This window comes from Lonchura striata, chromosome 1 (genome assembly GCF_046129695.1).
Source record: "Lonchura striata isolate bLonStr1 chromosome 1, bLonStr1.mat, whole genome shotgun sequence".
Lineage (NCBI taxonomy): Eukaryota > Metazoa > Chordata > Aves > Passeriformes > Estrildidae > Lonchura > Lonchura striata.
The window spans coordinates 119,908,187-119,980,275 of record NC_134603.1 but is presented as its reverse complement, the minus strand read 5'-3'; positions in this window follow the sequence as shown (position 1 = coordinate 119,980,275).

Below are 72,089 nucleotides of genomic sequence, written 5' to 3'. Positions count from 1 at the left end.
TTCAAGGATGACAAAATACATGTATGTGTGTACTTAGCATGTGACTTTGGCATCTGTTTTATATTTCTGTTATGTTTCTGTTATGTTTTTTCATTTTTAAAAGTTTTCTCCACATCTTTATGTGATCTGTGAACTCAGAAGCCTGCTGGGAGGTTTTAATTTTTTTTTAAAGTGTTTAAAAAAGTGAGAGATTGGATTACATATGAGAGTATTAGCTGCCATTTTGTTGCTTATTATAAGGTCTGTAAAATCTTCTTAATGGATGTGAAAAGGTGGCATTGTTAATACTGCACAACTGTAACTATATCACCAGCAAGCAGTTGACCATAAGGAAAAAAAGCCCAGTATTCCTAATGCCAAAGTAGGTGGAATAACTTATGCTTTACAGCGTCCAGACACGTGCAATCATTTGGGGCTTGTCTAACTTCATGAATTTTCTTACATCTGTCAGATGAATCAGGAATCTAAATGCAAAAATTTCATTTGTATCCACCATGTGTGTCTCTGAATGATTCATGCTTCTCTTGTGGGGGTATGCTTGCAAAATCATTGTTTAGTTGCTGAAGTAGAGACAAATTCTTTTCCCAAGGTTGCCTCAGTAGGGAAGCTAATCTAATATGGCAGGGTCATTATTATACTAATAATAGTAATAATGCTATTTCTACTCATATTGTAACAGCTAGCCATTCCCACTTGTGGAGCATGACACATCTGCTTCCAGCCCAAGTATAACACAGGCATGCAGATGAAGGACATATGAAAACTGAGTGGCATGGGGTGACATGAAAGGATCTTTGGATGAGGACGTTAAAAGTGCAGTATTTTCAACTTGTTAGTAGCTGTTGTGACATAATGCACTTCAAGGGGAGACTTGAAGGACTGTAATGGGATACTGCTCAGATGTTTTCAGAAGACAAATGTTTCACACAGCACAGTAAAAAGCACAAGAATGTTTCTTTTCATATTTAGCAGTCGGTCTTTACTTGTTGTAATCACATTATTCATACCTGTTGTGTGCTCATAATCCTCATGAATCCTCCACATAATCTTGATGTTTAAGAGATTGGGGCATTCAGTGAGGGCCTATGCATTTTACTGTACAGCTCTGAAATGCTCATATAAATACTTAAAACATTATTATTTCTTGTTGTACTGCCTGCCTATTCTCTGACGAAATGTCATCTACTACTCCTTGGTGTTCTCTTGACACATAAATTTCATAAACCAGTAGGATTAGCAAATCAATATTTCTTATAATTCTATACAATCCATTACTGACAATGTTCTTAATGGAATTATTTATGTTAGGGAAGGGATAATAATAGTAATATTTCAGACAGGCCATGGTTAGTGATACTAGCCACTAGACAGTGTCTGTTTGCCAACATAACTTTCCGTAGTTTCTTACTGAATATTCTTTAGTTGCACTGTAATCAGCAGGGACTGGTTTGTATTAAACACCTGTTACCTCTATTGGTGTCAGCGGCATTTAGTGTAATATAGTGAACTATGAGTGAATTTATAGTAATAAATATAAAATTAAAAATTCCCCAGAGGACATCTGATCAGTCAAGGCAGGTGTGCAGTGAAATATGGTGAATATTTTCAAAAGAAGCTAAGATAGAGATTTTTTTTTCATTTGTCTTTTACCTTAGAGCCCTACATTTTCTATGGTTATTTTCTATGGTGTGAAGTTGAGTACCCAGTTTGGGGCTGATCAAGGAGTGCAGACAGGAGAGTGGGTGGGGAAGATAAAGTTTGTCTGCAAGCATGGCTGCCCTTCCACGACCCAGCCATGAAGATGGGCACACCCTATGCAGTTTTCTGGCAAACTAGGATTCAGAGATCAAACTTATTTTTGAAAGCCAGATGTCTCAAACAGCAGCATATATCACTGTCCTCTTTTGAACACGTAGGCCACAGGTCTGTCTTATGTTTGATTAAATAATGTTTCCCTGAGCCCTTAATTCTGAGCAACATAATTTCACATGTAAACCTTGTTTTCCCATTTCCCCATCTCAATGATAATTCCAGCAGCTGGACTGTCTCTGTTGATTTTCCTGCATGAATATTCATGTTTATTCATTTAAATATTTTCAGTGCTTTTATAGAAGCAGAAATCTTAATATAGTTTGAAAGAATTTTAACAATGCCCAATGGAAACTTGCTCTGCTGCAGAAGCAAGGCTTCCCATTTCTCATTTAGATGCTTTAGGGAAGCAGCTCAGGAATGATGGAAAAGTGCTGCAGTTCAGCCAGTGGGATGGAAGTCTGCACATGAGCCTGCTGAGAACAGCTTCATTGCAAGTTATCTAAAACTCACAGTGTTGTAAATTACTAGGAAAAAACAATCTAACATGTGAACTTCATGGAATCTGGCTTTCTTGTGCATCAGGTGATATAAAAAACCCGAAGCATCAGCTCTGGAGATCATGAATGGTTTAAAATTTCTCTGGAACATAGAGATAGAAGAAGCAAAATGAACAAAAATTCTCCTAAGGAAACCTTCTCAAATGTGAACTTTTAATCAAGTTTAGAAAGGTGATGCATGAAGTTCAAGAGCTAGTTTCTTTGTTTCTTTTTTTTTTATCTGTTGCTGTATCTCTCTACCTACCTACCTACCTTTAAGTACCTTGCACTTCTACCCTGTAAATTCTGAATAACAGCGCAGTCTACCACAGTAGGGTATTAAAAAATTATTGCCTGCCAGAAGCTGCCATCCCTTAGGGTGTGCTGTATGTGATGCAGAAGCCCTGATGAGCCAGACAGTGGCATAGTTTTTGGATTTAAATTGGAGTCCCATCTGGAAATGACTTCCTGCATTAAGTTAATCAGACACAACTGAGTGGAGCTGAACTCTGGCATTACTTAGAGGTTGGGGTTCTGTCTGGCCCGAAACAGATGGGGGCCATCTACTTAGAAGATGGACAATGTGTCCTGATCATATTATTTTCCTTGATTTTTAGAGGGTTTTTTTTTCTGGGAACTTAAGATTTTAGCCTGACTATCTCTGAAAAACAGATGAAGACTCCAGTCGAGTTGTGTACTGTTTAAACTTAGAAAATATGTACTTTTTGCTTGGTTGCACAGACTTTGATTCTGCTGTGACTCCTTAAAGCCAAATGCATGGCATCTTGTCTATAATATCTTTTTATTAACCCAGACATAAATCCACATGTCCCCCTCCAAACAAAGAAACAAAATTGCAAAAGTGAAGTGTCTCAATTTTAAAGTAGGTGGTTAAGGGTATACCCTGAATTTCAATAGTATCAGACTGAAAAGCCATCTCCGTCAATTATTTTTTAAATTGTGAAGTAGTACAAGGATTAAACCAGAAATGCTCTGAGATGTCCACCAGAAATTGATCAGAGGCTTCACAAATATCTGAGTGTCATTGTGTACAGTTATTTTGTTTCCTGTTTTTTGTTTGTTTGTTTGTTTAGTTTGTTTGTTTTCCCCAAGCTTTTTCTGTGAAAGTATATTCTCTTCCAGAAGATAAGGTTGCATTCTAAGGCCAAACCATTAGTCATCCTTACTTGATGTATTAAACCTAGCCTTTACTCCTTACCTGAGCTGCATTATGCTTTCCACAGTGCGTGTCATCACTGAGACAGTAGTTAAGCTTTTCAAAGTGGCTTGAAGTAATTTTTACTAACACTGCGCATAATGAATATAAGATTCTTAATGGAGCAGAGATACTTCAGACCAGATGAAATTCTACCCAGACACTCAGATAACACCTGACAATCAATTGTATCTCAAAGAGGGAAAATAGGGAAGCAAGATCTCTCATGTATCCTGTTGAACAAAAAATTACCACCAGTTTCTTGGAGATTTCATCATCCAAGTTGAAAAAAGTGAAATTTCTATCACACATAGCAATCAGTGAGAGACTTCCAATCCTTCAGATTTAGTCAGTAATGGGTTTCTCAGGACCATTTTTTTGAATATCAGCAGAAAGGTGGTTTCCTTAAGAATACCAAAACAAATGCAGTATGGATTCAGTTTGAGTCTTGCTGATAGTTGCTGCCATATGGGGAGCTGTTTCAGCAACATAACATGATGGCATGATAGTAATGTAGAGGAGGTCCAGCTGTCCTGCTGCAGTCTTGGCAAATGTCTCCTGCCCATAGCCAAGTTTTTACTGACATCTCTGCTTTGTAAATTGCTTCATGTTTCTTTCTGTCAAATCCCATTTCCTCCCCATCCTACTTCTTAGGCAATACATGGTTGGAATTTCTTCAGCAATAAGCGCATGATTTGGGAGGATAATAACTGATTCTGAGACCTTCTGCAAGGATTGTCCTAGTCATTTTGTTGGAATCATCTTGCACTCTGTGAATATCCAGGTGCTACCTGTCTATTGGTTAGTCTGTGCATGTGTGAATTAGAGTGGCAGTGAGAGCAAACCTTAAAAGTTCCTTGATGAAGGTAGTGCTATCACCTGCTGTCTTCCAGCTGGCTCTGTCAGTTTGTTTCATGAGACTTTTGTTCTACTTAAGTCTGGCTGACATCTCGACATGTTGATACTAACCCCAGGCTGTATAGTTGCATCTTCTCTGTCTCCAAACAGTCTTGTGTTTTTCACTTGTTCTTTGTAAATCTGGTTCATTTCTCAGAAACAGATTTGAGACCAATCAGTCAATCAAGCTTAAGGTCAACTTCTCTCAGTGCAGCAGTGAAAAGCAATGGGTATGCTAGAGGCAGTAGCATCTTTGTGTCTCAGAGGCATGCTAAGCAGAGCATAAACAGTCTTGTTTGAATGTACAAAGTAGAAGAAAAACTTCACACAGTCTGTGCTAAGCCAGACACAAGTACGTTCCACATTTGTGTTTAGATGAGAAATCCAACTAGTAAAATGTCCTGCAATTGTCAGACTTGCATGGATTCTTTTTCAAAATAAATTCAGTTGCCAGGAAGTCTGAATAATTTTTATTTCTCTCTTTCTTTAGTTTGCATCACTTATTACTTAGATGATTTTTTTTAATAATACTTTATATACTGTTTTATTATACTTTCAGGACAGTTAAAAGAAAAATAACTACAAGTACATTAAAAGCTGTTAATCAATGAATCATACTGTCATATCACTGAATGGAATATGCAATACACCCAAAAAAGCATGTTAAAATGTCCTAAATTATACGAATGATTAATTTTGTAAGGCAAACATTTAAGAGTTAGGAAATTTGGGAATTGACCTTATCCTTCTTCCTTCATGCCCATGTGGTTCTTGTGCTAAAATGAAGTCTTCAATTGCTGGGTCTCGTGCTTTCCTCTCCCAAGGACCTGTAAGTCATTTGGTGCACTAACAGAATTTTCCCACTGACTTCAGTGAATTCAGGGAGAAACAGAACTTGGTTCTCTAAAGCTTAGTTTTCTCTGTATTCAGTGTATTTTTAAAGATTTTTATATATTCTGATAAATAGAGAATGAGCAAAATATTACCGCACACTGGAGGCTGTGTGATTGAAATGGAGAGAGGATGAGAGCATTATTGATGGAGAGTCATAGGGTCTGGCTTCTGCATATGCATCTACACATCTACACACTCTGTCCAGCTCCAGTGACTACTCACAGAGGGTCCTCAAATGAGAGCCATACTGTGGCAAAGAAAGAAATGCCTGTTTGGAGAATGACATGATGTAGAATGGCTGTGTCAGAGGCAAGGACAGAGGCTGGTGAAGGAGCTCTCATCTCAGGCAGTGATGCAGCCATTTGGTGTCCTTCCAAAACACACTGCCTCCTCTGCCCCACACCTTTGAAATTCCTCATTAGGTAGACGGGGTCCTTCCCACACTCTGAAATCTCTGTTCACCCCTTATGCCCCAATGTGTTGTTCCTAGTACAGAAGATGGCAAAGATACCATGGGAATATATCAAGAATTAAAGATTTTCTAGTTATTTGTATATATATATATATATATATATATATATATATATATATATGAACTGGGATGGGATTTTTAAGGTTGCTGTAGACTAGCTGGGCTTTGTGGATCTGGAAAATGCTGGATATGCAGGCTTTCAGCTAGGTGAGACTTACTTCCCTCTGCATACCTTTTGTAGAATTTCCTTCTTTTGTGGTGCATTCTCGTTTAGCATATCAATAAATTATAATTGGATAGAATAATTCTCAATTATGTTGAATAAAATTTTTGTTCATGAACTTCCCACTCACACACAGTATTCTTTTAGGTGGGAAAAACAATATCCCCAGAGACACAAATTAGAAAAAAAAAAATAATTTTTTTTTTTGCTTGAATGCATAATCCTTAGAAATGGAAAGAGCTAAATCCTAAAAATAGGAAATGAGATTGAGTAGAACATTCATTTTAATCATCCAGATGGAGGCGGATGAGAAGGACAATTCATCTATTAAAAATAATTTTAATTTTCTGAAGTATTTTATGCTAATTATTCTTGGACAGAATCTTAGTGCTAAAATGCAAATGAGTACAAAGAAATCTAAAGCCTTTCCTACTCCACAACTGAATTTTGGTTGAAGTTGAATCCCCTGAGGATCAGAGATTTTTATTCTCGTTATAGCTTCCATTTTTGTTTTTATTTAGGGGCTGACTTTCCAGGCTAGTTCTTGCCAAATTTCTGCCGGCGTTTCATTGCATAGGTTGCAGGGTGTAATAGTCTTACATTTTGTAATGTAAAAATAATGGTTTAAAAGACTTTCATGATTTAAGAACTTAGAAGATCCAGTTCAAAAATTTGTCCTCCCCCACTCCCCTGCCCAGATCATTCTATCTACTCTGTTAGCTGATCTTAACAGGAAGATAATTATGTGGATCTCTGCAGAATCCACTGGACTGAAATTTGAGGAATGAGTATTGGCAAGAGTTTCTAGTCTCTTCCTTTGAAAAGGAAAGCTCATCCCTGGTTTTACAGCTGTTGCCAGGTTTCAATCCAGGTATTATAAATAGATTTTTCTTATTTATGTATTTTTTAGAAGAAATCCAGATTTCTGGAATGGTCATTTTGTCCTAGCTGATGTGATCTCAGCACTAATAAGGAAATAGATCTGCTGTCCACACCTTTGAGAGAATGAATAAGGGGGAGTCTTTGTCAGCATATCCCAACATGCCTTCTCTGGCATTGCTTGCATCTGGGTTCAGGTTATTCAAGGAGCGTGAAAAAGGGCTCCTACATGCCCACTACAGGGTTTGAGAGGGGACCACGAACTTACACTTTTATCAGCCAAGCAAGATTCATTCCCAAGGGTCCCAGGAAGGTTTGATGCACTTGCACTTTTGGGGTGTCCCTGTCTTTTTAGGATCTCCCTGACCCTTTGGAGATATCCCTGACCCTTGTAGGATATCCCTGTTCCTTCTCTGATATCCCTGTACCCTTTGGGGTTTCCCTGGCCCTTTGGGGATCACCCTGACCCTTTTAAGATATCCCTGTCCATTTTAGGATATCCTTGCAGTAGAGCACTCTTTGAAAATTGTGAACTAAGTTGAATTATGTTTCAAAACATTTCCTATTCTAGGAAGCAAAAAATCTGATCATTCTAGGACTGGAAAAGTTAGAAGAATGTATTAAAAACTCTCTATAGGTTTAACTGAACATTGGACCTCAGCCTCCATTCAGAGCAATCCTTCATTAATGTAGTAGTCTGTTGGGATCATTAGTGGCCATCAAGGCAATGTCTCCTTCTGAATTATATAATGTCCTTAGTCACATCCTGGGATACAGACTATGTTTTCTAATATGGAAGTTAGAAAGTTCAGTTGGAGATGAACTGTAAGGAAGACTCAGTTGTTTTCTAGCTGTTGAAAAATAGTTTCATGCTTCCCAAGCAGAATAGTAATTAATGAGAATTTCATTATAAGCATTAATGGAGTAAGCTTTTCTTTGTGCAAGTCTTTGAAGGCTACTTCTGACCTATGAACCACACAAATACAGGGACAGTCTTTTACATGGTTCCTTTAAAGCCTACTGTGCAACATTTCAAGTACTATCCTTAAAATGTAGTCCAGAAGCCTGAATATTTTCATGTTTAAAATTCCATTCAAATCCTTCACTGGGAATATTTTCCATTGTGACAACTTAGAGGTTGTCCTTAAGACTCCCAGGGTTAATTTTAAACTAATTGTTCTTGCTTGCCATTTGTCTGCACAGAGCAAGATGGAGGAGGAAGGATCATTACTTTTTCATTAGTAAAGCTGGATGGTGATGGGTGCAATATTTGGTAAGGATTTTCTAATCTGCAGCTTCAAATGTGCAGTTATCATCTTATGATTTTTCACAACACCCTTTTCTTATCATTTTTGCACTCTTTCATGTAGGAGGAGTTTTAGGAAGCAGGAAAAAGTGTTGTAACATAGAATGTAAAAGTTAAGCTTAAACTGTGTAAGGTATGAAGCAAAGTGCATGTGTTAGCACAAGCATCCAAACAGGGAGTCTACTTAGACTGAACTGCAAAACAAAAGCAGAAAGATAATGCAATTCTACCTCACATAGTATTGTCCAAATAAAAATAATCTTCTAAATGAGATAACTGAAGCAAAGACATTCAGGAATTTGGACCCAAGTTCTGAAGCACAGAAGAACTAAACCAAAGCTTTCACCAAGTTTACCTCATTGAAATCTTGGCTAAATTTTAGCCTTGTTCTGCTTCATGTCCACTCAGAAATTTAGACATTGGTCTAGAAAAAAAAAAAAATATTAGAGGGAACCTGAATAATGCCTTGTCTTGTCATGGGTTGGGTTTAAATAAGATTTAAGATTCTCAGCCTCTCTCAGGTCTAGAATATCCTTTACTTGTAAATCTAACTGAGCTCAAAACAGCAAGGCTATTTCATGAAAGAGTTGAATGCAGTTATTTCAACAAGAACATTGCCTTATTGCTTGCCTGTATGCATAATGCATATTGACTGAAATATGGTTGTTGATTTTTGCTCTTCAGCTATACTATTTCTGTTATTGGTATTAACATTAATTTTCTGTATTAAAATTCTGAGCTGCAGATTTTATTACATATGATTCTCAGAAAGCAAATCTTAACAATTGTCTGCAAGAGATGAGGTTATGACTGAGTTTTATCTTGTGTTATGAAAGATTTGAATTTAAACCTTTTACCTCCCTCACATATTTTTGTTTTCTATGGTTCAAGGGCTTTGACCTTTGTAGTAACACTTGAGTAAAGAAGTGAAAGAAAATAACTCTATAGTTTTTTGGGGTTTTTTGGGTGGAGAGGGCTAGTATGTGTGTCCATGAGGATCTCAGATACCTTAGAAATACCACCATGCACCTTTAAAGATAAGGAGGTTAACCAACATGTCAAAACATCTGACCAGGTGACCAGTCAGATACATTTTGAATATTAATAAGCAACCCAGAAAATAAAGCATTTTGCACTACTTTTCATCTATTATTGTTAAAGAGTAGTAAGGTTAGAATTGAAAACAGTTTACTATGTGCTCTGCAAGTAATTGAGGAGGAGACAGCAGAAAAGGGGTAAGAGGGAAGCTGAATTCAGTGAACAATTAAATTCCTATGCTTTATTTGCCCCAAATGGCATCATATCATAACTCCATTGGATCACCTCTTAGCAATTCATACAGGAAGGAAGAAGGGGGTGCTGTCTCACAGAGAATTGATGCAATTTGTGGAGTTGTCATTTCCAGCATGTATCTTACAGCAGGAGTACCTCTATCATGACCTCAATGTTCCTCCTTTCTGTTCCAGATCTGTACGTCTTCTCACCACTGCCTAATTAGGTGATACGATAAAACAGAAATGTCCATTAGGGACCAGGCTGAAATTACCAGAATTACTTCACTTGCAACCTACTTTGAATTCAGGTCTTGAGAACTGGGAAGTGGGCAATTGTATTAATCCACATTTTAATAAACTCTTGATAATTTATTATTAAACTGGGCATCCTTCCTACCTCTGTCCCCAGCCACTCCCCACAACTGCTTACCCTTCAAATATTCTGGGACTTCTTTTGCATCCCAGGAAGGTATAATGAAAATTAATTGGTAGTACCACAAGCTTTCCCTTTCAGACTGCTTCAATTTGGATATTTTTGCAGACAGAAGCAGCCCATAGTTTATCCATTATTTAGCACTTTCTAGTACTTGAAACTGACATCAGGTATTTGCCCTCCAGGTGCCCCATCAGCTTGGTTACCCTTATAACAGGGTAACCAAGAAAGTCTAATTTGATTTACCAAACTGGATGCTGGTGTGTATAACATCACAGACTTCCCACTATTAGCTCTGGCTGAGATGGAACTCAGCAGCTAACAAGGGCAGTTAAGCATCTACCATTAAGAGTGAGGAGAAATCCCTTCACAATTTTAAATAGCTTTGCATTTCTAAAATGCTTAGGGATCACTTAAAATCCACAGATGCTTTTGAAAGAGGCATGGTTCACTTCACAGTCAGTCATAATGTTGCCTTGCCTGGTCTGAGCACAGAAGACATATGCAGCTGACGTAGCTTTGGAAGGTCACAATTGCTATATTTACTGGAGCTTATTATTAACTGGAAACTCTATTTTTGTTATCAAGTGCTCTTGTCAAATCCAGGCTTGCTGTCAGAGGGCAGTGAAAAAGTGATATTCCCTGAGAAGCTGTCCTTCTTATGACCGTTCAATAGTATCCCTAAATGAAGATTTAATGTATTTTGAATGGAAAACAGAATCTGTGTTCCATCCATTCTGAGTCAGGAAAAAACAAAAGCATAAGCAGCACTCAGCCTTTTCTCCATGGATATATTTCTGCAGAGCAGCAGGACTTTGGCAGCAGAGCTCTCTTCATAAAGCAAGCCATTTTCAGGAGGGTTGGTGGGGTGATTTTTTTTTCTTTTTTTGGAAGAAGAAATAACCCAAACAGTGTGTTCTGGGAGGTACTTACTTTAGTGATTCCTGAAATTCTCTCCTTTACTTTCCAGCTTTAATTTTATTATCTAAGTATAATTATCTTTCCTTCCCATGTGTTGTGCATCTGCTCTACAGGCTCCAGCCAGGAGAATAACCATATGGGGACATGAAAATCTCCACTGCATTGATGCCAGAAGTCAAGTTTATGTTCATTCCAAATGGCATAAAAGGCTGCTTGTATATTTTCCCTTTACATCCCTTCCAGTGACTTAAATCTGTGGTGCTGTCTAAAGCACACAAGAAAAGAAAAGGCCTGTCAGATTATGAACTGAAAAATACTTCTCATAGTGCTGGAATTTGGATGATCAATGAGTTTTACTTTAAAGCACTTATACCACTGAGTGTTTTCTGCTTCTTTCTTTGTCAGGTAGCAATTACTGCACAAGGACGAGCTCTCCTTCTGACTGATCCCAGTACTTTTCTTCATTTTTGCTCATGACAGATTCCTTCCCCAAACCTGCATAGAGGCAATATTCTCTGTAGGAGTGAAAATCATTCTGTTAAAACTTCTCCAGTGTCTGGTGCTCTCATTAGGTAAATACCTCACCTGCTGCACTACCTTTATCATTCAGTGCTGGTTAGAACTGGTATGAAAATACTGTGTAGGCATTGCTAAAAAAGACAGTCAACATCAACACAGCTTGATTCAAGTTGATGCTGAGTTACTGACTTGTCCTGGGAAGGGGGAGTTACTTCATGTTGGACAAGCAATTGTTGTGTACAATTGCTTGTCATAAAATGAAAGGTTAAAGAAAATTGTGCCATTGTGGACAGAATGGCATTTAGAAAAAGTAATAATAATCAAAAGTCCTGGCTGTACTCAAGCAAAAGTAGCCAAGTACTGATTGCTTTCTAAAGAACTCAAACTGTGTGATATATCCTTGTTTTTATAAACAGCTATTTGAAAACACATGCGAACTTCTGGCAGACACAGTCCTCACCTATAAGTCTGACCTGAAAGAAATTTGGTGTATGGAATTCATTTTCATGCAGTAAAATCCATTTTACTTGTAATGAATTTGTTGCTAGACGGGAAAAAAGCAATACCTACCATTCCTTTCTCTGATGCAGGGCCAGGAGCACTACTTGGTCTAGCATGGCTGAAAATCTCATGGCCATAGTGCAGTTCCACAACAAAATGCTGGTTCCCGTGCCAGCTAGGCCTACTGAACCTTGGTGCTGATGTTGCTCTCTGAATGATGACAGCTTTGAGAGATAACTGAAAATAGAAACTTTACCCTAGAAATTTATTTGGATCAGGCTGGAATTGTCACTTATTGGCTCCCTGGGACTGAGCTTCTTTGTAGTATTTTTCCAAGGCTTGATCTTTCCCGCTCACCATGTGAGTAGAATTTTGACTCTTTACAGTGGAAGAGTCAGTGTTCCAAAGTCATTTTGAGGAGTCTTTTTCTTTCCTATTGCTTTACATATTCCTATGTCATGTTCCCACTATTTTTGTTCTTCTGGAATTGTGTTTTCAGATCCCACTGACTTGCATATTTCACAGTGCCATTTCTTATTTGCCAGATGTGAAACACAGACATCATGGTGTGGTAACTCTGAGTATCCTCAAAATCTGTGCAAATAAACATTTGTTCTGAAAGTCAGTGCTCTTCTGCAGCCAAGAAAGCTCAGGAGGCAGCAAAATGGACAAATGGCTACCTACAGTGTCAGCTCCTCATTGTATTGACCTCTGCAAGAGGTAGCAGCCAGCACAACTTCTCATGGGGTTACAGGCAGGGCTCTGTGGCTGTGGTGGGATACATGTCTGGAGTATCACTACAGCTAAAGCTTAATCTTTGTCCATGTAGCATCAGGCAAGTGACAATCTGTAAAATGGTAAATTTATCCAACCTTAGAAATACATATAACCATAATCTATTTCTATGGAAAACATACCATTTTAACTTTTGTTCATCTATAATACAGCTCAATCCAGAACTGGGAACATGTGTTGCTTGTGAATCATAAATAATCGATTCAGGACTGGATGTGGTCTCAGCAGCAGGAAATTCGTGCTGGTCAATGCCTCTGAAAGGATGAGTGTTCATCTACTTTTGTGTGCTCCCTTCCTTTCTTCTCCTGTGTTGCATGTTAGCTGAGTCTGGGGAGTGAGTTGTTGAAGTATGGTTATTTATGAAGAATAAGGGAGACATTCTAGATCAGATGTGCACAGCTCTCCATAATCCTTGCATCTGTTGTATTCTCTATTAGTTTTCACAATGACACTTGGCATTTTCTTAATTGTTAAAGATGTTTTAAATCGATCTTTTTGAACTGATTTTCTCTGCTGTCACATCTGCCACTTCATGTCAGACTTCAAACATTCCTGTTCTGGCTCAACCTCAGTATCCTTACAGTACTTGATGTGTTTTTTCTGGGAAACATCTGCCAGATTCCAGTATAATTTCCTGCTATTTCTAAATGCCAAGGTTAATATTGGATGTGGCTGAGTTTAGTACTGGCCTCATTATTTTAGCATCCCTTAGAGGCTCCATTTTCTTTTTCCCTAACTTTTCGTTATTTACACTAGTGAAAATACATCTCATTCTTTATGATGGTGTTGAATTAGCAGTGTAAATATCATCTTTGATTCTTTTAGGTATTATCTGTCTATTTTCCTGTTCACTAAGGAATGATTCCTTAGCTCTCCCCTCCCTTTGATCATGAAAGCTACTTTCTCATTACCATCATCAGAACTTTAATTATAAAGCCCCACTTGCTATATCTGTGAGTAGCAGAACCAGTTCTTAAAGTAATATATTTTATATTTTATCTTTTTATTTCTTTTTTGTACAGCTTTACTTAGAATTGGCTTCAGAAAGATTGTATTCAAAGGAATTCACATTGAATTATAATTTGATCAATATTCCAAATGCCAGATATTAGACTTTAGGCAGACTATATTTGTGGACTGCATTCATCAAATAGGCTGTGTATCCCTGTGCTGGGGAAGACAGGGACAGAACAGTTATATTAATCTGCTAGTTAAAGTTGACAAAAATAACCTTTAGTACTCTTCATTTATGTACATTTCCTCCTAGTTATCTTGACTAGAGAAGACAGTTTGTAGCACGGAAGAACTTTCATAAGCTGATTTTCAATAGTTGGAAAAGATTAGTGATAAGTTGATGCAGCAAGTTGTGGGCAAAAATGCTAATAATGAAATTATATATTGCTGAATATCACCTTGTTTTGAATTAAATAAGGTCTGTATTCCAACAGATATCTAGGCTGGAGATTCTGCTGCATACAGTACTGCTTCCACTCTGTAGAATGGAGCCATTATGTGGGGGAATAGCACGGCATATACAGATGTCAAGTGAAATTCCTTTAAAACTAGCCTTTGTAAGTACTGATTCAGATATGTAAGCTAGTTGAAATCTATGTGTATATGTGACTTTTTGCATAATTGCTTAAGAGGTACAAGTAATAACAATTTCATTAGTTCTAATTTCTAAAGCTTTATAAAGAGTATTTAAATCAAGCCACCGGTTGTGCTGGAAATGCAGTTATATCTAAATAACAGCTGCTGTTTTACATTAACCTCTCCTTCCAATCAACATGTAAAACTGCAGTATGAAAAAAATGTAAATTCAGTGGAAGTATTCTAAAGTCAATAGTAAACAAAAAAACCCCAACTTCATTAAAAGGTATTATTTTTTTGGAAAATGAAAAGAAATTATTCACAAGAGCTTTTAAATCTCTCTGATATCATGAATTATTTGCATTTGTTTGCTTGCAAAACATTTGCTATACTGTTTTCCCATGTGCACATGCCTGTTGAATATAACTTTAAAATACCCTTTTTAATGGACTATCTTTAAGTTTTATTTATCTTAACTTCAAATGGGTGCTTCAGAATAGGTACTTGACAGATGTTTGCTGGGCTAAAGTTGAGCCTTGATATATGCCTCATCTTTTTTGAATGTTCCTCCTTTTTTAGTTTTCATTTTTCTCAGAGAAACAAAATGAAAGAACTTGGCAAGGCTATTCAGCTTGATGCTCTGAGGCATTACATGAGTCATTGGAGGAGACTGGAAGATATTCGCATTCTTGCCAGCAATTCAGCCTTTTTACAAGGTTCTTGTTTAGAAGTAATGGACAACCTTTCCACTGCAATCTCTTCCTCATGCTTTAATTCACCAATAGTGCCAGGATGATGGGCCTCACCATTATAAATATAGCAGCAAATGTAATTATTTTGAATATTTTAAAGGTTTTTCTTAACCTATTCAGTTATCTATTCATGATTTGTCAATTATTTTCATGGATGAAAAAAAGGGTTGCTTCATGGGGGGAAACACAATGAATCAAACTAATTAATGTAATTAATAATGTTGGAAGTTTATTATGGTATTTCTAACCAAGTTCCCCCTGAACAAGACAACTAAGAAAAAATGCATGAACAAATTTTTTTCAGTTATTTTCTAATTCTAGATTCTATTCCTAATTCTATTTTCTAATTCTAATTTCTAGATTCCATTTCTTCTCAGCTCTGCCTTCTATTATGTTCTCTATAAATCTCTCTGTAGTTAGTGCTGGCTTGTAGTTTGAAAGATGTAATAGCAATTTGGGTTTATGATTTCTACATCAGCTTGAAATAGAATTGAAACTGTTGTGAGTTAACCTCAAATTTAATCCTTCCAAAACTTGAAGCCAGATCCTACTAATCTTCAGAAAATCATATGTTTATTTTAAACAGAATCTTATCTTTCTCCCACTGCTATGCCTTTAGCCACTGCAGTGAAACAAGGATGTATATGGGGATCCAAAACAAAAACTAACAACACAAATATGAAATACAATACAAATACCTAATAAAAAACTCAAACTGACATATTGTGGAGCCTTGTGGAGAATCTGTCAGGTGGCAAAAACAGTACCATGGTCTTTGGATTACCAAAGAATGAGGTGTAACATGAAAATTCCTGTGAAATACATTAATGTTTTTTCTTTACTAAGGTTCTTTTTTCAAAGGATATTGAGACTGAATCTTTCAGTTAGCTGATGCCCAGAGGGAAGTTTTCTTTCTTTGGTATTTTGGATTAGTTACCAAAAGTAAATGCTCCTCTTCTGCTGTCTACTATGTTGCCTGAGGCTGTTCTTCCACTGAGGCTGTCATAAATTTTGTTACTTCTAATTGATACTTATTAATGCACTTTTAATTCAGTTGCTTTATGTGATGTGTGAGAAACTTGATGTTTATTTTTACCTAGTTCTGGAGGCATGGTTTCTACAGCAGCTTTTTGTGCAACATATCAACTCAGCAGCACGGTCACCCATGGACAGCCTGCAGTCTCTGTGAGGCTGCGCAGGTTTTGGCTGGGGTAGAGTTAATTTTCTTCATAATAGCTTCAGTTTGGACAGAGCTGTGTTCAGAGCTGTGCTGCTGGGCACTGTTGCACAGTGCCTTTTCTGCTTCTCACACTTTCCCCGCAGTGAGTGCATTGGGGGCTGCAGGAGAAAGAGATGAGACACAGCCAGGACAGCTGACCCCAAATGACCAAAGGGATATTCCATACCATATGGCACCAGACTCCATATACAAAGAGTGGGAAAGGAGGAGAAAGGGGAAGGTGTTCAGAACGATGGTATTTTTCTTCCCAAGGAACTGTTACTGTTACAGGAAGCTGTGCTCCCCCTGGGGTGGCTGAACCCCTGCCTCCTCCATGGGAAGTGGTGAATGAATTCCTTGTTCTGCTTTGCTTGTGTGTGCCGCTGTTGCTTTCCCTAATAATTTCCCTTTATCTCAACTCACAAGTTTTCCCATTTTTAATACTCCAATCCTCTCCCTCATCTGACTGTGAGGGAAGTGAGCAAATGGCTGTTTGGGACTTGGTTGCCAGCTTGAGTTAAACCACATGGGGAGCCTGAGTCTGAGAATCTGAAAAGAAGCATTCCTCGGAGGACACTTCAACTGTCCCTGAGCCCACATGTGGAAGTTCATTGGTTTCATGGTCCATCAGCCTGATCTCAAAACCAGTTATATGCTGGTACCAAGCCATGTGGGTAGACAGCGCCTAATGCAATTTATTTTAAATCACAACCCTGAGATTGCTCTGTGGATCAATGTCTCAAAATATTGGAGGCTGACATGAATCCAAATAGCTGGATATACAGGTCTGTGGTATGGATGTTATTACTGCCAACCATAATAAACAGTCTGTTTTATTGCTTTCTTGGGGGAACAAAGCCCACATTCACTCAAGAAATGAGGGGTGTTGGCCATTTCTAATAAATGTTAAATAGATTTTTACCATTTGCAGTTTTACTAGAGCAAATTGATACAGTATTCCTGCCAATTTGTTACCACGTCTTTAGTTGTGAAAAACAGATGAGCAAATATAGCATGCAACAGAGTGAGAAACAGGTTCTACTTCAACAATTTTGCTGGAGTTTTACGCCTTATAACTTACTTGGTAAACTGCATGCTTGATTGAAAAGGAAATGGTGTGTTCAGTCGATGTCAGGCCAGTGTCAACATGATGTTAATGTTAACGCAGAAGTCAAATGTTGGTTTGGGGAGGCAGACATTACTGCTTAGAGGTACTGCAAAGCATGGGAATTTACATAGCTTGTTGTTAGTTGAGTGTCAGTAGATACCTACACCAGTGTACTGAAAGGCAATCAAGAATGCTGGATGCACTAATATACCACCCTGTTTTGGTAATTTAACTGAAAACTGGAAAAGAGAGATAATGTAACCTAGGGTGAAATACTCCTTAACATCCAGAAAGAAATGCCGTACTAGAAAAGTCCAGTTAAACTTAGTGAGTTAAGCTGCTTGCTTTCTCTACTGAAACTAGTGTAGAAAAAGATGGAGCTTCTGATAATGTTCTGCTTGAGTCACTTATTTTTCTCCTTTACAATTAAGCTGCAGGAAAACCAGCTGATGTTAATGGTGTGCTGTAATGAGAACACACAAAGAGACAAGGCTTGACTAAAGCTCACTAAGCATTATTCTTCCTTTAGTGGTGACAAGTGGTGAAGGACTGAGAAAAGGTACAACAGATTAAACACATGTTTCTGCTCTACATCTTCTCAGGTTCTGTTGATCTGAGGATCAAGGGCAGAGACAATATCAATCCAGTAGTGGTTTCTCACCTTCGGAATTCTGTTTTCTCCGATTCCAAAAGCTCTTTCAATTTTTCTGTTAGGACTTACTTCCTCAGTAAGTTTTGAGAGTTTTCCTCCAATGTGTAAGTGGATGCTACATCATGGAAGGTGATTTCATGGTTTTATAGTATTTCTTTTTTTATCTGTTTGGCTCAGTCTACCGTTCCTGTGGATTATTGATGAAATATGCTGGTATTATATAGACTACTGGCAATTATGTTAGTTCCTGCTGCTCAGTTTCCTTTACCATGTTTTCCACTTTGTTAAATAGTGTGAAAACACAGTTAAAAACATTTAAGTGAAAAACTTGATATGTCATTCTTTCTTGTTGAAGTTTCTTGTAGGGAAAAACCCAACAATAATTCCCATTGAATAGAATTTATTTCTCAATTGCTATTCTTCAAACAAGACTTTTTGCACAGTGGTAGATCCATTTTTTTAAGTCCAGAAGAAATCATTATTGGCATCCAGTCTTAACTGTTGTGTATATGGGGCCCATATTTTCTGTGCATTTTTCCTTCAGCAAGACCCCTGACATGTCTATCAGAAGAACACCTCATGTTAATTAGATGCTAAGAATAAAGCTATCAAAATGATCAAAATATGTGCCACTGGCCATTCATTTGGCAAGTTATTGACTGAGTTCATGTAATGAGTCATGCAAATGATCTCTCAATGGACTCAGTGATAAAATTCTAGACAAATAGCCAATACTGAACCCATTACTCTAAGTCTAGTTTAGAAGAAATAAGAGAGGTTTGTCCATTCAAGATGGCAAAGTGTAGTCTGGAATGATTATTCTCACTTTAAACTGTCAGTAGTTTTCTACCATTGTAGTTTAGAGTCATATGACATTATGCTGTCTGCTGAAGTTTTCATCATGCTGCAAATTTTCCCATGATGCTGTCTTTCAAAATTTCTTTTAAAAATCATATTTAGAAAAAAAAAACTCCAATGTGTATGAAATTGAATGTTAAAAATGGTAAATTTTATACTATAAATATTTAGAAAATCTCAACAGACCTGTATATCAATAATGTCTGTAAAGAAATACATTAAGAGAAAATTTGAGGAGTTAAATTGTTGTGGCTGAGGAACTGATGTTTGAACCATGTTTATGCTCCTGAATTTACCTCAGACTTGCTTTATTGTGTTCCCTGAACAGACATCAGCAGCCAAACAGAGCACATATACTGGGTTCATTTCTCCTGAGAGATTTCCAGTTTTCCTACTCTGACACCAGTTTGCAAATAGGGAAAGTCAATAAACTATTGAAAACCACACTCAAAAACCAAAGTAATAATGATACCAGCAATTTCTGCATTCCTCTTAGTGGACTTTGCCATAACAGATACCACAATTGCTGGGTTTACTTGTTCTCCTACAACCTCCCTGTAGCAGGAGCTAGTTAGTTGCAACAGAGAATGACTTTGGATCTTGACTTAGGTTCTTCACCTGAAGAGTAATTTGAATTTCCTGGATTGTTTCATATGTGTATTTGAAAATCTAATCTAACCCTGTATGTATTTTCAGTAGTGCTCATCAGGAAAGCCTGAAAGGAAAAACTGGTGGGCAGTTTTCCTGATGATTCAGGAGGCTGATAATTCTATTCCTCTTCCTTCTTGATTGCAATAAAGCAGTGTGACTTAGCAGAAACAGAAGGAAGCCTTTTCAGACAGCCTCCCCAGCAAAGGCTGTCATGTGAACCATGACAGTACCATTGCATTATGACAACTTCTCATCAACACCCCACCTGAGACTTGCCCCCTCACTGCAGATACAAAACAAATATTCATGGGTGTGACATGATTTGCAGTTGGGGATGGGCAAAGTGTTTCTCTAAATAATAAATCTTTTGTACTTCTAGAACTCCCCAGTCATTTATATTTAATACAGCAGCAGTATCAGTTGTTGAAGGGAAAATGTCATGGTGATATGTCCAGCAGATAGGGGATGAGAAACCCCATTTAAATTCTCTATGCATCCTAGCATAAATGTGGATTTTAATTTTCCAGCTTGCAGGCTAGCAAGCACACAGAGAAAGCTTTGAGAATTTGCTGTGAACTCTGTCTTATTTCTGTGAAGGCACATTCCCAGGGGCAAAAAAAGAACTGAGGTATGTCTGGTTCCAAGAAAGATGCTCTAACTGTGAGGTCAGAGGGTTGCTTTCTTGCTCTTGTGCTATTTTTAGAAAGCCATTCAGGAGAATGGCTCTTTTGGAAGAAGTAGAATGATTCCTGAAGAGAGTAGGGCAGATGGGTACACTTTAGAAAGTTCAGAGTCACATTTTGACTAATTAAATAATAATACTAATTAAATAATAATACTAATTATATACTAATAAATTCTAAACTCTAATAAATACTAAATACTCTTATAAATATGACATGTCCCTTTATTGGATATTTAGCAGGAAGGGAAAGACAGTCCCAGACTGTTGGTGTGATCTGACCCTAGAGTGCATTTGAACTTGGGTTCTTTAACTAACACCTGAGCTTTCTTGGAAAAGGAACTCTGCATTAATTTTCTCTCAATCAAGAGTATCTCCTATCTTTTCTTTTAAGGGACTGTTGTTAATGCTGGGTGGGGGATTTTGTACCCCGGAGTGAAAGGTGTTTCTAATTTAAAGTACTGTCCTATATTTCCTTAATTTTCAGTATGAATCAAGGTGAATCAAAACTCCACAGAATGTTCTGTCAAGGTAGATCAATTCTGTTTGCAGTGCAACAATAATTTGAAACCTCAGAATTTTAAGAAAAACTGATGTTACAAAAAAAATCCCTTTGTGGCTTAAGAAGATAATATAAGGATTCTGAAGTTTAATTCAGAGATGTAAATTTATATTTCAGACTTTGACTATTAAATAAAAATTCTTTAAGAACCCATTTTACTTTTGTAGCCCAATTAGAAAATACTATGCAAAGAAAAAGTATTATGGACAATTTAATTACTGACTATGTAGGCATGCTGTTCTTCCCACATGGTTTATTAGAAAGACTTAGGTCACACTGTATGTTCTAGCTAACCACTGCCCTTTGGAAGACCTCAACATTTATGGATGTAGACCTTCCTGGAGCAGTGTGGAAAGCAGCCAACCACAGCAGAAATTACAGAGGTTACTATTTTCTGTTATACTGAGAAGTTTGTCTGAGGGGAGGGGTTTGAACCAAATGGTGATGATAGAGAAGAAGTGATTATGTCTCTGAGCTCCTCTTGCATGTCTCTTTGAGAAAGAGCATCTCAAAGTTCAAGATTGCCTTGAAGAAAGATAGCTAGGACTTACTCATGCTCATCCTCTCATATCTAACAGTTATTTTCTGGTGTGAGTATACAGCATTAAGAAATAAAGTCTTTGATTCCTAGGCATGTTTTATGTGTGTGTGTTTTCTGGTTAGTTTAACTGCCTCCCAAATGGATTGTGACTGTGCAATGACTTTGAGGGAAATGTTCCATCCACAGATCATAGAATGACAGAGTTAGTTGGGCTGAAGGGGACTTCTAGATCACCCCCCTGCAGCAGTTTTTGCCTTGGCGCTGTGAAAAGCAAACAAAGCCAAGGAATTTCTTTTTCAGGAAAGAGATTTCTTTCACACCTGCATGACTTTCCACATGTTTAAAAGGGTTGTTCTCATATTTGAGAAGGCTGTCATAACCACACACCAAAAATAGTTCTGTACATTCTGAGTAGAGAAATGATTTTGCCTGGATCAGTGAACATAGCAATAATAGCCATAAAGCTTACTGCAGTTTTTGCAGAAGAGGTTTCTTAAATAGCCAGAGTGGTCTTTCAGATGCAACAAAGCATGAACATGAATGGGGTTATAAAAATAATTCTAACATATAATTTTATTAATGCAATCCTTGAAACTCTTTTTTGTCACTGTGAAGATACAGACAATTACAAAGCACAGTTGTTTACTGCTACAGAAGTAACAGAAGAACACTAAACCATCATTCAAAATAATTCCCATAGATCACTTGTTTGGGATAACAAATTATTCTCTTTGTAATAAACGAAGCATTTTGGTACAGCAAAAATTTCATGTACTGCTGTTATTATGTCATTTTGCAACCACATTAAAAAAGGCAAAATGGAGAAAGGGCAAATTACTTTCTGTAACTCTGGATGCCTCAGTAAAAAAAAAAAAGTGAAAATGTTGCTGATGCATACAGCTTAAATGAAACAATCTGTTGTCATCAATGTGTTTTTCAAGAATGTCTGAGAAGTAAAAAGCCTATTATAGGCAAGAGGTTTAAACTTGGAGATGTTTTTTCACTTATGAGTGGAAATGAGAGTGCAACTATAGAGATAATTGCTTTATTAACTAATAGTTTAAAATGAGACCAAATATACATTTCCACCAATTGTCCATTTCATAAACTGTGTAATATAGCAGAGAATTATACAGGTAGTTATTGTTGCTCTTCTTTTGCTGAGAGTTCTAGATGTTTAATTTTCTAAAGTTTGAATGAATGAAAATTTTCAACTTTATGTCCACAAGATGATGATTTCCATAGTCTTGAGCTGCAGGAATCCTAAAATAATCTCAATTTTATTAGAAATACACTGAAGATTTAGTCCACTAGGTAAGATGTGTTTTTAAAGCTCTTTAAAAAATATAAAGATCTATATATATTTTTCAATGAAACATTTCCTTTATCCTACTCTGTCGTATGCTTTAAACTACATTTCTAAAATTAAAACCTCTCTGTGTAATATACGTTGAGCTTTGTTATTCAATGATTTTCCACTGGACATTAAATGATACTAAAATGATTGCTGTTTAAAAATTATGAATGTAATCTTTATTTAGAAATTGCCATAGTAAAATAAAACCATAAATAAATAAATATGTATTTTGCTAGATTTCACAGTGCATTAAGTTAAACAGTCATTGTGACTCTGTGGAACACTTGGTTTAAGATAAGATGATTTATGAGGAAACTAATATGTATCACAGAAACATGTCTGTCATTTCTTTGCATGAAAAGTAAGATCCACTGAGAGATTCATACATTTTTGTTTGCACAGACTTGAGGTGTTTTAAGAAAAACTCTATTTTCTCTGTTACTTAGTCTCAGTGAATTTCTTAATACTTGTGGAAGGAAAATTTAAATGTTTTTTTAGTTTAAACAGTACTGGACAGGTGGAAAAACTTTTGAATGATAGTTCTCTTTATGCTAAAATCTAATGTTAATTTTACTTTTGGAAATGGTAATGAATAACTGGTTTAAAAGTAGCAACAAAACAAAAACTAGGTTGTATTTCTGCATTTTAAAGATGGTCACATAAAGGCATTTTAAAAACTGCATTGAAATTTGTGATGATTTTTACTGTGAGAAATTAAAAATGGAAGAAAACTATATGGTGTACCAAGGGCTTCTTCTTAATCAATGCTGGAAATGCATCTGTCTTAATTATTACTCTTATTTTAAGTGACTTCACTTTCACCTCTTCCCAAGAAAGAATATTGCTCTATCTCAGCCATTTCTGGTAGAACCATCCATGGCTATAAAGGCTCTTTCAATTGAAAATCAAAGTACTTTTCCTAATAAAAGCCTTATATAAAGCCCAATTTTTACATTTTCTTTCCCTAATTGATCTGTGATCCTAAGCTCCCCTGGCACCATGAGGACTGACCGAACTACACTTGGGGGGAACACTGCAGGTGTCTTGAGAAATTTATCTCAGTGGGCAGTACATTCACATTATTACCAAACATAACCTGGTGGTGATTAGTTTGTTTATCTTCTGACCTTTCAGATCTCAAGAAGATAGTATTGCACAGGCAAAACTCCTAATTTGACATAGTATATCTAATAATCATAAGCTGTGAGATATTGTAGGGACTGTGCTCTCCAAATAGCACTGACAGTTCTGGCTGGCAAGAGGGATAGAAATAAAATTAAGTGTTACAAATAAACTCTCATCAAAGAAGGCAGAAAATATTTCCCCTTTTTTTCCCACTGTTACTTTGCTGTTTGGGGAAGGCTGCCTTATTCCTTATGGAGTCTCCAATGAGTTGAAGAGCTATAAATCTCATCCAGATGGAGTTCTATGTGATGCTGAATAAACAAAGTTGGCTATGGCAGCTGTGCTTTGCAGTGCTGTGTAAATACAGGCCAGGTTCAATGACACATAGAGTTGCCTTCTGCAGCACTGAGGGTGCTAGATTTAGTTGTATGTGTAGTCATCCTACACAGAAATGCCTGCTTGCTCTGTTCTCTAGTCTTTTGATAGTGCCTTTCTGATAACCTGTTTGCAAAATATGAATTAAAGGGGTTAACATGCCTCTGTCACTACAAAATGTAAAGCGACATTCAGTGCTGCATACAGACAGGCTTCAGTCTGCTTATACACATAGCAAACAATATTAAGCATTGGTAAGTTTTTATTTAAATATATAAAAATTGTGGGGTGGGGGAATGCACTCAGACTTGCAAAGCATTAAGAAAAAAAAAACATCTTAACAACCAATATTATTCCCTTTCATGTTAGTTTAGAGTGTTTCTATAGAGACCAGTTTTCTTTTTACTTTGCTTTTAGAAAATCTTGTCTGACAGTCCTTTATAGGATACTGAGGATTATAACTGCTGGAGAAGGACTGAAGAAAGAAGGTGCTAGGGATGTGAGCTATTGTGGTTGCCTTTGCTGATGACAAAGCAACATGCACACAGAAGGAGAGAGGAGGAAAAAATAACAGCAAAGACTGAAAATGTAGTTTCTGCTTCTGGCTAATGCTTCAGATCTTACAGTTAAAGACAGGCACAGAACCTGGTCTCCTCACCCATTGTAATGTCTGTCAAATATCAACATGCTTAGGACCGTGATTTTATCTGCCTTTCTAACATGAGAGGCACTCAGCAGTATCACAGAAACAAATAAGAAAAGCAGCTGTAGTAGACTAAATGGAAGGATAGGAGGGTCAAAAGGAGAGAGGGAGGAAAAAAAAATAATATAAAAGGAAAGAAAAGCCTTGTGGCATGCTAAAGCCTTCTGTTGACCTGGTTCATATAACTTATGTGACTAAAGAAACCAGAAGTCTTTTTTCAATATCTAGTCAGACCGTCTCTCATCAAGGAGGTGATAAAAGAAGGATACTGATCTTGGATGCTCCTTCTAGCCTACCCACCCTCCACCTCTGATTAGAAAAAAAGTCTAAAATTAGTGGAGTAGCTCTTCTTTTCATCAATTTATTTACCAGTGTGAACTAAGCTCCAGGATAAAAGTTTTAGTTAATTCATTTTTATATCTATACGTCTCATGTTCACTAGTTATAAAGATAGCATAATTTGACTTAAGTGCCCTTTTTTGGGTTTTGCTGAAAGTTTTTTCTACCATGATGACATTTCTAATGGATGCAATCTAACAAGTGAAATTGGATTTTCATTATTTTGACAAATATTATGCAGCCCTTGTCTTAGGGAACATAATTGCATTAACAAAGCACTTTCATTTTGGGATTCTAAATAAAATTCAAAAACACTAAGTAAACCACTAATATCTCAGTATCTTTCTGAGAGCATGTTAGTGTTGTTTTTCTCCCTCCCTCTCTTATATGAAAAAATAGTACTCAAGGAGATGATGCAACTTTCTGAAGATCGTTCAAGGTGTTGGTGGCAGAGCCTAGAGCTCTTGGCTCATGTCCTTGTAATACAGGCAATTAATTTATCTCCTTAAGGGTATTGTAACTAAAAGACAAATGTTTGTAGGCAATGTGAATAAGACATAATTTTAATTTAAAAAAACCCTTTATTTTTAAAAATTTATCCTGGGCTCAGAAGCATAACTATATAATCTTTCATGAGTAGGTCCTTTAAAAGCCTAACTTATTTTAAAATGACATAATCTTGTTTCATGGTTGCAATTTTAAGTAAGCAAAACTAAAATAGTCATGAGGCAAAATAACCAGCTGCATGGTATTTCTGTTGGGTACTGTGCTGTTGTACTAGATGCCATTAACATTTTGCAAGTGGGATTGAATACAAAATGAAGAGTTTCTGTGTAGTGAGTACTTGTATTTTTATAAAGACTTGCCAAACCAATATTTTCCTTATTTTTTCCCTAACAGGTGACTAGAAGGTGGTTGGGGATCCATGGAAGTGATTATGGCAATACTGCTGTCAATTATATATCTTCTCAGAAGTTAGAACCTCTATAGATTAGATTTTGGTAAATGCAGAGGTGGAGTTTGTTCCTTAATAATATGCAATGCGCTGACTAAAATACAAGTGAATAAGAGATAAAAATCCTTTCATATTAATATTAGCATATTAAAATTGTTTGTTGTATGGCAATACACCAAAGAGCAAGAAATTACTTTACTAAAATTAATGGCAGGTATTTCAGTTTAAAAAAAACCTCAAACAACCAAACACCAGAAAACCATTAAGAATAAGATGACCTCATAGAAAACTAAGTTACTCTGTCATAATTCAAGAGATTTTCTTTCTTTCTGCTCCTTGTCCCTTAATAGAACATAGAAATAGGTGGGATATATTGCTAGTTAAGAAAATAACTCTGTGGATGCTAAACAGTATCACATCTTTGTTTTGTAATGACTAGTGATGTGCTGCCTTCTAGCCCCTAGCTGATTATTATCAGTTAGATTCATAGGTGGATTTGACTGAAAATGTGTTTGGTGGTGTGCTGCAGTCTCTGCTGCCTCTCTTATATCTTGCACATCTCAGAGAATGTCACTGAAGGTGCTGCAAATGCTGCTCAGCACAATGCCCTTCCTGAGTCAGTGAGACTTCTCTGGTGAGCTGCCTAAAAGGCAGATGAGTAGTGTGATGGATGGGGAGACATAAGACACTGATAAAGAACCATTTTGTGAAAACAGTTGAGGTTTTTTTCCATTTTCTTCCCTGAGTGGAGAGTGTGAAGAGTGCAGAAACATGTGCTGATTCACTGGCATTTATTTTAACTGGATCAGGGGGCAATGTGACTTGTGTTAAGGTAATATGACTTGTATTAACAGTAGGGCATCACAATAAGAAGTAGTACAATTAAAAAAATAAATCAACATTTTCTTAGATGTTTAGTGTATAAGTCATTAGGAGAACAGCCATTTGAGTCCAGCACTACACTGGAGGCATTCTTTTACCCATGTTCTTGCCCAGTAGTGCTGAAGGGATCTCTGAGACAATCTGCTATTTAACACTGACATCCTGATAAGGAAAAAAGTTCTGGTGAGTCTGATCTGATCTTCAATAGATGAGAAGATCTTGGGACTATCTGGAAAGAATTGCTGTATACCAAGAATAGCTTTTAGTTTTTAATTTTTGCAAAGAAATCATGTTTCTTTTATGGATAATTTTCTGTTACCATAATTTCTGTGTTTCACAGAGACATCTGTAGGTATGTATAGAAGAGAATCCTATTGTATTAATTTCACAAACTCATACTCAGACCCAGTAAAGGTCTCAGTACATTCCCAAATGCAACTTAAAAACCATACTAGATTTCCTAGTTCAGCATTCTCCCACATTCTTCCACAATTCACTGAAGGTGTTGTGGAAAACAGATGCTTCTATTCATGTCTCACAGTATTTAAATATCTTTGCAGGTATTTCCAGAACTGTATAAATTTTTATTTGGGCATGCTTCTCTGTCAACCTTGTTTGCAGACACTGACAACCAGGATGTATCTCATGGAAATCTTACTGTCATTAGCAATATAAATAAAAATCCTCTCCCTCTATTCATAGTTCCATATATAGAAAACTCAAGAATTTGGGAGCATTGCCTATGATATATAAAATGAATCAAAGATATTTTAGAAGTGAAGAATCAGATCCACTGTGTCCTTCACCTGCCTTGCCAACTGGTCTGCACATGTTCCTGAAAACATGCCTCAGTTAAAAAAGAGAGTTATGCTGGCATTTTGAAATTATGCCATTTCCACATGTTCATTTCCCATCCAAGTAGGAACAATCAGATTTAACACAGCAGAGTTTCAAAGACTGCTGAGGAAATCTCATTTTTTGCATGGAACCCAATGCCACCCCCTTCCAAACAGTGGTCTGATAATAAGGATGACAATTCATTTGCCTTTGTGAGAGATGTGGAAGGTAACTGCAAGTAATGTGAAGCATTGTGTGGACATTATCTTTTCAATTCCGTTTTTTTTTTTTTTTTTTTTTTTTGTATGTATGCATATAGTGGATACATACAATGCATATATGCACTATTTATACTCAACTGGTATCTCCCTAGTGTAACCTTGACTTCCACTCATGACTTTCCTTTCCATGCTGGTGTTGCTGTTTCTGGCACTGTGTGGGCACATGTATGTATACTCATGAGCAAAGGACACATATGAAAAGCTCTATTGACTTGCCTAAGAGATTCTATTTTATGAAACATAGGTTGCAGACAATCCTCTATTCTCTATGAAACTGGAATAATTATTAGGGTAAAAACCAGGCAAAACTATAGCCAAATATTTTATGGAATTTTGGGGGGGTATTTTTTGAAGACTTGCAATGTAAATGGAAATTTCTAGTTGGATCTGCCATCATCTAACATTTTTTTTTTTTCTCCAATTTTTTTTTAACTCTTGGTTCCTTTTTAGATTTTAATAGAGTTTGAAACCAAACCAATATCTGCCTGTAGATTTTAGTGTAGCTTACTATAAATGGAAGGCAAAACAACCAAAATAGTTGCAAAAATCCACACTATATTGCTTTAACTGGAGCTTTAATAGACACTGTTATACAATGTTGCTTCTTACTAAGACTTGCAAAATGAATACTGCCTCTTTTTATCAACACTGCTCCAACAAAATTGGTTCTATGGATATGCCTGTCCCAACCACTAGGTTATCTGTTCATTTTATCTAACATATTTATGGAAGATGAGGAGTTTAAAACATAAGGGTGAAACTTTTTAACATAAGGTTAAACTTTTAGTCATTATTGCTCTTCCTGTCTTTCACAATTACGTCATTTCAAAGCCATATCTGTTACTTAACCCTCTTCTTCATATTCTGCTTTACTGTAATGGCTTAACTGGTGATACAAGCCCGGCAGAAAGGATTTTCTCTTCTTGTCTTTGTAATCCAGATGTAATTTTGTGAACTTGGAATGTTGCTTTATAAAAACTGTTAGCTTTATAGTCTAAGCTTTGTGTCAGATTTTTTTTCTATCATACCTAGAAAATATATTTAGAAATTAAGAAAGTTCATCCAATTACTTTAGAATCATTTGGTCTTCTCCAAATTTATTCTATCTCCATAAAGTATACATCAATTTCAGTTTATGTTTGTTGTCTGTATAAAAAGTACCTGCTTCCTGTTGATGACCTACCACTTGTATTTCATGACAATGGCCAAATATTTCTCTTTATCTTAGATAGGGTGTCAATCCATTATTTAAGACAAGAAGACTCTTTCAATCACAAGGCTGAAAAAGATTAATGGAAAATATCTCTGTGATCATTAGAATTTGAATATTTCATTTTTATCAGGTGCACATTATTGTGACATTGAATCTCAACTTCAGCTGTTCATCAGAGAAGATTTTGTGCAGTAGTGGGAAGGGACCCAAAATCCTGGATCCCTATGCAGCAACATTTTAAGAGCTGCTGAACTTTACCTTTTGTCTTTCATTTTTCACAAACTTCCTCCCTCCATTCCTACTGACAACACCTGGTTCTTAAATAGTCTTTTGAAATAACATGAGTAAGGAAAAAAGTAATTGGAAATTCATACCTATTCTCTGGTTTAAATAAATGCCAATGCAAATATAGAATACTATTCTGCACTGGAGTAGTTAAAAAGAAAGATGTTTGAGTGCTTTGTTTTCTTTATACCAACAATGCCATCTATATTACAGGAAGAGCAATGTCGTTTCAAAATTCAATATGAAGACCTATTTCATTTTGGATAATAAAAAAAAAAATTGCAGAATAATTTCTAACAGATAATTTACAGAGTAAGTTTTACTTTGTATTACAGTGTGTTTCTCATAAAAATTCCAAAATTGCTATCTATGATGTATTGTACATCCCATTCTGTAGAATGGCATCTCAGAACATTTATTTTTAATGTGTGGTAGCTTCTGAGAGTTCAGGGTTATTGCCATGGTAGTATAGTTTATCAAAAGGAGTATTAAAACTAGAGGAAAGGAGTGCAATCACTCTGCAGTAGGAACAGAAAATCATATGGTTCCGTTTAGAACAACATGTTAAACATTGACATTCTAGCAGTAATGGAGTTTAACAGCCATTGTGGTGAGTCAGTGCTCAGAAAATTGAAACAATGAGAAATACAGCTGAAAACTTATCACCTACATTTCTAGTGACTGCTGATTCGGAGCCTGGAGCCCTTGTATAATCAAGGCAAGGCACAGTGGAGGGGACTAAGTCTCAAAAACAAGATCTCTGGAATATCTCTAAGACTGAGTTACTCAAAATCCATCCTCACTTTTTTAAAAGGGCATCACACTCTCACATCTGATTAAAAAGTAGTGAGTAAATAATATCATTAGAATGCATACACAGCTACTTTTACTGAACTCTTTGACCTCATACAGTTAATTAATTTGTGTAGCAAAATCCTACAATGTTGATGACAGAAATGCTAAAATAGCTTTTGATCAACTTCCATTGATCTATATGAATTTACATCATTTGGGTCTTGGCTCTCAGTGCACATGAAACCTGGAGTATTCCTGCCTATAACTTCTGCATATATGTCATATATATTCTTATATATACAAACCATGCAATCACAGAATGATATGGGTTGGAAGGGTCCCTAAAGATAATTGAGCCCCAACCCCTGTGCCACAGACAGGAACATCTCCTCTGGGACCAGGTTGCTCAATGCCCCATCCAATCTGGCCTTGAACACTGCTGGCTTCCTTGCAGGCCTCCTTCAGGTCCTGGGAGGCTGCTATGAGGTCTCCACACAACCTTTTCTTCTCCAGTTTGAACAGCCCTAACTTTCTCAGCCAGCCAACATCATCTGTATTTACTTTATAATCATCATTATTTATCTACTTTATAATCAATGTTTACTTTACAATCATCTTGTTAACAAGCTTGCAAAACAGTCAGACAGATGTAAAGGAGTATTTCATAGCAAGGGTTGAGCTTCAACCCATGCAATGAACCAGCAGTGGTACCATGTGAGACAGGCCATCCCTACCCCTGGAGATGCTTCTGCCAGAGAACATCAAATCTGGTTTTGTTCTAATGCACACAAAAATGTGTGTCCATGCACATAAAATGTAACGATTACACACTGTGCATAAGATGAATGCCCTGAAAAATGAGGTAAACTTAGATATCAGAAAGCAGGTATAAGAGCAAACAGAATACATTTTAAATCAGTTAGACCCCCAGGGCTGAAGGGGTGGTTGCAGTTGTCCCCTGACTAAGTATTATAGTTCTCATCATATTCATGTGTATTTTGTATCTGAGCCTGGAGAACCCAGTTTATGTTTAAGCTTCTCTCTAAGCTCCCTTTATGATAATGGACAGATTGGACCCCTATAACAATCTTAATCGTCCTTGTAATGGTTGCAGACAATAACCATGTCATTTTGAGTAGGAATGTCAGTGTGATCCTAACTGGGATACTTCTAGGAAGACAAATATATTTCATTATATCTCTTTGACAACATTCAGACATGTTTTCTCGCTTCTGAACTGTGGTATATTTCCTAGTAAAGCACAAACCACACTTAGCTCCTAGACTGGTAGTTGACACCAAAATTCTCAGTGCTGGCAGGACTGAAGAGATTTTCCCTTAGATTTGTTTTTCCATCTCTCTTCTCTCATGTGAGTTTCATGGTCATTCATGTAAGGGTTTCTACTGTGTTGTGTGTTGACCTTTTCCTTTTGTGTTCACAGATTCTCTGTCTGATGGCTTTGCTGTTTTCTCACATCTACTGGAAGACATCTTTTCTGTAGGAAGTCCTGATTAAGGCCCCCTGTGCTGGTTTATATATCGGATCCCTTTCCCAATATGCATGCAATGTTATTTGATGAAATGAGCTTTATGATTGCAAAGCCTAAATATTTGGAAAAGATATGAAATATAAGGATATTTATGGACATTAGTGAAATGAGCAGTTTCATTTCTTAATCATCCATGTATAGGAAGGAGAATCTTGAGTTTGTGAAATAACCATATGATTATGATCACTTCATAATTATTGCTTTTTTATTATTTGTGATTTTAAGTTTGATTTAACTGTTTTTTTTCCCAAGTGGCTTCTATCAATGAAATCCCCCACACACAAAAAAATAAATAATGTGTTTGATGCATTTTTCTACCCTGACATGTTGAAATTAAATTTGCCTCTAAGTTTCTAGGCTTTATATCACTGAACAATTCTGTGTTCCCTGAAGGGCTGTTATTTTTTGTTTGTTTATAATTTAGGTTGTTTACATTACTGGTTTTGACTCTGGCAACTTTAATATATTTTCATTTTGGTTTTCAGTGTTTTTCTGTTTTGCTCATTCATTTGCTCAGTAGCAGCCAATGAAAAGGTCAGGCATATGATAAAATGATACAGTGCAGTTGGTCAATCTGAGAAAATGTAAAATATGCATTTATGTCTTTGTTCTGACTTCTAAATTAATAACATTTCATATTCCTCCTTAGGTTAATGAGTACCAAGTAGTGCTAGCTTATGACACATATTCTGTATCTTCTAAAACCATGTTTAATACCAACTAAACATTACATATTTATTGTTGTTTATGTCAGGTATATTTATATATGTCATGGTTTGACACTGGCACAATGCCAGCGCCCCCATGAAAATGCAACCTATCAACTGAATGCTGTGAAATGCGATCGAGAACAGAGCAAAGCAGGTCTAAGCTTAATAACAAAAGGAAAAAAAAACTTTATTAATCTACCACTACTACTATAAAAGAAAAAAGAAAGGAAAAAAAAACCACACACAAAATTCACAATGAAAACCTTTCAAAACATTCCTCCTCCCACCACCCAATTCCAATAAACTTAATGAGACACATTTGGACCTTTAATCCAGTCTTCACCCTTCCACATAATCAATACTGAGTCCATCAGGGGAGAGAGGAGTCTCCCTTGCACCATAGACCCCCAGGAAACACAGCTGCCACCTCTTGTGTTTCCATGTCACACATGGCACCGCCCAGACACACCGGCCAGTGTGACACTCTCCTCTCCATGTCACAGTGCTCTCACCACCGTGCAAGGACAGAGACTGCTTGTAGGGCTCCTTTAAGGATGCTTTGCCAAGGACCAACAGGAACAACAGTCCAGTGTCTCATTTTGGGACTACAGTCCCCCCATTTCCCTGGGGCCAGGGGCCAAGAACAGAGATCGCCTTCTCTTCTTCTCTGAAGACGGAGGGCATCCTCACACCCTCCTCAGCTTTTCTCTGTTCATTCCTGAACTGGTAGTTGCTGAAGGAGTCTCTTGGCTCACCATTGCATCTCCATAAAATTCAGTCTCCCTTGGAGGAAGAATTGGTTCAGTCTATGGCTAACAAGAAGAGTCCAGCCAAAAGCCACTCCATCATCTCCCCCCAACCTTCTTTCCCTAACATCTAAAGTCCTAGGCTGTCTCTCTTTCCTTCAAATTGAGGAGGAGTAATATTTCACAAAGCCTTCATTTCCAACGAAAGGGTTAAAAGTCCCGGATTCCCTGGACAGCTGAAATCTCAGCCCAGGACTCTGCCCCCTGTCTCCCATGCTGGGCATCTTCCCCCCACCTCTGCCAGCAAACTCCCAGGTGTCTGCAGGCTCTCTATCTCTTTTCCCTCTAGTCTGTGGGGGAACAAAGACATCTCAGACATTCTCCACCCTTCCATCCGCAGGAACTGGCCCAGCTCAGTTCCCGATCCTTCACCCCCTGGCCTGCCTTCCCAGGCCGCATGGCTTCCCTCCACCACCCAGCCCGGGCTGGGCAGGGGAGGTCTGCACTCTCCAATGACTGGAACCAAAGAGAGTGCGTTCTCCTGGGAATTCTGCTTTTAACCCCTCTGTGTTCTCAGAGTCATGTCCACCTTCAATTGGTCACCCCAAGTGTCAGTATCCAAACCTGACCCCTGACTGGACTGACCTCTTCCTTCCAAGAAAATTCTTTTCCCATGTCAAACCACGACAACATAATTGAACTACAAGTGAAAGATCAAGTATTTATATCTCTGGGCTATTTAGTGTTTCATGCTTAAACATTTAGTTTAAAAGTTGAACTGGAATAAATAAAGGAATAAAGAAAGAAAGAAAGAAAGAAAATTATAAAGGTAAAATGATATTTCATCTGCTCCTTGAAGTAAATTTATAATAATAGATGGTGGCAGTTAAAGAATTTTTTAGTGTTTCAGTGAATTCCTGAAAGCTATTAGGTCAGCCTCAAAGTAAATAAAATTCCTTTCTCATCTTCTCCATATTTTAGTTATCTGAAAAGCACCGTACAATGTCTGTCTTATATTTCAAGTCTTCTTCAAATTATTCACCTTCAGTTCTTCAGGCCATCATTAAATAGAGTTATCTGCTTTTTTTCTTAAGATATCCAGTCTATGTAGGAGCCAGGTATCCTTGGGCACATTGCTACATCAGAAGACTGATTATGATCATGAATGATGGCTCTGAGTCATTTTTTATTCTTGTTGGGTGGAGGTGAAAGAGCCCAGTATAGGTTTCCAGCTGCCCTAAAATTGCCACTGCTGTATTATTCCAATGTAAGTGAGAGTCTACCTCTAGCTAAATCCAAAAGTGAGTGATTGGAGGAGAAGTGGTCTAGTAGAAAGGGATTGCAAGAGTTAGATTTTTGTGCTTAGGGCTGTCATTTGTTCACAATTTCACCTTGAGCAGGAACTTTAAACTACTCTCTGCTGCATGTGACTTATCTGAACAGTTGTTGAGGTTCTCAGTAGGTATAAATCTTCCTTACATCCCTGTTAAAAAAACCCAACCAAACAAAAAAATCCCAACATCCCATAGAATCCTAAATTTATTTTGTTTTTTTGTTTTTTTGTTTTTTAACCCCCACAAGCAAAAGTGAGAATAGATCTTCTTTTGGCCAAATTCTATGTCAAGGGAAAACTGAACCAAAGATGGAAATGAGTTGGAACCTTTGCTTCTTTCTGACACTTAAAGTAATGAGTTTCTACTCAGAAGAGATGAGGGAGTCCCTGGAGATGAACAACCATTCTTCCTGGCAACAGGAAGCTTTAGCCTGTTAGCCCTTCTGTTTGTTTACATATTGTTAAACAGAAGTGTTGATAGAGGATTAGAGAGCCCTGGGTGCTCAAGCAGACCCTTGCTACTGGGTTATCAGTGTGAATCTGGCTGATTAAATAATCCCCTGGGAACTGCTAATAACTAAAATCTGTGTGGAAGAGAAGCTTCATCAAGAATTTTCTACAACCTTTCCCATGATTGCCATGAGAATTTGTCTAGCAAGATGATGTTACAGGGACAAAACCTGCTGGGTGCAGGACTTCCTCCAAACCAGAATTTGAAGATTGTGGTGCAGCAGCCAGCGAAGAGAGGATACTGTTTCAATGGTTGGAATTTCACTATCAATTAATTGGCATCCAGTAGCATGGCACTTAACTTGCCAAAAGGCTGTTGAATATTGACTGAATTTAACGTCTCTTGATTTTGCACTAGCTCTACTTATTAAGGAATTTAAACACTTTTTAAAAATTTCTGAGGATAAAAGTAAATACCTTCTGCCTTACATTATAGGCAGAAAAAAATCATTTATTGAGTGCTCCGTAATAGCACTTAGGCCATAAGATACACTTTCCTGAAAAATTGTGATGTCATGCTTGGGTGGCAAAAGTGACAGAAAAATTGAAAAAAATAAATTAATCATTGTCAGACTTCTCCAAAGTAATTTCTTTTTGGCTACAATACATATACATTACTTTTACATCCTTTTCTTCCAGAATATGAATGGAAGTTACTCAGGAATGGAAGAATTTTTCACTATTATTCTAGAAAATTAAATGAAAATATTGTAATTGTCACTAGTCTTATTTAAGCACTCTAACTGGATTCAAATACAACTCCTTTTTGAAGAAAAATATTGTAAATCAAAGAGACAGTGACCTGAAAATGAGAATAAAGTTTGGAAATGGGGAAGGGATGAGCAATGTGTATAAATTAGCCAGTTTATACAAATAGAAATTACTTCCTTTACCTGTTGAATCCAAACAGGCACTTGGGTAACATGACATTATTTCCCATAGTGGCAACAAAAGCATTTCAGCAGAAAGGAGATTCAGGAGTACCCCCAAAACTGAAAGTGCCCAATTTGAATATATTAGATATTTGAAGGGATTTTTTGCTGTTTCTGTATCTAGATTATTTTCCTTCAGCCACAGTAACAGAGAAACCTGCTGATTCATAGCATCTCTTGGAGCACAACTGTAATTATTCAAGGACACACATTCAAAAATGGAGAAAAGTGAAATCAGCAGACTGACATTTTGACCTGTTTATCTAGATTGTTCTATTCTCTGCACTGAAGCCTACCGTCTTTAACAGTGCATCTTGGTAAAACCAGTAATATTTATTCTTTAAATGTATTTATTGCCTCAACTGCATTATGATTGCCAGGCCAATTTAAAAAGAAATCGTTATTCGATGGAATTACAGATACTTCAATTACCTCCAGAGTTTTTATCTGATTTGCCTTCTTGAGGAATACAGTATGCCAGACAGATTGCATTGGGAGTTCTAAAAACCCATTTATTCCTTAGCACCTTCATAGCATTTTAAAAGTAATAAAAAAAGTTTCGTTTACTTGCATTCCATCCCAAGTATGCTTTACAAGTTTTCTTAAATTTGTTCTGGCTGCTATTACATTGATTTCTACTTTGCCCTCTAACCCCTTTCCACCTTTCAAGAGAGGCAGCTGGTTGCCTGTTGATTATGACGGTAACTTCCACTTCTCATTTCTTGGCTCTAACCAAATGTTTCAAACTTCTTGTTGATTGCTGTAGGATGGCTTGCATGGCACCCAGCTGTAGTCAGTGTTTTAACTATGGAAATCTAGTCCATTTATAATGTGATTAGAGTTATAACAGTTTAAAATATTTTCAAAAGTTTGGTAAGAGTGATAGTGTTGGGGGCAAATACTTTGAAGTTGGATGCAAGAAGGATGCAAGTAGAGAGATTTGGAGAAATAATTTCATCAATTCCTTTCATGACCTAAATTTTTAATTGGCATCTGTGGGAAGATGTGATTGTTGTCCTGTGGTGTTCTGTGACTGCGTTAAATTTCCTGTCTACTTTTTATGACTTTTTATGTTAAGGAATGTCTTTTTTCCTCTGTTGAGAAAGGTAAGGAAGCAACCACATATATTGTCAGGGAAGTATTTGTTTCCTGAAATATATCATTGGTATGATTGTTTGCTACATCAAAATTGCATCAGTGAAGTTATAACAGAGAGGAAAGAGACTTTAAAAAAAACCAAAAAAAAAGAGTGAATACATCAACTCAGAATTTGAATATTGCATGTTATGTGAGCTAGGAGTCTTTTTGATCTTAAAGATGAAAATAAATAGCAAAAACATAATGAAGTAGCATGTTGACATTTGGCATCAGAGAAAGACAATCTCATCAAAGATGAAATTGTTAATTTGGGCTTCTAAGGTAGGAGGTGAACCACAGAGAGAAAACCAGTCCATTTTCATGTTTTCCCAAAATGCTACTCATGAAAAAAGTTGATTTATATTAAAGTTTAAGTCATATCCTTCCTAAATAGATGTTTGTTTAACCCCATTCATAGAACGTGACTTGAAATTAAAAGCAGAATGCCTTCCAGAGAAAAATAAAAAGTGGGTCATGCTGTAGACTGCAATTACCTGGTGGTGAGTTTTCCCAGACTTTCTCTCCCTCCCTGGATACTGGCTACTATTCTAGAAAAACTCCAGTCAAATATAAATTTGTCAGCATTGATTGAATGTGTCTGCAGTTTGCCATTAGCCTGATCAGATTCTTCCTCTCCCAACAACTCTCCCTCGTCCTCCTTAGGTGAGGGCTTGGAAGTCTTAATCCCTGAGTAGATTGCTCCCTGCAATTGGTTTCTTCCAGCCTTCAGGTGGCTACTCTTCTCCCTCTGCTCTAATTATTTTCAGACCTCACTAGTCACCAGTTTTCCATCTTACTCCTATACCTGCTGTCCCAACCAGAGACTTGGTCCCTATTCTAAAGGCAGCATATCCATAAAGATTTATCCATTTCTACTGGGCTTTGTTATAATTATTTAGTCAAATTCTACCCAAGTCTAGATTGCTTTCAGACGAATCATTTCATAATCCTCTCTTTTTGGGAAGGTGTCTTCAGGTTGCCTGTGTTTTTAAAGCCTGTGGCCTGATAGTCTCCCATCTGGCTAAAACCTATAGCTCCTCCCACAGTAAAATCCTCTGAGTGTGCTGGTGCACAGCAAGATTGGATTTTCAGTTTCAGTGAAATAGATTAGACTAATGTTTATGATAGTTACTCTAGTAGTTTTGCAAACTGTTTCAACATTTTCTTTGGAGAGACTGCTGTTCTGCAAATACTGCCAACTGTCCCATGAAAGATTTTAGGGACTGGTATCATGGAAGTGTGCTCATTTACTTTTGCTGAACAGCTATCCCACAGATGAGATTCTGGCATGTGTTAAGTACAGTTTCTTTTTTCAGACCAGTGGATTTTCTTTATAAAACTCTTTTTTTGTGCACTTGGTAGGAAATTTAATATGGATATACTCAGAATTTATTCATTTCTGTGTAAATCTGGAGTCAGTTCTGAAGATGTCAGTAAAGTTGTCCTGCATTAACTTCAGTGTCACACTGATGAGGATACTGCCTGCTGTCTGTCTTGGTGCTACATCTGGTCTGTCACCAGTCATGTGCATTTTCAATTGATGGGATTGCCCTTTCCCCAACTGCTTCCCTGACAGGTGGATTCTGTAGTTACTTAAAAATACTCCAAATCCCAGTGGATAGAATAATTAGTCTGATCATTGCAACAAGCTTTCCATTGACTGCTGGACCAGTCTGTGTTTAAACTGCCATCCATCTCCTAGGCCTTTCTTGCTGCCAGCATGTCAGCTGACATTATCCCTCCTGCTCAATGGAATGAAACTGGACAACACTGGCCTCCTGCCAGCTCAGTATTTCATCACCAACTCACCTCCTAGAATCTAATTTTTGTGGGTAACCATTTTATTCTGCTTCAGCCGCTTTAATTTAAAACTCTTCAGTCTTCTAAGCAATAAATTTTTCATCTATGTGCTATAATGTTTTCTTAAGAATTTATGATTTTTTCATTCCTCTCTCCCTTTGTAGTTGTGAATTGCCATATTAGCCTATTTATAAAATTAGACTGCAAATGCTCTTTGGAAGCTCCTTTTCTTGACCCACTTCCTCTTCTATAGATTAAAAAAACATAGGAAAAAAGGACTTAACCTTTGATGAACTTGCTGCTAAAGTAGATTAGCCATTTTCAGTTGGCAAGATTAATGCTACTATCAATATTATTAAGTAACTAGGTATGAATTCCTCATTGTGTAAATCCAAAGTAATAAGTGCTATTAGAGCTCCAGGCAATCCATCTCACTCTTGCCTTCCCAGTGTTCCTTCCTAAGTGAAAAATAAATAATAAAACTATGAGATTGTTGACATCATTTTTAGCGGGTTTTGTTGCTTGATTTAGGTTGGAGAACCTAGAATTGCAAACTGCTCTGAGTTGTGGCTATGTTTCACAATTTTGGAAGCAGAATGTTGTATTATGGGTTATTGTGGTTTTTGGTATTCTCCTTTGAGAATGTTGGTAAGGTTACCAATGAAGAGGGACTCTGAAAGCAGACAAATTATAGACAAAATGAAAGCAAGTTGACTTTCAAGTTGACTTTCATAGAAAGCTCACTTTCAAGGAATAATTAATGGGAATGAGTCAAAATACTGGGGAAGGAGAATTTTTTGATGTTGATTGGTTAATCTTTTGTTGCTTCTTAGATGAACATATTATGGGTACCAACAGCTCAGTCTTCAGTTCCCTGTGCCCCCAAACTGTCTGTTACACCAGGAGCAGTTGTCCTCATTCTAAACTTGGACACCCCATTCACTTATGAAATTAATGCAAAGATCTAACTGTATATATATATATATACTGTTAGTATATCACTATAGTATATATTGTATACTGTATATATATATATATATATATATATATATATATATATATATAACAATATATATATATTTATATATACTGTTAATATATCACTATAGTATATCACTGTACTAACAGTGATTTTTTTCATTAATATCAAGTAATTTTGAGGGTGTTGAGTCCCTATATATCCTGCCTGGATGACAAAATTTAGTACCTTGAATGACCTTGGCAAAAGCAGAAAGGTGGAAAACACATGAAGTGAGGAGGTTATGGGATTACGAATATGAAGAAGTTGACAGGTTTTTTTTTGGTTTTTTTTGATTGGCTAATTAAATATTTTCATTTTTGTTAAGTTTAAGTTTAGTTTTGATAAATTGTCAGAGATGAGATGCAGTTGAGTTTTCCAAGGCAAATAATGTAATTTACTGCTCTACTTCTTTGGAATAAAGTGGATTTCTTTTCCTTCTAGGAGGAGACATTAACTCAGCGTTCTGAGATGTCTTAGTCCTTTAAGAAAACACTTTTTCCTGAGGTATTCAAAGTCAAGAGGCACTTTCTCCTCTGTCACTTTCCAGGTAAGTTATATTTTGTTTAAGGAGAAAAAAATTAAGACATGACCAAATAATGTCAGCCATAACGCAGTTGCATTGAGATGCAGGAAGTGAAAAGTTTCTCTCACTGAACCACCAGTGTTCCCACACTGTGGGGAGGAGATCTTGTATCTTTTCTGTGGCTTCAAGGCTGTTGGCTGTGTGCCTCAGAGAAGGGAGCCAGAGTTGACAAAAAGTCTAAATGTTTCAGAAGGTCTGGAGAGTGTCCAAGGGTATCCATGACCCTTTGACTGAGCACTAAGCTCTGTACAAGGAAGTGAAAGAATAGATATGGCATTTTGGCAACCAGTGCAGAACTGCCTGTGCCTGTCAGCATTTTCAGGGCCACCATGACTTCTGGTCTAAACAGAGCTTAGAATTTAATGAAACACTTTTCTTCATTCCTTTCTCATTTGGAGATTTTCAGGGATTTTTAGTTTTATCTTCTGATATACCTTTACTAGATCAGGAAGATGAGCCTTCCTCTACCTGAATTTTGAAGGTGAAATTGTGAACTTCAAGTCAGCTTTCATGACATTTAATTGTGGGCATAAATGAGAGGATCTAGCCAAGTAATGAGTTAATTAACAAGTAGGTGGAAGTCCAGCCTTTCTACGTTTCCATCACTGTATCTGCCATACTAGATTGTCAGCTGAGTTGGCCTGTTTACCAAGTGAGCTACTATTTTGATCATCCTTTGCTTCCTTTGCTATATATAAAGAAAGAATTTAAGAAAAATATTTGCTTATTACATTTAGATTAACTGCAGTATTCTGATCTTTACTGTCAAATGTCATAATTCTCCATATCAATGTTATGTTTGGTTAGACCTGCTGATGTGACAATTTCTTCATGTTTTGCTTGTGTTTGATGTTCAGAGCATGCTGTAACTTTATAGGTACAAAGCCTGAAGCAGAATTTAAAATATGTGCAGGAGTCTCACACAAGCCTTGATGTGTTTTAAGATCTGTTGCCTGTGAGAATGAGTTAAGTGATGATGAATTTGCTGGTAGCTGGGACAAGAGATTCTGCATATGAAGAAACTGAAGAGATTTGTGTGGAAGTTCTTGCTTAATTACTTCATTGTGGTCTCCATCAGTTACATAAAAGTAATTTGATTTTGTGATAGCCCAGATGAAGTTTTTATCTTCAATAGGTGGCTGATCCTTTTTCTACTCAGTACACTGTATTTTGAAGCCCTGTGTATGAACCATGATAGTCACAACTCTGTCAGCACTACTGGTTTCTCCCTTTCCCTTTCATAACATTCAGAACACTGCAGAAAGCAATTTCTGGAGGCATCAAAAGTTTTTCTGGGATGGCATTTCACACTCTACATAAGCATTTCTGGAAAAGTGGGTAATGTGTTATGTAAAAATGAAGATAACCAACTGAGACTAATATAATTTGTTAATAAATTAATATTCTATAACAATATTTCTCCTAGTTTATAACTTTTCCAGATTACTCCTGTGAGAAAGCCATCTTTTTTAACCTTCTTTTTGTCCTTTCTACTGAAATCTGAATATATTCTACAAAATGTCCAGTAGGCTCCAGGTTAACCTCAGCAATTCTGCTTCAGATTGCAGCCAATTTGTTACCAACAAGAAGCAGGCTGGCACAACACTTCTGTTAGCCTGTAAATCAGATTCTCAGGGACAGACCCATACCTCTGTAAGGACTGAATGAGAAGCCATGTATTGGTTAGCAAAGTCTGAATTAATAAAAAACTCTATGAATTTTACAAGTTAGAGCATTATCTGGTCCTCAGAGAACAGTATTAACTTTTTAATGAGTTCTGTCAGTTTCTATCTGAGAGTATGGAAAGGTAAAAATATTGTGGTCTTAGAAAATCTTGACATAAGATGGAAATCAGACTTTTTGGCACAAGGGAGCAGTCATGAAAATCTATGTGGGAAGAATGTTGCTAGTGGTAAAGAGGCATTGAGGGGGAGCATAGTAATAGATGACAGGGAATCAACCAAGAAAACCTTCAAATAGGCTGCACATGAAAAAAACCCAAAACACTGAATAAATAAAGCTATTCGAAGCTATTATAACCACAGCACTGTTTAAATCCCAAATATCAGAATGAAGTATCCAGGGAAACAGATTTCTCTGGCATTACTTTAGTCATGATTTAAGTCAGTAGTGCACAATTATTTGAATCTTTCTGCACCTCTCTGAGCCCTACTGATGTAGCATTAGGGCCACAAAGGCCTGTTCTACTCCTTGCATCACTGTTAAAATCTGACTGGAAAGGTAGATTTCAGTGATGAGATATGGTGAGCAGAAATCGTAAGAATACACTACACTGGTATTTTCTAAACTTTATTCTAAATAGTTGCACTTTTCTAAGCTATTTTATGAAGGATGACAGTGGTGACCCTGGACTACTCTGGAGAAAAGAATGAATCTTAATCTCACTCTTACTGCTAATGGCAATGGGTCAGGTTTCTAAGAGAATTTGTATTACAGTGAATATATTCCAGGAGAAAAGCATAATTGGAAGACAGGAAAATTAGAGAACAGACAAGTTTTATGTAAAGAAACATTGTAATTTGAAGACATGCAACCCATAGTTTTCAAAATCATCTGCTTTTTTCCTAAAGCACTAAACTTCTGTGTTGGTTTAATATTTTTGGAAGAAGGGCAATATAATTTTCTTACTTATTTCTAATTTTCTTTAGATTTTCTTTACTCCTTTGGTTTTTTTCTTCCTACATATCCTCTACTATTCTCCTCAGACATTAGTACAATCAACTTTCTTCAACTGAAAATGCAACTCTTCTTTTTTTGCCTGTACTACTTCATTCCTCTTTTTTCTTAACACTCTTGCTGCTGATGTCTTAGTAGTGCATTTTAACTGTGTGAAGCATTTGAGAAACCATATCAAAGGCTGGGGTTTGTTGTGGTTTGTTTGTTTCCCCAGCACTATAATTAATGAATTTTAGCAGACATATCTGCTTTCTAAGAGTTCAGTTTTCACCACTGGCTTGCTTCTGCAAGACCTCAGAGCAGATTTAATATAAATATAACCACAAGGAACATGGTTGCTTAGGTTCTGTTCCTGTAATCAGCAGAGAGGTTTTCTTTTTTATTTCTGGGATAAACATAGGTTGACTGTGAACATGTTGGAAGCCCATGGTACTTTAAATTCTGCCTTTTCCTCTTCCAGTAACTCATTTCTACATCTATAAAAATATTTGTTTTGTTTTTTCCCCCAGCAAATTTTCTCTATTGCTAATATCTCATGCATGTATTTTAAGGTCCAGGTGGAGAAGAATTACTGCTCCTTATAGCATTTTCTCTGTGCTGCTTCCATGAAACAAGTCCAACAATTTCTGCTTGTATTTCGCTGCTTGGCAGGAGGTGTCCTCTTGGGCATTTGCTAGAGACCTGGCCTACAGGCAGCAAATGTTCTAGAGTTCCTGACAGTATATGTATTTTGGGGACTTGGGGCCAATGTAAAAGGGGAAAGGTCATGCTGTAATCAGTTTAATACTCTTGTAAGAACTCATAAATTCATAGAGAGTAGGTTCTTTTTCTTTCCTTCAGGATTAGAATACTGTGGCTGGAGAGAGGGCTTTGAAGCTTCAGGTAACAGAGATTAGTAGTCATAGAATTGTCGAATATCCTGAGCTGGAAGGTACCTACAAGGTTCACTGAGTCCAACTCCTGGCCCTGCAGAGCACCCATCCCCAGGAGTCACACCACATACCTGAGAGGGCTGTCCAAACACTTCTTGAGCTCTCTCAGGCTGGTGCTGTGACCACTTCCCCGGGGAGCCGATTCCAATGCCCAATCACTCTCTAGGTGAAGAACCTTTTTCTACTATTCAGCCTAAAGCTCCCCTGACTCAGCCTGATGCTGCTTCCTTGGGCCCTGTCAGTGGTCACCACACAAAAGGTATCAGTGCTGCCCCTCTGCTTTGCCTCACCTGTAAAAAGCTGTGAGGGCTTCCCTCAGCTCCTCTTCTCTAGGCTGAACAAACCAAGTGGCCTCAGACTCTCCTCATATGATTTCCCCTTCACCATCTCTGTAGCCCTCCTTTGGGCGCTCTCTAATAGCTTTATTTCTCATATTCTGGTGCCCAAAACTGTACACAGGACTCAAAGTGAGGCTGCACCAGCGCAGAGTGGGACAATCACCTTCCTTGACTGGCTGTTCTTGCTGTTCCTGATGTACCCCAGTAATTAATTTTTGTTGGTAACTTTTAGAAATCTTTAACATGAAGATCTTATGCAACATTATACCTTATACTGGTAATGCTGTTCTTTTCTCTGTTTCACTCTGTTTCACTCTGTTTCTCTGTTTCATTGATTAAAGGAACAAAAATGTTATTCTGAAATAGCATCAAGAGTTTGCTAATAATTCCAGATTTTGCACTGTGCTACCCTATTAGTTGTTTACATGTGGAAACATGAGTCAATCAAAACCAAACATGTGATGCCGTCCTGCTAATAAAAATGTTTCCATCTGTTTATATAAGGGCAGCTAGAGAGCCTGAGACTGCTATTCACATTTTTTCCATGAGTCCTGTTTTCTGTTTCTTCATATTCTGACCCACATGTCCTGTAGTTGTCATGTTAGACAGTAGCTGTACTCCTCTGATGCTTGTGCACTTAGAACACACCCACAAACCCCCTCTTTATTTATCCTCTCTTCTCAACAACTTCTTTTAATAAGTAGCTAAGACAGTAATTTTTCATTCGAGTTCTAATCAGAATGATATGTCCTATTAAAAAATAATATTAGGAATATGTCCTGTCCTGATAAAGTTTGGGGTTATTTTTATAGAATCAGAGAAAACCCATGTGGGAAGGGACCTTGAAAGGCCTTTTGTTCCAATCTTTGCAGAAACAAAAGTCACAGTTATAATTTCTCATGTCACCTAGAAATGTAAGGAAATTTCTGCATGCATTTTAATTCATTGGTAGTCAATATTTTGTCAGACTAGCCAGTTTGATTTTCTATATATTGCCTAATAATGAAAGTAGTTATAAGATACAGATCCACAGATTAATTCTTCTGCAAATGTAACAAAAAGATCCAAAGAAATTTAAAAGACAGGTCATCTGTCTAAATATTAATAATACAGGGAAAGGTAAAATGGGATGTATAGCAGAATATTTGGTTTAAAAGTTGTCAGTCTGGGAATGAGAGATCATATTCTTGCATGGAAGATATCTGCTGATTCAGAATTAGAACATGATATCTTAATATTTGTTTGGTTTTCATTTTGTTGATGATTGTCCATTGTTTTTTTAATGTTATTATCACAATTTTTGCTGCTTAGTAAAGATTTGTTTCTTCTGTAAAGATTTTTGCAAATACATTGTAAATGATATTTTAAAATAATACTTTACTCTTTCAAAGAAGTATTTTCCCTTTAATTTCCATCACTTTTCTCCTGTACTCCCTTTTGCTAATGTCATCATGTGTTATAGAAGTGTTTCTAACAAGATTCAAAAGAGAGTATTGTCTCACTTATATATATATATATATATATATATATATATATATATAATTACTTACAGAATGAACAGTAAACTTACCTTTTGAAAGTTGCGGAACAGTGAAATTAAGTGTTCGTTAATTTCCTAGCATTATTACTGTATAATCATGATATTGAAGGCTAAACTGTAATAGAGATAATGCTTTCTTTAATTTTATGATCACATACTTTTTTGTTTTAAGTGGTCCCCACTCATCAAGTGTGGGGATGTGTAAAGTGTAAATGATCTCTAAACAAGGAGGGTTTCATCATTCCATCTTACCCCTACTGCTAAATGTTTGGCCCATGCTCTCTGTATGACATATCATTCAGACTGTTCTGAGAAAAAGACATTGCTCTCTCTATTAACTGAGAAACTGCAAACTGTTACTGAGGAGACTTTTATAGCATGCTGCAAAAAGGGGTTGTGACATTGTTGTATTACAGATGGCGATACCAAAGTGTAAACAGCTCAATATTTAAATGTTTCATTTTGGGTGGGGGGAGGGGGGGGGAGGGTTTTCCTGATGTTAAATTAATGAGAGTCAGTTGATGCTTTGCTTTATTTCCAGAGTACTAAATATTATTTAGCTTTTTTATATCTCACCATCTATTGACTGCTACAGCATTTTTGTGGGGCAGATAGACAACTTGAAGGCTTACAGGATGATGTGTAAAGAAACTGCCATCACTGGTGCAGCTGTGGTTACTGCAATACAAAACATTTACCTGGCATTGCTTTGATAACACATGAGAGAAAGCAGGTGCAGAGTCCAGTTGTCAAATATGGTGTTCATGCACTCTTTCTGCAGTACGCCCTCATTCATCATTTTCCTGCAAACTCTACAAGTTAAGGGTCCTGTACTCAAATGTCTTGTTCACTGCAGAGTTCTATTGATGCCCAAGAGACTAGGGAAGGAGTATGTACTTGACAGTAAAAGTTGCTTCTCTCTAAGTAAGGAAGGCTTCAGGGTGACTTAATTGTAGCCTTCCAGCACCTGAAAGGAGCCTACAAGAAAGATGGAGAGGGATAATTTACAAGGACATGCAGTGACAAGACAAGGGAAATGGCTTCAATCTGAGAGTAGGTTTAGATTAGATAGTAGGAAGAATTTCTGTACTGCGAGGGTGCTGAGTCACTGGAACAGGTTTCCCAGAACATTTCTGGGTGCTCCAACCCTGGCAGTGTTTTAGGCCATCTTGGATGTGGCTCTGGGTGACCTGGTCCAGTGAAAAGGTGTCCCTGTCCATGGCAGGGGGCTTGGAACTACATGATCTTTAAGGTTTCCAACCCAAGTCATTCTATAATTCTGTGAAGCAACCGGGCTGTATGTGAAGATGTTTTGGATCTCATATATCATCCAGAGAATTAATTTCTACTCAGCAGTAGAAAACTAACAGCTTGCCTTCCAAATGGAGAGAAAATGGATATTGTGTTGAACTCATGACAGTTTGGTTTTCACTTTGCTTTTTTTCCTCTGCAAGTGCTGATTTATTCAAGAAATCTAAAGACACATCAGCTTTAGTCCCCAGTACTGCCCTGTATGTAGCTGGGTGAGAGAGTGTGGAAACAGTCATGTAATGGAAGGGCATCAGCCTGAACATAAATAATAAATACTGCTGCACCAGAACTATTTCTCATTTTTAACAGAACTGTTTCTTGTGATGCACACTGGCTGGTTTGCTACTGAATCAATGTCCCTTTCCTACAACTTTGGCTCAGGAGGCGTTCATTAGTGCAATTTTGTTTTGAGCAGTCCTACATCTATGTCCAGCATGCACATATAGTTATCCTGCTAAAGTCAAAAAGATGGCATTAAATAAACATGCTAAGTTTGCTTCCAGAGAAGTATAAATGTCATTTTTGTGAGGCAGAGAAGGGGTTACTTAGGAAATTATATAAGAAAGATATTAATAATTTACTTTTGAAGCTACGATCTGTTAAACAGGCAGGAAAATAACAGTGAAAGGAAGGATCTCAGATGTAACTGTAAAGGAGATTCAGTGCCTTTTGCAGCAATTAGGAAATATATGTTTCAGGTCCTTTTAAACATCAAACTGCAGGTGTTTGTTAATAAAATGCTAACCTCCACAACAAAAGATTTTACATTTGCTTCTTATCTCTCATTTTGGGATCAGCTGAAGTGACACATTCTAGCAGTTTCCAGGAGACAGCATTTTGCTCACAGACCAGACTCACATTGTGCTAACTCCACAGATACTTTGATTATAGGAGAGAACTTTTTCCTTAAGTTTTTAGCCTTTACCATCAGTAATGAATTTTTCAGAAAACATCCTCAAGTGCTTTATGATGCTGTTTTCTCATGCAGTTAATTAATAATGTTTTCATTTTCAGTGTTGTGTGATCGTTTCTCATAAATCCACATTAGCTAATGCTCTATTCCCATATTCAAACTAGTGGGACTTGCTGTAGAATATAAACTACAGTAGTTTAGCTTAAATTTTTAAAAAAAATAGTCTTAAGTAGGTGTTTCTATTTATGTGCATATTTTTTTAACCATTCAAATCTGTGTTCAAAAGTGTTTTAGTTCCCAAAATATTTCTAACCATTACAGTGCTTTCAACAGGAAATCCATCACTTTTAAAAAGGAGCAGTTTCAAAGCTTTTCTCTACTCTGCATAGTAAATGAGGTCATCATTAATCAGTATCTTATTTTTTTCACCAGAAATCATGCAATTCTTAGAACCCCTGGTTGTTGTTCAATTGCTGTGGGGAAAGTAAATGTCCTTTGAAGTTATAAATTAAGAAAAGCCGAAGACCATCCAGCACATAAATTTCATCTGACTACAATGTGGTTTCACACATCTACGTAGTAAATTAATCTACCTAGTAAATTACTGTGGATAAATAATGTGTCATTAAGAATTACTTAGATTTTATTAACCGAAACTGAACTATACTCCTCACACTAAAATATTTCACTGCATTATTTTATTGCTTACATACTGTCACAAAACAAACTACTGCCTATGGAACGATGTACCAGTTTTGGACAGATTGATGGATCTAGATTACGTGAAAAAGGCATGTCTTCTTAGGACATTGCAACACTAAAGCAATTCTGATGCTCATAAAAGTCAGCAGCAAATCTTAGCTGGGTTAGGACATGGAATAGAGGCTGGCAGCTGCACAGACAAGAGAGAAGATTTCAGTTTGCTGTTAAAGAAGACTTTTAGAACCTTTATGTTTAGGAGGTTTGTTTCTGCTAACACTCAGGGGAAACTTCTTTAATTTCATACCTAAGTAAAAGTCCAACTAGGTGTTGAGCCTAAATATCAGGACATCATAAGTATCTAAGCCATGGTCTAGATCTGTTCAATAGTGGGCCAGGACCAGCAAAAGTCTCTGTGTAGCTCAGCATTATAACTCTGGCATTGACTAAAAGCAGGAAAGGTCAGAAAAAGAAACAGCATATACACCGAGCATCTCCTTGTCTGCTGAGGGAAATTCTGAATGAGACATTATTTCTGTTGAGTGAAATAAATGCCAGTGGATTTGTCCTTTCTGGGTAGGTGTATCCCTGTAGATGTGGCAGTTCCTGTGTAGCCATTTGAAGGCACCCAGGCACAGTTTGTCAGGGTAGAGCCTTTTGACTGGGCTGCTAAACCCAGCTGTAAATATTTGTATGCCTGAGTAAAGTATATGCACATTTCTATTTCTGTAATTTGGAGCACACAGAGGCAAAGTATCAAGAATTTTATTTTCTAGTTGTTTTATGTCAAATCAAGCTTTTTGGGAAGGTGATTAGCAGTTTTGCTCTGCATATGAACCTCAGTTTAACAAGCATGACAATGGTTACTTATAAGCCTTAGACAAGTCTCAGTGACTTAATGATGTATGTTTTCACTTTATTGCAGTCTGAAGAGCTGCTCAAAATGCTTAAAACTTCAATTTCATTTTTGTGTTAAATTTAATATATATATAAAAAAGCAAAGCATTTAAATGGAAATTCTTTTGATTTATGCATTAGTATTGGATGAAATGCTTTAAACTTCTTTTTAAAATAATAGTTCTCTCTTTATATTTTTCCCAGAAAATAAAATAAGTAATTTATTAACCTTCTTTAGTAAAAATGTTATATTTATAGAAGGAATAAAATATTTTTATTAGATTTGGGCTCATCACAAGGTGTATTTTGTAAGTTTTCCATCACCTTTTTCCTAAAAGAATCAATTAAGTGCTAACCTGTCTTTTCATGTCACTATATGGAAGGCTTAATAAAGTAACAAATAATGACTTTTATATATGTACTTTAAACAAAGATACCAAGGGAACCTGCAGTGCAAGGAGTACATTTTAAACTTAACAATGGAATGTAATGTAAACTGAACCTTCCTGGTCTAAAATGAATCATTATATCTAGAAAAAGAGCAGTCATCTCATTACCAGACAAACTCACAGACCAGTCTGGAAAATTTACAGCTTTGCTTCAAGGTAAATCAAGAAATAATTCTCTGTTATTTTGGAGAGGTGGTGCAGGAGTCCTATGGATACTTCACCCTTGAGTTTGCTGCGAGCAAATAGGCTGTAGGTAGGGAAACCTTGTTGTTGTGGAGATGGAGACAAGACAGAGATAGCAGGAGTAGGCATATGTTCCTAGAACTGCTGCTCCTGATGATTAAATGTGGCTAATCAGATGCTGACTGCTGAATTTCTGAATTCCCAGCTGTACTGCAGGAACAATGATCATTGAACATCAGTCATTGACAGGTAATTTCAGCAGCACATACTATTTTACACAATGCCTAAAGGGCTTGCAAAGAAATCAAGATACCTTTGCAACATGACATTTAAAAATATGAACAGTATAATTTTTTTTTTTTTTGGCAGGGGATTGTGGAATTTACATTCTGGGTTTTCTCAAATGTCATTGTTAGTGTTTCTTAAAATGCACCGTATCTCATTAGTGGCATGATTTTCATGCTAATGTAATAGAAATGCAGTCAGCCCAAACATAGATGTGCAATAAATGTACACTGCCATAAAGCATTCTGTGATTTTTTCCCCCCATATTATTAATTGTGAAAGGTTCTGAGATTGCAATGTTTCCAAATGCCATACCACATTTAACCCTAATATTCATTATTTAGCATGACACTTACAAATGTACTTTACAAAAATGTTCTGTAAGCAGCAGTAGGGACTTGCCCAAGAATCCTGAAACACAAACATTGAATTACCCATCCATCCTAAAATAAGAATGCCATCCACACCCAGCAATACAGGATACTGTAAGCAGTGGTTATATTCCATTTCTAAAGGCTGGGGGAAAAAATCAAGCAAAGATCCTAGTAGAAATGAAAGTTGTCTAGGACCTGAAATAATGAATACATTTACAAATGAGCCTTATAATAGTACATATTTTATTACTGTATATAAATTCCATCCAGTACCTGAAGGGAACCTACAAGGAAGCTGAAAAGGGACTCTGTCAGGAAATGCAAGGGGGAATGGCTTCAAAGTGATAGAGGCTAGGTTTAGATTAGATGTTAGGAAGAATTTCTTTACTGTGAAGAACAAGGAACAAGTTTCCCAGAGAAATTGTGGATGCCTCATCTCTGGCAGTGTTCAAGGCCAGGCTGGATGGGACTCTGAGCAACCTGGTCTAGTGGGAGGTGTCCCTGCCCACAGCAGGGAAATTGGAATGAGATGGTCTTTAAGGTCCATTCCAACCCAAAACATTCAATGATTCTATGATGCTTCAGGCATAAAAATGTTGCTTTAAAGAATGAAGCATTGCTAAATTTGATCTATAATGAACAGTCTGTTGGCTTTTCTTGTACAAGGGAATAATTTTGACAGGAATTGAAAAACTCCAGGGTCAATTTGCAGATGTAAATGTAGTGTGCAGTATCTTTTCAGTGATCCTGACATTGTAAGTAAAGAAGAATGAGGAAATTAACACCATAAAGTGCTGCTTCATTGAAACCAGAGCAGGGCTGCAGGTGGCTCAGTCCAGCTGGCTCTTAGAAATATAGTTGGTTCCCAAAGTGTTTGTTAATCTTATCTCTCAGTTCTGCTTTCCATCATGAGACTTGGCAGATGCTTCCCACTGCTCCTCTTGAACTTACTCCTTCTCATCACAGTCCCATAGGCACAGCAAAGGGCTGGGTCCTGCTGGGGCAGGCAGGGGAGAAGGGGACTTCCAAAAGGAGCATATTTAATCCCTGAGACATTGTTTTCCAGCAGAATACTATTTTGAAAAATTCTCAGCTGGCCCTGACTACTAAGGATGGTGAATATAAATACATTAAGCAGTGATACCTTTGACTATCAGTTTTAAATATAGAGTTCTCTTTATCAAATGGAAAGAATATGACTTCATTGCCAAAACCATGAAAGCTATTTAGTTTTATTATCATATGCGATGGGATAATAGTTAGAAGGAAATAGTTTTGGCTTTTGCAGGATCTGAAAGATCAGGGAAAGATTTTTTATTAATATTATTTTTTATTAAATTAAATATGTTGCCTTTCTGAAAATATCTGGACTACTGGTCTTTTGAAGTCAAAAGGAGATGGAAATTCCCACCTTTTAGTGTTAGCTTTAGGATGTGGAGTCATATTAACATATTTTTGTACTTCACTTCACTGAGGATTAAACCTGTGCTTAAATGCTTTTGCTGAACAGGGCCATGAAAGATACTGCTTAAAAGAAGACAAGTTACCTGGGGAGTTTGAAGAAGAAAATCAAGTCACTCTCAGAACTTAGAAATGTCATGTAAATCCTCATCTCATCATCAGTGGGAAAAATCCAAAACTGTATGTTGCAAAGCTTTGCAGAAAATAAGGAAATGAGGTTTCACTTTGAAAAATTCAAGCTGGTACTTATGCATAGGATAATCAGAAATACAGATTATCAGAGCAGAAGGATTTAAAAAGACCTATCAACTTGAAATACATTCATTTATTTTAAAAAGCATTAAAAGTAGTATCAGATAAAACTCCTACTCTGTGGTTGCTCTGGAAATTCTAAAGACTTTGCAGTCACGATTTTCGTTCTGCTATTACAGTGTGAAAGAGTCACAGAAACATGAAAAACAATGAAACTGAAGATACACAGAGTGCATATAAATGTAGAAGTAAACAGACTAAAAAGAACCAGAAACAGTTTTTAATTTTTTCCAGTTTTTGTAGTTATAACAACCCTTGGAGTTATGCCAAACAATAAAAAGCACATTACTTTCAGGCAACAGACTGACTTTTAAGTAGTGTTGCTTAAAGGCAAAAGGCATTGATCCTCAATTCAATGAAGATTAATTTACTGTCCTTTTCCTTTACTCCTTCATAAATGTTGTTCAATGGCCTTAGATATTTTTAATCAGAACCCAAAAATTATTTCAGATAAGTGTTATTGTCAGTAGGAAAATACTGTTCCCATATGAGAATTAGGTCACTTAATTTTGGCACCTCAATTATTTTCATCTTTAGCAGGATTATGGAAGAAGACTACTTCAAAATCTTGTTGCAGGATGTCAAGCTATTTGTAAATTCATCTAAGCAAGGGAGTCACAAGTGCTAAAGCATGATGCTAATTCTACATTTATGCCCCATGGCCAGATGGCAAACTTCATGTGATCCTACCACTTTACAGACACAGATCCTATCTAATGCTCTACACTGAAATCAATTTAACTTTTGCTGTAGAGAAATAGGGAAGCAATGATAAGTGAAAAATTAAATTATTTTCCCCTAAATATCAAAATGTTTTGATAACAGAATATATTGGTGCACACAGAACTAGGTGATCTACTGTATGCAATATTGGATCCTGAGTTTGATGTGACTTATATTTCACTTGGCCTTGTGTGCAGGAAGAGGAGAAAACAGAATTTCTATCCCTACCTATGTTTTTTAACAGAGATCTAGATTTGGTTTGAGTTGCTTTTTGGAGAACTCGGATATTAACAAAACTTCTGTTTTTCTGCAGTGTTATTCATCACTACGATATCACTATAATCACATATATACTGTCTTGAAGTTATGTGTTATATCCTCCAATTTTTTCCCAAGCTAGTTATAGCAAATGAGATGAAAAAAAAGAGGAGGTAGGAGAGGGTTATGCATCTGAAGAAGTATTTAAATACTGATAAAATATTTCTCAAGGTGGCTTCCAGTTCAACTAAATAATGAAAATATATTTATACTCTTCTCAGCTTCTACTTGCAGAACTTCCTTGCTTTTATTTTGCTTGTGTTGTTTTGTTTGCTTATTTTTGTTAACACCAACCCTAGCAAGGTCTGAGCAAGATATGAGACTCAACTGAAAGCTTTGACAGGGAACCTATTGAAAAAAGTTTGGGTAGTACTATATTGAAAAGTATTAAGGCAGGATCAGTCAGTTCTTCTTTCCCAGTTTGTCTCCTGGTCTCACATTGCCCTTGAGTTGTGCACTGCAATGGCTCTTGGAATAATTGATTTTTTCAGTTCACTGACTGAAAAAATTCCATTCACACTGACCTGGAACGATTTCTTTAGGAAAGGCATTGCTCATCATTTTAAAAATCTGAAGGCTTAGAATATTTCATTGGAGATAATTTGAGAAATACTAAACTATAAAACCAAAATAAAAGTAAAGGTAAATGCTGAGGCAACCGTCAGTCTGAACTCAAAATTCTTTTGCTGTAATAATGGCAAAAAAGCTGTTTTGACTTTTAACAATTGTTTTTCCCCACTGAAATACGCCATATCTTCAAATAAATTCTAAAATTTGGTACTTTTTTGGCCAAGAGGATTTTTTTTTCAATATTACTCCAAGGCTGTACAAGATTTTACAGATTTTGTTTCAAAATAGGGTAAATTAGGGACAGGATCCATGTTTTCTTTAAGTGGTGTATTTTCAAGGTTTTTCAGCTCTTACTTTCATGTTTCTGCCTTGTCAGCTCTGAGCAATTCTTGTTGGACAGCTGGGTTCAAGTTTGAAGCATGGATTAGGACCATATTCCTTCCTCAGATGAAACTGTATTTCATCTGTACCACACCCGTATTTCAGGGTCCCTGAAAAACATAGAACAGGTTCATAGGAGATGACTGAGATCTAGAAATAATTACAAGGGGTCAGTCCTTATTTAAATTAAGGAAACATTTTCTTGTTTCCATTCCTTGCTTCAGATCCAGCTGGCAAAATTGTCATGCTTCCTGTGTGCCTGTAAACTGTCACTTCTCAAAGGGACTGATTCGCTTCAAAAGCTTTAAGGGGCCTTGTGCTAAAATAGCCTTTAAGAACATGTGCACAACTGTTAAAATCAATACCAGAGATGTGTTAACAAAACCAGGCTTGCAAGGCATTGAGATGTATATATATAGTAACTTAAATAGTGCAAGCCAGCCATGCCATGAATAACCTTCCCACATGCTACAGCAATGCTACATATTTATATCACAAAAAGAGGAGCTCATGAGGGCAGGAACATTGGGATGAAACATCAGAAATATCACAAATCCAGGCCTGAAAAGAATGCTATCTTGACCATGAATTTTGGTTGAATTTGTGGTGTGTTGAAGACTTTTTTTTTTTTTTTTTAATATCCATAGAACAGTTGAAAGATTTGGAACAGAAGGGACCATTAAAGGTCATTTATTTCTACCCACCCTGCTATGGTCAGGGGCACTTACACTAGATTGAGTTGTTCAAAGTCCCATCCAGACTGATCTTGAACATTTCCATTTATGAAGTATTCACAACTTCACTGGGAAATCTTGTCTAGTGTCTCGCCACCCTCATTTTGAAGACTATCTTCCTTATATATTCTCCCTGAATCTGTCTTCAACTTAAAACTGTTGCCCCTTTTCAAGTCACAAGAGGCCTTGGTAAAAGATATCTATGTATAATTTTTATTAGCCTCCTTTTGGTACTAGAAGGCTTCTATACCAATCTCTGAAGCCTTTGCTTCTCCAGGCTGGACAGCCCCAGCTGTCTGTCAACTCTTTGCCTTCTGATCATCTTCACAGCCCTCCTCCAAACCTCCTCTAAGAGCTCAGTGTCTTTCCTATACATCTTAATATAGTGGGAATGACACACAACTAACAAATACACTACTTGCTTTAAAAGCCTGAAGAACAGGCTGGGCCATTATTTGTTTCACCAAGTTTACACCTTCTCTGACAAGCAAGCTCCAAGAAATCGTTTTCTGCTTAAAGGAGAGAAAGAAAAGCAATTTCAGGCATGGGTTTTTGTAGCCATATGTGAGACATCTAGTTTGGATGAGTTTGTTATCTCTCAATAAGCTTTCCATTGACTAACTTATGTGTTGATGTTAAGTCAGGGAAACCAAGTGTAGAACAGAAGGTCACACAGCCCCACTAGTCTGTGGCCAGAGCCTGGGTTTCCTCTCTTCCAGGTCAGTGAAGCCTTTAATACTGTATTTTCTGGGAATGCCAGTGGATAAAATGGAGACAATTTTCTGCCTGCTGCCAGAAAAACAAGCTGTTTCTTTAACCAGCTGTACTTTAAGGTTAGTGTTTTACAGGTTTCCTGGGCTGCTTATTTGTTTCCCCTCTCTGCTGTCTACTTGAATGCTGGACTTCAGCTGGACTGTGTGTTGAATAAGAAAGAAGTTCTCTCTTTGTCCTGCTAATGAAGAAAATGTTGGGAACATATAAAAGTTTCCAGCTTGCAAATTTACTAAGAAAAATATTAGGTGAAATGGAGTTGTTTAAAATGTGTACAGATCATCCAGTTTGTCATTTTTCAAAATGATTGGACTATTCTGGTATGGCAGTTAAGACTCATTCCTTCTGGGAATATAATTGACAATAAGGTCATTACTTTGAGCATTTTTACTCAAGGGGTATTAAGGGGTAAAATTACCCTTATAATAAACAGGATCCCTGAATAATATGCACTCTCACAATGACTCAAGGCTTTTGATTTAATCTTTAATTCAGTAGCAGACTGCTTTACATTATCAGTTATAAAAATTATCTATTTAAAATAACTGAGGAAGCTATCAAAGTCGTGTGGTGTTCTTACAATGAAGACTGCAGACAAGTCAGTATGGAGAAAGCACAAATCTCTTGTTTTGCTTGCTTTTTTTCCCAAGAAATTCTTGACACCTGCTTTCCCTCCATTTTTTTTTTTTTTTTTTTTTATTTCTGCGAGGTAGTACCATAATATTTAAATGAAGTGAAAAAAATTAAAGGCAACATAAATTAAATAAGTTAGTATTAAGGCAATGGAACTGTGTTTTAGAACATTTGGGTTCAATTACCAGCTTCCCTTTGTTCCTGCTTTCCTTTGTGATCTTGGGCAAATTCTTTCTTTGTATTGTTTTCCCTCATATACACATTGTGGTTAACAATACTTCCTTTCTCCCACTTATTATGATTTTGGACTAGAAGCAAATTTTTGGGGATGAGACCAGTCTTTTTCTGAAAGTGTAAAGTCCAGTCTCAAATGTACACATCCTCTCATAGTGGCGCATAATTCAGCTGCAGCTGTGAAATTCTTGATACAATCCACTGTATCAGGATTCCTGTAGTAGGAAATGTATTATAACACAGTTTTTAATAAGCTAAAAGATTCTGCTAAAAGGCATTTTTTAATTACTACTCATTGATAAAGATAGAAGCACAATGAGTAAACAGTCTGCACAGTCTGATTAAGTATGGATAATGTTTTTGCATTTTTAAATTTGTATGTTCATGTACACATGAATAAATATATATTCATGAAAGTAAAAACTCTTTCCTCAACAGGTACTTGGGAGTAAAAAGTCTGTCTGAGATGAAGAAGAAAAAAAAAATTTGACTTCCAATGGCCTGGACAAATAGCAAGTAAGATTTAATGCAAAAGTTGATTGATTATATTTTTTTCTTTTACTTAAATTAGTATGTGTTTCTAGTGAGCCTTCTAGTGCTAGAGTAAATAAAAATTCTTCTGAGGTTTGAACAAACAATATACCTTGTCTGAAATCTGATGTCGTGTATTGCTTGTGTAGTGAGAGCAGTTGTGATACTGCACTTATTTTGTGTCTTCTATCACAGCAATATGAAAGTCATTGGCTCTTCTGGAACTGGTACTCTAATATACCACACAAAAAAAACTCTGGCAAGAGAAAAACTAAAGGCCAGCTCTTAAGAAATTACCCATTTGACATAAGAACAGACTGAACATAATGCATGCCCACCAAGGTGGGTCAACTTGTGTATTCTGCAGCCTTAGAGACCTGTGGGAATACGCAATGTTTGTCTGACAATGCTCTTGGTTACCTTGACTCATACTGGATTTGCACTGGAAAGCTTCCCTGTTCTGCACATCTACCATTAAAGTTTGGACTGTAAAAGTGCACATCTGTCACCTGTGGAGATTGTCCACATCATGGGTTGGTACTGCAGGGTTCCAGACTCCAAATTGTACACAGCAGGGCTGATGCACAGAGGGGATATTGATGCTTTGCAGTTTCACGGGCATGAACTCAGCATGAAGTAGAAACCACTGCTTCCTAGAGATGCTGAGCATCACTGACAGATTGCATTTTGCCTGCTTTAGTGGTAGAGTCTCTCGGTTCTTGATCACTTGATACTTATATGCTTAACTTCTAACCTGTGAAGTGAACTATCATTTGATGGGCTGCCTTTGAAAAACTCCAAACACCAAGTCTACTTTGATAATTTCTAGAGCAGCCAGGATAGCAGCCCTCTTCCTAGGCTGTAATATTAGCTACAAAAAATATGAACATTTACTTTGGTACTGGTAGCATGATTCTCCAGAGGAATGAGAGGATTATATATTTAATCCTGACCTCTCAGCCTCCTTTCCAGCATCGGGGATGGGTGAATACAATAAGTTGTCTGCTCTAAGGCCTTGAGAGAGTAGTGTAAAAGTTAGGAAGGGGAAGTAGAGCTAGTGTCTTCAGGACTCTGTGACTGTAGTGGCTAACAGCTGTTCAGAAAATTATTTAAAGTAAATGACATTAAAGTTCCCCTCCAAAATAACCCAAAATATTAACCCTCAGAGATACTTAGCTGAGCCAGTTAAGGCTATATACCTTAAAGAACCTTGACTTAATATACAAGATTTTTGTGTTGCATCAGATGAGATACTTGAAAAGAATATAAATTCTGAACCTAATCCAAAAGTAATCCATTGTGTCCTTTCCAGCTCTGGAAGAGTGAATGAACTCCAATGATTTCTCTGCTCATATCTGTAGGGTTGTCCTCTGCAAATGCTGGAAAAGTTTCACAAATATCTGTCAATCTTCACCACAAGCCCAGACTCCCTAATGTGATAACTTGAATATGAAGAGGACCTTATGTAAATTCTGTTGAAATTAAATTAAGTAAGATAAACTGCAGACATCTGCTCCTTGGTTTAGTACTGTTTAGGTGTTTTCCCTTGATCTGCATAAAAAGGCTTACTTTGCTTGAATAAATGCCAACCCAACATTTTAGCATCTGATCGGCTAAATAACCATGTGAGCAATGGCAGTGAGAAGGTAAATGGGAAGGTGAAGGCATCAGAGGATATGGATTAGCTGGCTACAGTTCCTCATTCAAAAATTGCTGATTAGTGATCTCCTATAAAATCTGATTAGAAAGGAACATTGTTTTCATTCATTTAAGTAGGGGCCGGTCACCTTTTATGCCTTTAAATATATGAAACAGCATTTATAGGAGTATGACTCTCATGGGTGAAAAAAAAAATATTAATGAATGACTTTGGAAAAATAACATTTAGACCGTCCTTTAAGCAACGAACACATTCTTCTTTGCTTCCCTTAGTCCTGAAACTCCTTGAATCATAATTCCTGCATGGTGAGACTTATTAGACCTGGCAGACTTTACACTAGAGATTTGTCTGGGGTGTTATAAAGTATCCTCCTTCTCATACCCAAACACATAACCTCAATGCCCCAAGGTAGCCGTAACAGGCAACAATCCAGAGCGCAGTTTTGCAGTTAGAGGGAAGAGCTGGTGGCTCTCTAAGGCTGCAGCAGGCAGTGTGTGTATTCCAATGCTTTTGTCCAGGCATTGGGTTCTTATTGTCCCAAAACTTATGAAATTGAAGAACCACCTCACTGGTGGTCTCAGTTCTTCAAAATGTGGATTGGTAGTCTTGCTTTGTAGTCCTCACACTGGTGATAGCTAAAGGGCACATGCAGAATGCTGTCACAGCGGAGCTCCCTATGGGACTGAGGTCTGAGCTGGCTTTCAAAACTATTTAGCTTCCCTCTGTGACTGATTGGTAAGCATGTTGCAGTGCTGCTTTTTGAATTGGGCTTCATATGGAGCATCCCTGGAAGTTCTTGCTCCATCTCATTCCTCTTTTAATTGTTCAGCTACTAATTATAGCTCAGACTTCATGGTGATGATGGGAAGGATTTAACTTTTCTCATCTTTCTGAAGTGATTTGAACCTGGGATTAACTACTGTGGGCAGACTGAAGATGTTCTCATTCCCCCTGTTAAAGCTTCTGTTTTATGTGGAATAAATACATGTGCATCATGCCAGATAATAAACACAATACAGGAGTGCTCGAGGCATCTCTGTTCTGTTCCTGCTACTCTATTTATATTCAATAAACCCCACAGAGGGATGGGATTTGAGGCATACTTCTGCTTTAATGTTGCCTCTTAGCTGGCTGCTATCATTGCAGTGTTTTCCTACTCTTTAAATCCTTAGGCGGTAGCTGCAAGGAATAGAAAATATGGTTTTAGAACCAGGATTTAAATGTAGGATTTAAAATGTCACAGCCATATGGTATGGCACAGAACTGGTTCAAAGCAACCCTGACTTTTCCAGTGTGCTCAAGGGATTTTTGATGCAGGCAATTATGCACTATATTTTATGCCAGCTCAGATATTATCTGACTCTCAGTACTGATATTACTCACAGCCAGATACTTTCTCCGCTCCTGAGAGTTGCATAAACAATCTTTGCCTACCTCCCTAGTCCATATTAGGGTCATGTGGCTCAGGAAGCCCAAGTCTGATCCTGGTTAGCACAGAACTGTGCCTTATGTTCCTCACAGGCAGGTTAGTAGTCTTAGACATGAGCCTAAATGTGATACATCTCTGCCTTTTGTAGTCCTAGCATTTGGCAAAAACGTAAGTTTCTTCAGGTTGCTATTACTGGGATGAAATCTTATGTTGATTTGATAAAACTTATTTGCTAATGTATATAGAAGTTTATCTCCCCAGCACAGCAGAAATCAAAAAGCAGAAGGCTTTTTGTCTCATAATTCCTGCCCATACTCCTTCGTTTTCCAGTCTGCATTCACCTCACAAACCCTTCTGGGTTTCTTTCTGGTCAGGGTCATACAATGACTAGCTGCCTTTGACTTTCTGTTGTGTTCTCTGTCTGTGATATTTCTGTGTGTCAGTTTATGCATACTCATGCCTGCATATATCTCCAATGGAAATAAACAACTATATCCATTTGCTTTCATTCTCTACTGGACCTTTCCCTACAGATATTGCTCAGCTCTTGATTTGACCTGCATTTGTGGTGGTGGCTCTTGTTTTTTCCTCAGGCAAAACAAGGAATTTTTTTCACTTGATACATATCAAGAGGCTATCATTAGTTTTTCCATGAGTCTTCCATCCACAGTCTCCCATCAGGTGACGTATGAAAATGGAAATTCTTATTTATTATGAAGAGAACCAAATGACCTTAGGCTTGACTCTTTAGGAAGCATGAAAACCTTCAATTACGTATTTTAATCCAGATGTGATGCTGTGAGATAATTTTTAGTGAAAGTTAATAATTTGATTTCATAGGAAAGAGGTTGGAGTTGTGTGCAAGTTCTGTTTCCTACTTCAAATGTGTTAGGAAAGAGCTGGCAGTGGGAGAAGGCAGACACACATGTTGGTGAAAGATGGGTTTTCATAGGCAGTGGAGACACACAATCTGATACTGGCAATCAAATTTGCGGAATCCAGATATTTGTTCTAAGATCTGAATGGCTGTATCGGTATATTGCTGAGCATTTTTTAATATTTCCTTCTCTTGGCAGTCAGATGTGCTTACATGCACCCTGACAGATGTGCCCTTAGCCTGGGCATGTCAATAGGCATTTGTGTAAAATGAAATTTTGCTATGTCTCCCCTTTCCCTTCCTCCTGTATGACTCAGGAACTTTGAGCAGAAAGTTATGGCACTGAGTCTCGAAGAGCTAAAACTGACTCAGTGATGACTCAAGGTTAGGTGACACACTGTTCTACTGGGTAATGAGTGCACACAGTGTCATCTCTGGGAAGAACTGTGCTGAGTTTAGCATGTCCTTCAGATGCTCTGGTAGAAGGCATGTGACAGTGCAAATCAGAGATAGCAGAGCTATTCCAGCTCTCCTGAAACCAAGCAAGAAAATGTAGGATTGTACAGCAGATATTAGCATTAGGTTGCTATCACTCACCTTTTAATCTCTGTCAGGTGTAATTTTTATTGGCTAGGTATATATATAGTGAGATACCAGTATGCAATATGCTGGTACTTCCTCAGATGAAAAACCAAGTGGGTTTAATGGCTAAATTGCTTTGTATTTAATGAGCATTGCTATACCTGAAATGAACACACAGTGCTACAAGTTGAAGACCTGATCCCATATGTAAGACAGCTGTGATTTAGTTTGTCCCTGTCTGCCCACAGTGTGGCACTGGGGAAACTACCCTGCAGCAATCTCTGCATGTGCCTTGCACTCAAAATTTCCACAGGCATTCTGGTAGTTTCCAGGGTCAGGGAAGTACCCTGGAGAAGCAGTTATTTCCTTGTTATGTCCTCAACCTGCCACAAGATGACAATGTTTCAGAACTTTGATGGCTAATAATAACAACCAGACAGCTGTATCCTTTCAGCTGACTGCCTAGGCTTGGGTGGTGTCCGTAAATGACTGTGAATTTGGAGTGCTAAATGGGATGTGACGTTATAATCGAGAAAGCAGAGATATAAAAAAGACTGTCAGCCCACTGAGGTGCTGTTCTGCTGGGTCAGCCAGCAAATGAAGGCAATCTAAATCTCACATTTGCTTTTTGTCAGTCATTGAGGCAACTTGCCACATACACACTTGGTTTATGTTTCTTGCCAGAGGACTAAATACAAGGTGTGTTGGATTTTATCATTCATATCTGGTTTGGAGTTGCTGAATGAAATATCGTTGCCTGACATACAAAACAAAACTTAACTGGAGATCATACAGCTGCAACATCAGTTTTACAACTCTTATTTTTATTTAAATGATAGTTCTTTCATTGCTAATATCCCTTGACTGTTAAATGATAGCTCTTGTGCTCCCTTTCAAAGAATAGGCAGAGACTGAAAGGTTGACAGCTTAGATGTGGAAGATGAACATAAAGTAGCACTCTTTCTTCTTTTGACTTGGCTTTGCTTTTGAGGTGCTTCATTTATCTAATAGAGGTTGTTTTTCTCCTGTTATGTTGGTGGACTGAAAAGAAAGAAAACCAGGTTTGCATTGATTAAGAATTATGTTACTTGTTTTGACATAATCTGCTACATAAATATGTTTAATAAGCGTGCATATTTAAGAGATCACTCATAATCAGAAAATAAGCAGTACTGAAAAAGGAATCTATAAACTCCTCAGTTAAGAGTCTTTATGTAATTACATGGGGAGATATCTTCTGGGCTACTTTTTAATTTTAGTTGCTGTTTCTAATAACAGCTTACCAAAAATCTGGTATTCTATCAATAATTTTTCAAAGGTTTGGAAGACCTGGAGTACCATTTCATGTATGTATGCCCCCATGTCTTCTTCCATGAAGTGGGGGCAACAATATTGTCCTCTTTTTTTCTCTCATAGAGTCCTGTGATGACAGTGTGACAGTTCAGCCAGGTTTGCTGGGTGATGCCAAGTTCAAACAATAATGTCAAATGATTTAGGAAAAAAAATCGCTTTCTTTTGTTACTGAGAAATTTTGTGAAAAGTATAAGGCAGAAAAACCCCTAAAATTGTTTAGGATTTAAAAAATACATATTCAACTTTAATACTGTTCAGAAATACTCCATATTTTCATTAATTTCATTGAGAAGAAGAGAAAGCATTAGTCTCTTACAACTTTAGATATCTCACACTTCTTAATCTAGTCTGATCTATTTAGCTGGCAAACTCTATAGTAAATCTGTAGGCAAGCCTTCATGATAATTAATCCCATGTATTTTAGATATTGTTTTTGAACCAACACCCTGTGCTTGAACCAACACACTGTACACCTGATATTATTTTTCCTTTAACTAAAGAAACAGCCTAAAAGCTTGCTTATATCAGGCTTGTTTTTAGACATCCTAAACATCTGACTGCCAGCATGACTAGATCACCCACTTTTAGCTTTAAAAACCTGAAACAGGTTTTTTTAGAACCTAGCTATATGACACGAATAAAATCTGTCTTTAGGATAGATAGGAATGGATTCAAAGAAAAACTGGGGAAAGAGCCATTATGTAAAAGAGCCTATATGTTGCTGCAGATTTTTTTTCTTATTTTGTGAAAATTTTTCAGAGATTAAATATATAATATTTTTTTTATTTTAAAACAGGGAGTTATTAAAAAAAGGTGACATTTAAGAAATTTGTTGTTTGTCTATGAAAATACTTTATGTAGTTTTTTAACATTAAAAATATTTGCAGTGGTAAATAGAGGGAATGCTCTGAAAGAGAAACTGACTGATAAATCATTGACACCTAGTGAAAATGTTAATGGAACAGAGACTTTCCTCATATCTTAAACTCTTCTCTGGGTGTGTGCTGCTGGCTATTTGCAAGCACCAACTCTCCCTTGACCCAATGTACAGTAGTATTGGGAAGAAAAAAGAATTCTTTGGCTTCTCTCCATCTCCTGAGGAATCTGTGGAAAGACCAAAGATTCCTCATTCCATAGTGCTTTGCAGGATTTGTCCAAGGATGTCTTCATCCAAAATGATTTACCAGTTACTATCCCCTTTCTAAACCCTAAATTACAAAAGTAATCCCTTATTCTAAGCAGAGGGATAGCATCACATTCCTGCCATCAGGAATTGTCTTGGAATGAGATGTATCCACCTAAGGCAGCTCTAAATTAAGAGGTCTGAGACTGTAGGCAAATAAAATCTGAGCCATAAATCTTGGGAAGCCAGAGTCTACAAGTGCCAAAGACAGAAGTAACTCTGTATTGAAAGGTTCAGGAGACTGCATCCTCCTTCAGCTTCCCTGCTGTGTGCTGTGCTGTGGAAGAGTGGCCATGCAGCTGTGTGTCCCACCTGATCAAATAGCAGCTCTTCCCACTTCTGTGTGGAGGAATACAGCAACAGAAATATCAAAGAAAAAAATAAAAAGCTTCACAAAATGAAGAATCGACAAACACACTGATTATTAATTTCTGAATTACTTGTTTAGAAACATTCAGGTCTGAGACTAAGTTGATGTGTGAGTTATACTCTGGCCTTTTTATAAACTTTAAATTCATAAATCATTTGATTCACTTAGATGTTCTAATATCACTTAATGCCTACTAGTGGGAAATGGAATCTACACAGTAACTTAACATGCCTGCCAAGAAGCTATTTAAAGTAACTAATGTTAGCTGTCTTAATTTACACCTTTGAATAGACTCCCATTAATTGATTCTCTTGTGGCACTCTTCTACTAAAGCTTAAACACACATATTAAGCCAGTTTTAACATACATGAACCACTTAATTTATTGAAGTTTCTGCATGCTAAAAGTGAATTTACAGAGTCTAGAAATTGTAGTCCTCACTAGCCCTTTGTGTGATGCATTTTGGGATCTCTGCCATTATAGCATAGAAATTTCTGAGAATACTCCATTAACATTGAAATTAGATTTTAAAATGGAACAAAGCAGTTTTTTAATACTTATTTTTTTAGGAGGCTGTAATTAACTTGACAGAAGGCATCACTCTAAATTTGTTTCAGAAAACAGAATCAGACCCAAATAGGTCTTATGATATTAAGGTCATTGACATACATGGTCTGTGTGTTTGCTTTTTGCAGCTTATGTCCCAGAACTCACAACTAGGCAAAACTATTTCACATGGCCAAGAACTGCCAGTATGCAATAAAATAATAGCTTTAGAATGTCTGCAATTATGGTGTGACTAGTTTTCATATGTAAGAGAAGATAATTTAGCTCTGAGAAACTATTACCCATGGTGTTGTGACTTTCACCAAAAGCAACAGATGGGCTGTCACCTCAGCAAATGGATTTTGTGGAGATATGACATCTTCCATTAGTGGAGGATTACTCTCTCTGGTCTTTGTTCCTTCGGCCTACTCTGTCAATGCAGTTAATGGATCTGGTGTCTAAACACAGATGCCACATTTTAAAGAGCAGATATTGTCCTCAAATCCAAAGTCAAGTAAATATCAAGAATGGAAAATAAAATGAGACGCTTTTGAGTGTTAGCTTTCGACACTAGTTCCCAAAATTTGAAGACGGGTTTTATTTCACAAACTGTTTATCTTCTTACACAGGGGCTGTTTCCATGTTCCTGGCATGAGGGACATGCGGATGTCCTTGATTTAACTTTCTATTAATAGCTAGGAACAATAACAGAGCAACTTGACCTTTGTCTTGGGGGGATGAAAACCTGATAATATAATAGGAGGGCTGATATTCTTCCAAATGATACAAAAGAATGTGAGGCAGCAAGCAAAGCAAGAGCAAGGGAAAGAGATCTCAATATCAACTGCAGAGTTGGAGGACAAGGTAAGGAAATACATAAAGATGTGCAATATCACAATCAGAGTCCAATTTTAAAGTGTAAACAGAGAAATAAAATTTAGATCATGAAGAAAGGGTCCCCAGGCAGAGGAATGATTTTCTGCGTTTCACAGAGCTCTGCCCCAAGTCCAAACAGGTTTTTGAAGCAGTGAAGAAAGAGGTCTTTTTAGAACTATGTCTAACTGGGTATTTCTTTTGAAAAGCATAACTGAACTTGTTTGATTTTCCTGTTCAAAGTCTTTCAGGGTATTGATTTTACTTGTTGTCATACATTGCATTGAATTTATCAAAAAACCTCATGTCCTTACATGGCAAATAATTTGGAAAGTGACATGCTTAGATTAGTCAGATACTGGGATTTCTGAGAGTAGTGTCTGTATCTGTGCCAAGAGCTTTCAGGTCTTGAGCCAAGGTGTTCTCTTTTCCTCTGGCAGGACTACTCTACCAAAACATAAGCCATAGACAGAAGGGTGGGATACAATGGTTCTCCCTGGAAGTTTAGAACATATGGATTCCTTGTGCATGGCCCAAAGAGATTGCCCAGGAAGGGAACAGAAACAGGATCATTTGTTGTGGCCTCGGTGTGTATGTGTGAGTTTCTAGTGATTGAAAAGGTGTGCTACTCCACTCCATTTTTTACAGTGCTCTTCTAATAAATTATATCTTTTTGTAAATGGCAAGATAGATTTAATACGATTCTCAGGTATTCTAACTTGTAAACTGGAGGAGAATGTTGGAGATGAGGAGGAAGTGAGATATTTCTTCAGAAAAATAGAGTAACGTAAAACTTTTTGGCTAACTGAAGAAGGAAGAAAAAAATGCAATCTAATACCTAACTGTCATTTGTTATGAGTCACATCTTTCATTTTAGATCCAGATTATCTCCATCCCACACAAATGTGGCTTTCCTTAACTTTCTAGTGATACTAATTATCGACTTAAAAAAAATGTGTAGCACTTGTAGGAGACTGTTTTACTAGAGGAATGAGTCATTGCAGATTTCAACATCCAGACTTCACTATTACTTGTCCCTATGTCTCAGTGAAAGTTTTTTCTTAAATCAGGATTTAGGAAGGATTAAATTTGCTATACCTTGAAGCTATTTATCTTGGATTTTTATAAAATGTAGTCTTCAGGATTGTTGCTTTTTGCAGTAAAACTCAGACATTAAATATTTCAGCTATGAATTTATATGCAGCTATTTGAAGAACTGTAAGTGGGGAGACTGACACTTTTACCAAAGAAAAGGAAGATGATAAAATAGAAACAAATCTAAAATAAGAGCAAAGAAATATGGGACTAAGCTCAATAACATTGGTGGTATAGAGTGTCTTAGGATTCTCTTACAACATGGTTTTCTCAAAGTTTCAGTATTTCTAGGCCATCAGCATCTCCTGGGTAGTGTCTCGGGGAGATTTACATTGGAACCTGTTCCATAAGATTAAAAATTCAAACTTGACACAGAAAAAGTGAAAGGCCTGTGGCAGCAGTTCTCTGACCACAGAGAGCAGGCACAGATTTTCCCAGGCGTTTTCTGGGGAAGGCTGCGGGAAGATCAGAGAAAAGAATGAGAAACAATTCATATCTCCATTTGTAATTCCTCTTGTGCACATGTGGAACATGTCATGGAGATTTGTTTACCAAAGGGTGATTTCTTAATTGGATACTGGATGGTGTTTGGATTGATTGACCAGTTAGGTCAAAGCTGTATTGGTCTGGCTGAAAGGATTACTGAGTTTCTTAATAAGTATAGTATAATATATAATATAAGATGTAATAAAGCAATTGATCAGCCTTCTGCAATCAGGGAGGCAATGCTAATTAATACCTGGTTGGAGGCCTGTGGTGACAGAAGGCCTTCACAATAACTGTGTGGGTTGCTTAATATCTTGAAATTATTTGAAGATCTGGGCTAAGAACAGCAGTGTGAACCTGTTTGGTCATTCTTGAGAGCTTAGCTGGAAAATAAACAGCAAATAACACACAAAAGGGGCTGTCTTCTGGTTGCTAATGTTACCTTTCTATCTTTCTCTGGGCTACCACTTTAACTCAAGAAAATGGAGAAGTATCATACTATAGAGTTCAACATAGAAAAACTGGTGGAAAACAGCATTAGCAAGACACAAAAATATTTTCCTTTAAACATTTGTTTTCTAAACCCAGTGGCACTTCAGAGCTGATGGTTACAGATAAATACAGAAGAACATAAACAAAGAATCCCATAATCTAGTGAGGATTAACAGGTCAGAATTAAATTAATCTTTAGTAATACACACATTTCACCTTTTTTAGTGAAAAAAACACATTAAAACTAAATTAAAAAGCTTCCTTCTGCTTTCTCAGCGGCAGTGAATAAACCAGGGAAAACTTTGCTGAAGCCAGTAACACTAGAAAAAAAAGAGATAAAAATATTTTTAATCTCTTTCTGCTGTCTGCAACCTTCCCTTGTGAATATATTTGGGATAGTGAAGTCTCAACTGTCAAAGAATTAGTTTCTTAGCTCTAAATCTTGATTAAAATCTAAATTTTTCCAAGCTTGGTTTACCATCCCTTATTTTCACATAAAAACTAACACTTCCAGGGAGACACTACCTGCAAATTAGCCCTCCCACAAACACTAGCAAGCATTTTTATATACATCCTTTCTTTGTGACTTACAAGTATGGACTGAATAATTTCTGTCCTCCATTTATTTGGTTTTGAAAAGATGTAAGTGTATTTTGCATCTGCAGTCTGTCCTTTCATTCTGTTCCATTGTGTAGCCTTTCTGTCATCAGTTTTTAAGTAGGACTGGTTTATATTTTGCTTCCTGCTGTGGCTTTTTTTTTTTTTTTTTCATTACATTGAGCCAGATTTCCAGCTAATTCATAGTCATAGCTCATAAATGAACATTCAGATGGTTCTTGAGTACACATTTCTCCAATGAGAAACATTACTTTCCATCCAGGTTCATTAAGTGTCTCTGGGTCAAAGATAAAAAAGTTTCTTTAAATTTTCTCCCCAAGAACATTTATGTATTAAGATCTCTTCCATGATTGATTTTCCTGGGTGTCCTTACTTCAATAGGGCTGAGTTCTCTTTTTCATTATTTGTCTGACACAAAACTAGAAGTGGAAGTTGGCTGAGTAGAAAAAGAGGGGTTTGGATTTCTCAGGATCTAATGTAAAGCCCAGTGCAATCCGTGGGAAGCCTCCCAGCAGTTCCCTATTAAGTTCTACCCTGACTTTGTGGCACATTATGGTACAGATAGATGTGAAATTCATTTTTACATTTTTCCATGTTTTTTGAGTTCATGCAGGAAGAACCACTCCAGGAAAAATAAAAAAAGCTTTTCAAAAAAATCTTCAAATGAAATGTAAACCTATCTCAGGTTCAGATAATTCAGTTAACTCCACTCTCCAGTTGCAGAAGAAGAGTAGAAGTGCTAAAAGTACTTTTTTTTCTGTACTTCTGTGGTAGTTCAAAGAGCAGACAGTGTGGGAACTTCTCAGAGCCAGTCCTTGCAAGATTTCGGAAAGTGAGCGATTTAGGAGCCCAAGTACTTCCCAGGCTTTGGAAAGTCTCCTGCTATAAATCCTGGTGCTGTGGTCACTGGCAGACACAGAGCCACTGAAAGCTTGTTATTTCCAAAACAATATAGCTTCACATTATGAATTAAAAGTCTGATACAGGTAAGTAACCTCCTGAAATGTTTATTTAGATAACAGTCCAGTTAGGTCCTGAGAAGCAATCAGTGTTAAAATGGTGGATTTTATTACATTCAAGATGTTGCAGAAATGACATCTCAGTTTTTCAAAGAGCTAGAAATTGCTGAGCTTAATGGGCACTGGAGTGATGGCATAATCACATTTTTCTCTGGTGTATAGCCCCTGTCATTTATAATTTCAACAACTGTACATTGGAATCCGCTTACTCTGACAGCCCTGCCTCACCAGAGGTCAGCTTGATAGCATCAGCTGGGAATGGGTTATAACCAAACTGCTCTGACAGCAGGTTTGGCAGAGATAAAGGTAGAAATGTGCTTAAAAATATATAAAGGTGTGACAAAAATGGGAATTGAAGCAATCCTCACTTGAGTTTTATATGGCTCCCTGGATTTTTGATTTCCAGATGTTTTACCTATCAGATATTCCCTGATGGGTTTCATTAAAATTCCAAAATATGTCAGACACTCTCAGCTGCTCAGAGACATGGTATTGATGATATGGTGTGTAGTCATGTAGCCATGGATACAGAGTAATCTTCCTTTCCCTCTTTTTTTAATTTTTTTTTTTTTAACAATAGAGAAGTTCTATTTACAATCCCCAAGAGAGCTGCTGAGGAAACTTAGCAGTTCTGGCCCTCAGATTCAAACATCATTTTAAGGGACATGTAAAGACGGTTGTCTTTACTTGTAGGGCTAAGTACAAACCACTTGTTTGAGACTGTGGAGATAAGCCAAGCCTGTGTGGCAAGTGACTCGCAAATGACCTGCTTGCACCTCCTGGACAGTCTGCAGGAAGCTACTCAGTGGGTACTGCATGCAGAGCTGGTGATGCCCACACTGCCATGGCAGCAGCTGCGACTGTGCCCAAACTGTCTCAGTTCCTCTTCCCCACAGTGTGCTGCCAACTAAAGGGGAGCTGCATTTGGCCCAGGGGGTCAGAGTCAACTTGCAGCAGCTCCTTATGCAGGGCTGAATCCCAGGAAAATAAAACTGAGCTGAAGTGCCTTCAGTTCATCACAGTCCAGTGTGGTCTTACTGCTTTTCATGGCTGCATTTCAGTCCAAACAGGAACCAGGGACTTTGGGCTAGAAGCTGAGGCATGCAGATGGCACAGTACAACTCCGGGTGGTGAGCTGGTTTTCTGCACCCTCATTCAAACTCTGAGAAATGTGTCTGGGTAAAGCTGAGCAGTTCTTGAAGAGGTAGGGCCACATCCTGTGGGACTCAGCTTGAGGAGGCTCAGCAAATACCTTTCTGATTTGGTGTTCATGAGCTCTTTGTATTTATTTGTTTTTATGGTCCTCCTCCACCCTAAACCTCCTCCTTTCCTTGGAAAAGTATGCTGGGGTTTTCTTGATATCTCCAAATTACTGACGGTGGGGGAGGCATGCTTGCCAAGAGAGATCATGGAGAGTTTAGTGGTTTTAGTGGAGCTGAAATAAGAACCAGATTGAGGG